General features: G+C 39.3%; 1 protein-coding gene across 1 annotated transcript; it reads left to right on the top strand.

Moving 5' to 3' along the window:
- The first annotated feature begins 11,106 nt into the window (after positions 1 to 11,106).
- Positions 11,107 to 25,267, top strand: LOC124142383 (probable G-protein coupled receptor 142). Its single transcript, XM_046510820.2, has 2 exons — positions 11,107 to 11,236; positions 23,498 to 25,267. Exons 1-2 carry the CDS (start codon positions 11,162 to 11,164, stop codon positions 24,638 to 24,640), a joined length of 1,218 nt encoding a protein of 405 aa, XP_046366776.1. The 5' UTR covers positions 11,107 to 11,161; the 3' UTR covers positions 24,641 to 25,267.
- The last annotated feature ends 46,822 nt before the right edge of the window (positions 25,268 to 72,089 follow it).

A 72,089-nucleotide genomic window follows, 5' to 3' on the forward strand; every position in this document is an offset into this window, starting at 1 on the left:
TAACCGGTCTAAGGAATTCAACATAAAATTAAAGGTTTATGGGTAACCTTGTTGGTGACTAATTTCATTATATTTTCAAATACGAAACTCTTCTAAAGAGACCTTTCTGTTCCTAAAAACTATTCGTACTTCCAAAAATTGAGAAAAGTAAGTAAAGTCTTATATCTTCAGGCTTCATTGGTGAGGTATTCCACTATTTCCAACAAGACCTGATGTGTTCATCATAATCTTTGTTTCAACGCCATCTTGTTGCATATTCATGACTTCAGTGACAAAAAACTATCCACAATAATGTATGTTAAGACGGATGACGTTTATGGTAAACATGACCATTGTGGAGGACAAATCCGAATTTGACGTATCAGTGACAAAAATGTCGTCCGATGCAATTTTCTATTTTGACTTCCACCATATGTTCCCGTGATTGTTTAGGTGAACAATTGACTTGCCTTTGCCTGTTTGTGTGATAGGTGCCACCGGCGGGGCAGGATGAGCTCACCTTTTCGCGGCCACCTGGTATCATTACTATTTGATAGCGATTCATAAACACATGCACATGATATAGTCGGAATCGTACAATGGACTCTCCTTTTTAAGACGAGATCTCTTATATAATGATGGACATGCCCCTGTGTTGCTTATATTTATGGATGATCGATGCTCTGTTTTACGAAATATAACTCATTCAAATTCGTAACATGTAATACTCTTCTTGTCTTCGCATATTAAAGCTGTAAAGAATACCGTCTTGTGTGTTTTTGAAATTTAATGTGCATTTGGTTTGATTTATTCAGGCAAGCGGCAAAAAGCGCATTGATATTCAATGTGATAACGAAATGATTATCGTTCACGCCAAGTTTATGATACGCTGGATAATATGTGTGCGTTCTGTCTGTATAAACAAAAGAAAGGACGGAATGTTTCAGATGAATATCGATCCTCACAGCTGGCTTCACATTGCCAGCTATGTGGCGTCACACATTAACTTCAAACACCTCAGCTACATATAGAAATATATATTAGTACATCACATGATATCGACGTGGTCACCGGGATATCCGCTTTCCTATTATCTCAGTATTCCGTTACAATAACACACTGTTAAAAGTTCAAAATAGTTAGTGATTCTGATATACCGTTTGTTTTAAACACGATAATAAAAGTGATATATGAATGTCACCAACTGCATTGTAGCAAAAATAGCGACAAAACCATTTCCATAATCGTTATAACTGAAAGCACCAAAAGTTTTTCCATAATCACAAGAAATATCTGCCTGGAGAGTCCATTGTACGAATCCGACTATTGCATAAGTATGAATCACGGAATAGTTATGATACCATATTTACGTTGGCGCCGGGAATACTTATACTCAGTACAGGGTTCGATTCTCTACGTTATGTGATCTCAGATCGGATCCCTACAATCCTTAGATTTTGATTCTGTATACTGAGAGGAATCGATGACTGCTAGACTAACATATATCATTACATTTGGGTTAGCATACTTTTATGTGGTGGTAGACTGTTTTAAATGCTAATTGCCAGTGGCAGCAAATGATTGAAGAGCTAGTACAATATCGAGTGTTGTCATGGTCAGATTTTACGGGCTGTCGGCGGCAGAGAGAGAGTAATTCATCAGGCTTGATCGTTCGAAAAGTTTCGGGATGGGGCAGTTTCTAGAAAGCTGGCTGTACCGACCTATGTTTATAAGGACGAGAAAGGGGCTATTCGAGTGTTTTATTCGACCTGACTTGCAACAATATCTACATATAATACCTGACGACAAACCGGAATCCTATTTCGAACCAACTGGGTGTAAACAGTTTCCTGGGGAATGAACTCTCCGACTTGCTGGTATTCGAAGCGCTCTTAACAGAAGTAGATGACCGTTCCGGTCCTGAACTACCAAACTGGCCTCTTCTGAAATTTCTCTGACCAATCCTGTCTGAGTACAAGAAACGTTACTGCCTAAAATTACGCTTATGAGTAACCGAGTAATCATCTGCCAAGGTTGCAGCCTGGTGTAACTGATCTACCGTCTGTTCATCCAAATACGTCCTCATATCGGTATGCACACACTGCTTGAAATCTTTCAATAAACTCAGGCAAAACAGCTTCCATAACTTCCGACCATCATCCTACGATAAACACCACCTGTCAAACAAAGTCTTCTTTTTTCCAAGCAAACTCCTTCTAAGTATCATCGACCCTTTCCCTCGGCTGGATAGATGGTTGTCTACAGGTACCAACTCATAAGCCTTCAAAATAACCTGTCTCAACTTTTTGTCGTGAAAAGGAGGTTCTAATTTGACATTTTTGTCACATCAAAGGGATGTTGATCATTTCGAGAGAAATTATTTCTGTTACGCAGTGACATTTCACGAAGCCTGAACCCTCTTCTTGGAATTCCAGTTCGTTCAATTTCAGCTTCATTTCCTATATTAGAACTATTACTCGTCCGTTTTTCATTTGATTTTTCACCCTTATCTGTTAGAAAGGAATAACAACTTTTCGAAATTAAGAATCACCTTGCAACCACAATAAACGATTTATCAACTTGCTGAGATACAAAATAATAATGATTTATTTTCATGATATCATTGCCTGTTTTGTTAATTAAATGGTAAGTTAAATGTCCCTTTAATAACGGTGCCCACTGATTATACTGCTCCTGGGAGAGTAACAGTACTGCCTAATTATCCTGATTATACTGTTAGGTTAACTTCATATGATGGTATCACGTAAACACGTGTCCTGGTAGCAGCTGCTTAAACTTTCAAACATAACATTTCTTTAGCGTGCTCTGAAATAGAAAAAAAAATATGATCGTGCCTCGCTTTCTTTATCTGGCATTTCTTCATCGTTAAAATACTTAAGAGAGAACTTTTTTTTATGGATTTAAACTCGTTTCACGAACATCTGGTGTAAGGTGTATTATTTGCCTGCATTTTGTTTGAGCTCCTGATACAGTGATATTCCTGCATAACTCTTGTTCCACTGGTGGTTGGTGAAGTAATCTTAGCAATTTTAGACGTTTATAGGAGCCCATTCAACGCATATGTCTTCCCCTTAGGGTTCAACGTTATAATTTCAGTTAGTTGATTTTTTCACTTCAGTGCAGACAGGAGAATCACCCCTGGCGTTAATTCATCATCCAGCGTTGTGAGTTCAATATGTCATGTTTCTTCTATTCGGACTACTATAGGAACAAGTGAGGGATATTCGTTTTACGTCGCTTGGGGGAGTGGGTTTCACACATTGTACTCAAGTAGGGATTCGAACCAGGGTCTTCTGTGTGACGAGCGAACTCTTTAACCACAAGGCTACTCACCGACCCTGACTCTTATTTAAATATTAGGACATATTGTGTGAGTGACTTTCTTACGGCGCTCCGATCATCACCATAACAGACGAAATGCCATGCTAGTTGTCGAAAACAAAATATCCGTGCACATGTATTTAAATATTTCCACAGCGTGCATTTATCACTTATTTTTAGTTGGTGAACTCTGACCTTTACGGGACAAAACACGTTTGCTACATTCCTTCGTTTATGTTTCGGTGACGGGAATCTATGTACACCATGCAATGTATGATATCCAAAACAATAAATAACATCAGAATGTCGCCGAAACCTGATCTTTTAAATGACATATTTATCGATTATATAACTGATACTCTTGAGGAAAGACAAGAATAAGGCCAATATTTGTTGTATAATAGTCTTCATCTTCATAAAGGTGGATCATGTGCATATGTTTTTTTGATAATTATACATTCTTTAGAAGAATAGAAATGACAGGACAGGTACAGTACACATTCTAAGGTCATTCGTATTTTTATGAACTTCTCATCTCCAAACTCAACCAGATAGAGACCGGGTGGGCCAAAGACATGTTTTTCACTAACTGTGTTATCTATTTTAAGAAATTTTACAGTTTAGAACACTTGATAACAGTCTTTAGTCCTAGTCGTTTTGCTTTGCAAACAAATAACTAGTCTAAGAGTTAAAAATGATAATAAAGCTGACCTGTTTTTAATGAGAGTGCAATGGTAGTAGTATTTGTTTTACCACATCAAGGCATGAGTTTCCAAAGCGGTGTGTAAACGCGAGATACGAAAGCTTTTTATTATTTCATGTCGGAATCAGGGCAGGCGGGGTAGTGGGAAAGACAGAATATAATACGGACAGAATAATATCAGAATACAAGATCGGATGAGTGAAGGACTGCGTTCATGTTGAATTAACCCGATAAAAAAACCAAAAAAACCCAACTACGTATATATGACGGGGCTTTTACTATAATCAAGTCAGAATCAGGCAAACCATTGATTGACAGAATGAGCGACAGAAGGGTATAGTTATCAAAGCATTATTATATATGATTCTTTTCGGGCGGAGTTTTACCATACATCTTATCTAGACCGTTTACTACGCCCCATAGACGTCTCATAAACCTACAGGATGGGAGGTCTTTTTTGTACATGTACACATGTTATGCGTGAAAACACTTTTCCACTCTCCTGTTTTGATAGGCAAGCTTAATCTGAGCAGATGCTATAGCCCTTACGTTTACGGCTGTCATCTCATATTAAAACTGTTCAATTTGTTGAAGGTTGCAATGGTTTAACGTTACCAAGAATCTTTCTGTTGCCATGAATCCGTTTACACATACCTTACACAACTGTTCGAATATGTGTCTAACAGCAACACCTGTTTGTCAGGTGTCATGGTAACAATGTACCACTTTCTGGTCCTAAAAACAAACGCAATTTTTCATGTGTAATGAGTGTTTTCAGAGGTAATTCTAGCTTTAAAATATTTCTTGTATACTGCGTATGTGGCCATGAATATCTACTTTTGAGTGTATATGATAAAGACCTAGTATTTACACACATGGGGAACATACAAACACTCAATTACCAAGCATCCGGGTTAGAACTGGTCTTCAACAACCCATGCTCATCTAAAGAAGCAACAAACGGGATCGGGTGGTCAGGCTGGCTGACTTTATTGATGCATGTCCTCGTATCTTAATTGCATAGATCGATGCTTATGGTTTTAATCACTGGATTCTCTGGTCTAGATTCGATTATTTACAGAACATCGTCATATAGCTGAAATATTGCTGTGTGCTCAACCAACCAACAGACGAACAAAACAACAAACTACCCAATTATTTATGAGATATATATACCACCCGTATTATTAATGACCAGCGTCAGATTACTATTGTGTATATTCACATCTAATGAGTCTTCCTTACTACACGACGAACACAAATGAACCTCACTGGTATATCCCTTCTTAATTGAAACGGAAAGGGCAAGGAAACAGGCATTATGTATTATATATATCCCCTATGTATCGTTCCTGATAATGTCGTAGCCATATCCGGTGCTTTGTTTCCACAATGATCGATGGGATTGCCTTAAAAGTCGGGCCGGGCAAAGACGGGCCAAAGTTTTATTGGCTAATTACTCAATTATCGGCGACCATACCTACATATCATTGATGCAACATACACACGTGACATTAATGAACAATCACCACCCAAACATTTGCACCATAAAGAAGTAATTCGGAGTAAATCGCTTGAAAACCATAAAGTGGAGCTGTGTGTAAGCGTCGATGTAAAAGAGCAATCGTTGAACGAAATAGGATTTGAACCGTATCAAATTCTTCTAGCTATCTTGATACAAATTTCCATCTGTCGGCATAGCGTTTACATTTATAGGATAGTACTATATCTAAGTAAGTACCACTTAATAATGTCACTGTTCATCGTATTTAAAGCAGACACGTTGGTTAAAGTCGACCTCTTCTCCCCATACTCCCAATATATAGTCTCACTGGCAAGTGTTCGGTCCGACTTGGCCCGGGCTGTCAAAATCAACTTTAAACACACAGGTGATACGTATTTGATTTGTATTTACATCTATAGACTGGTATTATATCTACCTATATACCACTTTATAGTGTCTCATATCGCGGTATTTAAAGAAAACAAGGTGTTCAAAGTGAAGCCCTTTTCCCTCTCCATTCTCAACATCAGTCTCCATCAAATGTGTTTGGTTTGTGTTGGGTCCGACTTGGCCCGGGCTGTCAAAATCAACATTAAACACACAGATGTATCATCAAATAGGTTTACATCTATAGATTAGTATTATATCCACCTATATACAACTTTCTAATGTCACAGGACAGCGCATTGAAAGAAACCTAGTCCGTTAAAGTCAAACACTTTTACTGTATTTTCTTAAGAAAATCTCTGTCAGAAGTGTTCGGTTCGATCATTCTACATCATGTATATAATATTATATATTACATATCAGGTTCAGAACAGATTCGTCGTTCTGAATGATGTGTACAACATGTCCATTACTTTACCGATTCCAAGAAATACAAATGGAATGTTGACACGACAGACATTCGGTTTCCTCTTTTCTCTTGGAATGGTGTACTATTTCTGATTTTTTTAATTATGATGCTTTTAAAAGAAACCTCCATATAAGATTTATCAAAATGATTCATAATGAAACAAACTCATGTATTGATGAATCACTATCATTGGTTTGTTGTTTAACGCCGCACTCAGCAATATTCCAGCTTTATGACGTCGGTCTGTAAATAATCGAGTCTGGACCAGACAATCCAGTGATTGATTTCATGAGCATCGATCCACGTAATTCGGCTTTCCTTACTTAATTACTTACCGTCCAACACCCCCCCCCCCCCCCCCCCCACCCCCTCCCTTCCACACCACCCCTGAACACACATGCACGCACGCACGCACGCACATCCACACCCACCCACACACATGCACGCACGCACACACACGCACGGTCTTTCACTCTCACAAAGGCCGAGGTCGAGGTCGTGAACCGACTTATATAAACTGACATCGTCTTAGATACACAGTAATAATACATGCTGTATATAATTGGTACCTACGAGCAAGGTGATACAAGGTAAAATCGTACTTGAAGAAGTGAAATCTCTTTGTAGGTCTTCCTGGGAGTAAGACCTCCCTCCGTATAGTCAAAGTCGCTCTCGGCTTTAAACTTGATTGAATCCAAGTACTTGCTCAAAGAAGAATGCCCGCATAGAATAATGAGAATAATTCCAGTTCAGTGGAAGGGAAGTGGCTACAGAAAATTCATACACCTGAATTTAAGTTGAACTTTTCGGCCAAGTTCACTTGTTTTGACGTTGCCAATCTGAGCAGAAATTCCGATTCATACACAGAGAGAAACCGATCCGAGAGATGGGCAGAACCATTAATCCCATGGGGATGGAACTTGACTCACTAATGGTCCTTTTAGATTTTTGAAGGTTGTGTCGCTTTTATTATTATTATTATTATTATTATTATTATTATTATTATTATTATTATTATTATTATTATTATCGATGATTGAGCCCATGGATTTAGTCAAAGTAGTAAACTTCAATAACCATTTGTATCTAATTTTTCTATATCAAGAGAGCTGGCGGGGATATATTAAAAATACGTCTACCGTTCATCTCGGCATGAAACCCAACTTACTCACACAGTGCATGCTCATATATGTGCTCACATGTACCTATATACAAACATCATTTTCGAATTATTGTACGTTATACAATCGAAATTGAATAATTATAACAAGGTGGCTATCGCTTATCAGTCCCACTTAAAAGCGTTTTTTGTAATCTTTAAGATCAGTCATATTTCGATTTATAGACAAACGCGGGTAGAAAGTAACTCCTCAATGTTAATATCAAATTCAAAGCTGAGAAATCGTCTTAAGTATCCACGGTGTACATATACATGTACGAAAACCTTTCTCGCTAAATACATTTGGCCTCATTCGCGAAGCACGCGGTATTTTGCGTGACGACACAATCTGATTTCAATATATTGAATTTGTTTAATAATTTGCGTGAAATGGTTGTGTTTGCCATCTAATTGCATTGCGCTAGCCTGGCGGTTCGGTTCCCATATGATAGGTTATGGCATCGGCACTGTGTCATACTGCAATTTTAAAGAACATGTGTGGAGAGAGAGAGAGAGAGTTCTGATTACATAGTATGTTCTGTTATTCTCGCTAAACTGTATATATTGATCGCTCTTCTCTGAAGGCTGAATGCATACATAGTTTTGCATGTGAGAAGTGATTTGCCGCTTTTATTGACAATAAATGTGTATTTGGCAGGAAATGTTAATGTCTGAAATTCCTACACATGTACTGTTATAATTGAATTTTTGTTGTATGCAACGCTGTTTCCTCAAGAAAATGGTCTTCTCTTCTTTGTGTTGTATCATTCTACTATACTCATCCTCGGTGGTTTTGTTGTACATGTGTCAGAGAAAATCGATCAACAAGAAACGTGCGTCAGTGCATAGGTTCAAAGAGAACTGAACGCAGCTAACAATTGCCAAGTTCGAACTTAATAGCATTAATACACAACATAATCTCACAATTACACTCTGTAAAGTCCATGGACAGTGAAACCGTGTTTACTTCCACATTAAAGAAACGATTTATCATCATGGTTTAAGATGATGAACATACATGTATTCAATGTCCTGATACATCCTCACCACTCTGGAATAATTGTGAGCTGGCCCAGTCGTCTTCTTCACGGCAATTCGGTGTGCAGGGTTGCGTCTCTTTAGCATGCCATAAACCTACATGTGTGGTCGTGAATTCAAATCCCTGTTCGCCCTGATTATGTTTCTAGGTTTGTCATCACATACCCGTGCTCCTCGGTTTCAACGGAGTGTTAAACGTCTGAGACCTGCATCACGTCGGGCTTTCCCCCTAGACACTACGGACACGCTGTGATATAAATGAAATACTGTTCAAAACGGCGTTAAACCCAATTCAGTATGATATAGTATCAGAAGCACGTTTGTCTCGAACAACGGATAATTGGAAAAATTGTCTTTGGTTCCCAAGATTTCAAGATTTCCCCCTGAATACATGCGATTCATACATGTGTACATAAGGGACCGTTTTCTCAAAATTACAAAATGATATTTCTCGCCTGATAAGTAGAATGAAAGACAAGATGAATGGCTTTATGGATGGTCTCTAACAACTGGAAGATGCAACCAGGTATCACGACATAAATGTTAATCACATATTGAAGATGTGAGTTTCTGCAATGTGTGAAGCAAATACTTGATATCCCCAGTCAGTTTCTCCATATTGTGCAATGCATGAAGCCGACCATTGATATCCCTTGTCAGTTTCTCCATATTGTGCAATGCATGAAGCCGATCATTGATATCCCTAGTCAGTTTCTCCATATTGTGCTATGCATGAAGCCGATCATTGATATCCCTAGTCAGTTTCTCCATGTTATATAGACCCGTGAAGATCCCGGGGTAGAAAAGATCTTCAGCAACCCATGCTTGCCGTAAAAGGTCACTCTGCTTGTCGTAAAAGGCGACTAACGGGATCGGGTGGTCAGGCTCACTGACTTGGTTGATGCATGTCATCGATCCCAATAGCGTGGATCGATGCTCATGATATTAATCACTGGATTGTCTGGTCCAGACTCGATTATTTACAGACCGCCGTCATATAGCTGGAATATTGCTGAGTGCGGCGTTAAACAACAAAACAACAACCATGTTATATAATGTGTGAAATCAATAATTTGTGATCCAAATTATGTTCCACTACACACAAATCTTTTAAGTCATGTCCAAAGTAAAGATTTTGAGTGGAGCGCATTCTATATGTAAATGGTTAGTTTCACCAAGTCGATTCGATTCGTTTATCCAATGTGGCGGATAATTGGTCTTGTCTTGACATGTTTGTGTTGTATAGCGTTAAGTGGCACTACTGACACGTGAAGATATGGGTTAAAACTGGTCTTCAGCAACCCACGCTTGTCCGAGCAGGCTTTTAACGGGATCAAACGGTCAGGCTCGTTGACTTGAATTGGCTGCATGTCATCGGATAAAAGTTGTATAGATCGATGTTCAAGATGTTCAGACTCAATTATTTAAAGACCACAGTTATATATTGCTTAGTGCAGCGTTAAAGAACAAACACACAGACATTTCATTTCTACCACCACCACCACCACCACCACCACCACTACTACTACAACAACTACTACTACTACTACTACTACTACTACTACTACTACTACTACTACTACTACTACTACTACTACTTTGTTGTTTAACGCCTTACTCAGCAATGTTCTAGCTATATGACGGCGGTCTGTAATAATCGAGTCTGTACCACACAATCCAGCGATTGACATCGTGAGCATCGATCCATACAATTGGGATTGCATCAACCAAGTCAGCGAGCCTGACCACCCAATCCCGTTAGTCGCCTCTTACGACCAGTGTAGTCGCCTTTTACGGAAAGCATGACCTATTCTACCCCGGATCTTCATCGGTCCAACTACTACTACTACTACTACTACTACTACTCCGGGTTAAAACAGGTAGCGACCTATCATTCTCCTGAGAGGGGATATAATAGATCGGGTGGTAAGCTATGTCACTTGGTTGATTGCATGTTATCTTGAGACCACGGCATGGATAGTTGCTCATAATGTCAGTCACTGGATTGACTGACCCAAATTCGAATATTATCGTCTTACAGCTGGACTATTGCTGACCGTGGCCCTAACAACTAACAAACAGCACTATATAAGTTCAATAATACAAAATAACTGTTTCCTTTTGCTGCCGATAATTCTGTTATCTCATAATTGTGTTTTGTTTCGAGAAGGTTGAAATTCTATTTGTGGATAACATGAAACACATTTACAGGAAAATACTGCGCGTTAAAATTAATGAACTTTACGTGGCTCATTGCCATCATTTTGATAATAAGTGTTTGTGCTAATTTATGTGGCTTTGGAGCCATATCTGGTTACTTGTCTACAACGTCAACTACAAGAACCGTGCGTCATACAAGCATCTTCAAACCAATGTGATCTATAGTCCATCAGGTTCGCAAACATTTTGGTTCACTTTCACCGTTCTGGGATGTTTACAGCATATCATAGTCAATAAGCTTCCTCCCGCTGAACAGCCACCAGAGCAGGCGCGCTTGATTGGTCGTCCTAGATCAATACAGAATGCCGAGCTAGAGGCTGGCGGCTAGGTGTTTCAAGATCAGGACAAGGGAGGAGAGCCATGTCTACGGAAGACTCGCTAACTTCTTCCTCTTCTCTGGAGTCTTACCCGCAACACGCTTTACCCATAAACACGGTGAGTTGTTTGTTTAAGACTTATTGACTATAGGTACATTGTTTACATGTGTTCAATTGAAGCAAACAACTAGTATTGAGATATATTTTGTTTCATAATCAAAATTATGTCTTATTATGTATTAACTGAAATTAAATTCAGGCTGTGGTGTGGACATAGAAGTTGTAATCTTGTTCAAATTTATGAAATGGTACAGAGATGAATAAAAATTGAAGGGTGCTGTTCTGTATCTGTCTCAAGTTAGGCTCTTCTTGTTTACAGTTTTTGTGAAATCTGTACTTTCTGTCCCCAAATCGTTCCACCGAAATGAATGCAACCAATTGTGTGTGCCCTCAGTTCATGCAATGTACAGCTCATACCTCGTTTCCCGAGAAAGATACTATTCGACATGGACACTAAAAACAGATACACCGTGTCATAACAAAAACAAGTGTCCTGAGTATGTTTATGTTCGCCACACTAAAGACTCTTATTAGATCCACCCAGTTGATCCACAGGGCGGTTTCGAAAGTAAAAACAATTTTATTCATCCACTAAAAAAAAGTTCCTCCGTGTTGATACAAGAGTGATGCCGGGCATCTGTAGTAAAGTGGAAATACGCAAAACTTAATTGTAATTTTTTTAAACATAATTCTCACAATATGATTAATGAACTGAGGGATTCAATTCACTGTGAATAGCATACATGAAGAAAATGTATTGGGTTGTATTAGTGTCTGGATAATAACAGAAACTGCATTTGAAAATGAAACTGTAATTTGTACGAATACATTTGCATGTGTATATTACCTCGTGCGGCTTCTGGAGTTGGTGACCAGTAGTCTACATCTGTGTTTGCTGTGAACGCCTTCAGTTTACTGCTTTGCTTGTCCAGATTCGGTTATTTGCCGACCGATGCGACACACCTATGATTGTCTTGATGTGGCATAAACTCTATTCACTCAATTCTACTTTGTCTTAACCACGCATTTCTTGTCAAACGACATCTTCAAGGCTCCCACATAATCTCGGGTGTCTCTAACCCGATTTAAACTACCGAAGCTAAGGATTCGTTATAAGACATCTTTAAATTCATCGCTACTTTCTTTGATGTCACCGTTCACAGTTGACTGGGCACACGCCACAAAATCTGCAGTCACTGTATACACATATGGCGACATCTTGCGTCAGTCGTCAACATCTTGCATGATCACAATAGCATTGTCCATAAAAAGGCGTCAGTTCCGACATCTCAACCATTAATTTTCAATCATTGATAATGTAGAATATTCAATATATGATATCATGGCGTGTATTTATTGATTTTTGTCTGCAGTATATTGACTGGGTAAACTTGCGAATCACTCAGGCGCGATATCTTTATACAATGTAGCTGATGTCCTCTTATTGATTCTATGTAGAATGTTACGTTGTATGATATTAACTTTTATTCGGAGTTAGTGCGTTGTTTTACGCCGCTTTCAGCAATATTCCAGCAATATCACGGCGGGGGACATAAAACAAAGGCTTCACACATTGTACCCATATGGGGAATCGAACACGGATCTTCGACCTGACGAGCGATCACTTTAACCACTAGGCTACCCCACCGCCCCTTTCTACTTTTGAATCTACATACAGCGTCGCATGTAGATCAATGCAAACACCGTTTGAAACGTCATCAACAGCGATATGTACTAAGGGTTGTTATTTAATACTTGACGTGGCATTACGAGGTCAGATATGTCACATATCAACCATAGTGAGTCTTTAAACAGTATGTCAGCTATATCAAGGCGCGTCAGCTTGACGTGAGAGGAAACCCCGATCTGATTCAGGCCTTACACGTTTATCGCTGTGTTGAAACCTACCGACATGGGTATGGTGCTGAGAAAACAAGATACATAACCAGGACGAATCTGTGATGTCCACCAGGCACTCTATTTGATCAAAGGCGAATACGATTATTCTTTGCAGTTTGACCGGGGCTGAACTGCGCGTACAATCTGTAAAAAAGTTACACTTTGACGTGAGATGGACATGTATGACATTGTACAAATAAAATAACGTCCACACCATTGTCAAATACTTGTCTCCGTAGCTGGAGTCTCATTATACTGTTGCAAATTAGGCCTCGGTTGTTTTGTGAAAAATTATGACTACTACATGCAATATTGTAACCATTGTGGCCTTGCTGTTCTTATAACATCTATCCTGCCACAGTATCTTTTTCAGATGAAATTCTACATTTAGAGTAAAATACAGAATATTTATTTTGAAAACAAGATAGTTCTTTTATTTATCAGCGTCATTGCAACGGATTAAATCCGAAGAACGTAAAGATGTTAAGATCGACAAAGCGTAGTCAACCAGTTCTAAGCAGCAATTTGCGTTGGGAAGTCGATAAGAGAAGCACGTGTAAGAAGGCAGGCATAAAACAGTATGCGTTGGGGTGAGTGAGTGAGTGAGTGAGAAAGTATGGTTTTACACCGCTTTCGGCAGCAATATTCCAGCAATATCACGGCGGATGACAACAGAATGGGCTTTGCACATTGTATCCATGTGGGTAATCGATCCCGGGCCTTCGCCGTATCGAGCGAATGCTTTAACCACTAGCCTATCCCATCGCCCCAGTATGCGTTGGGAAGTATATAAGAGAAGCATGTGTAAGAAGGCAGGACTAAAGCAGTTTGCGTTAAGAGGCAAGAATAAAGAAGTATGCGTTGGGGAGTAGATAACAGAAGCATGTGTAAGAAGGAAAGACTAGAGCAGTATGCGTTAACTTAGGAGGCAGCAATAAAACAGTATGCTTTGAGAAGTCGATGTGTTACAGAAGCAACTGTAAGGAGGCAGGAAGAAAGCAGCACGCCTAGGAAAGTAGCTAACAGAAGCACGTGTGAGAAGGAAGGAATAGAGCAGCATGCGTTGTGAAGTAGATGACAGAAGCACATGTGAGAAGGCAGGAATAGAGCAGTATACGTTGTGAAGTAGATGACAGAAGCACGTGTGAGAAGGCAGGAATAGGGCAGTATGCGTTGTGAAGTAGATAACAGAAGCATTTGTGAGAAGGCAGGATTAGAGCAGTATGCGTTGTGAAGTAGATGACAGAAGCACGTGTGAGAAGGAAGGAATAGAGCAGTATGCGTTGTGAAGTAGATGACAGAAGCACTTGTGAGAAGGCAGGAATAGAGCAGTATGCGTTGTGAAGTAGATGACAGAAGCACTTGTGAGAAGGCAGGAATAGGGCAGTATGCGTTGTGAAGTAGATGACAGAAGCACGTGTGAGAAGGCAGGAATAGAGCAGTATGCGTTGTGAAGTAGATGACAGAAGTACTTGTGAGAAGGCAGGAATAGAGCAACATGCGTTGTGAAGTAGATGACAGAAGCACTTGTGAGAAGGCAGGAATAGAGCAGTATGCGTTGTAAAGTAGATGACAGAAGCACGTGTGAGAAGGCAGGAATAGAGCAGTATGCGTTGTAAAGTAGATAACAGAAGCACGTGTGAGAAGGCAGGAATAGAGCAGTATGCGTTGTGAAGTAGATGACAGAAGCACTTGTGAGAAGGCAGGAATAGAGCAGTATGCGTTGTAAAGTAGATAACAGAAGCACTTGTGAGAAGGCAGGAATAGAGCAGTATGCGTTGTAAAGTAGATAACAGAAGCACGTGTGAGAAGGCAGGAATAACGAAACTTGCTTCAGGAGACAGGGATAAAGTAGCATCTGTTTGGATATAGATAACAGAAGCATGTGTTTGGAATCAGGAAAACAGTAGTGTGCCCTGGAAGCAGATAACAAATGTAAGAAGTCGGGAATAAAGAAGCCTGCGTTGGGAAGCAGGAGTAAAACATCCTGCCTTATGAAAAAGGAACAGTATGTGTTACGACACATAAATAGGACATAAGGTGTTAGGGCTATCCACATACGCAATATTACTCGAAATAAACTGGTCGCAAGAGACAAGGTGCCTGATATTTTCATAATATTATTATTTATTTGAATTCGATTAAGTGCCTTTCAAAACTGGATTACACTTTCACAATCTTGTACTCCATGACAGGGATGATATAGCAGGAGGAGGTAGGAAAAATGTCTTCTTCGGCTCACTGGAAATATACAATTTAAAGTTACGGAAAACTTTGAAATACTGGTTATCAATCATTTCAAAATATCCTTTTATTTTTTTTATAGTTTTGCTCCTCTGACATGATCAAACACATAAGTATGGCTAAATGGCTTTGTTATGGTTTTGAATGTGTGTCACCGGTGGGATAGGAAACGCTCACCTATTCGCGATCATTTGGCATCACAACTATTTGATAGTGATTCATCAACACACGCCTATGATATAGTCGGCATCGTACAAGGTACTGCCTGCAGTGGAAATTTCCTACGATGATGGAAAGGGTTTCCACATCAGCTTGGGCCAACAATTGCTCATACCTATGCGTTCAGTGTTGTTATACGGTCCATATATTCAAGCGTCTGATTCTCATTCATATTAACAAATGCGATAAATTTCATAATGATTTGTAAACTTTAAGGTGTTTTCCCATTTCATAAACAATGCATATGCCAAATATGGCCTTTATCATTTACAGTCACGAGCTCTCAATGTCAAATCATTTTAATAGCTTTTCAAAGGTTAAATGATATCAATAGAAAGTTACTGCCCACCAGGAAAGAATCGATTATGACCTTAATGAGCTGTATACAAATGACAATGTCGTTTTCGTATGATGTTTCCTTAGAATTGTTTGTCAACCATCTCTCTTCCTATTCGGATTTTTTATGAACAATTATCGTTCTATCGGCAATCAATCAACATACCATTGAACAAGCAGTGACATCGGGACCTTTGGTAACGTTTGATAAGGTAAAAAGATCGTATCTATGTGTTTTATTGACATAGTTTATTAGCAACCTGAAGCCATCGTAGAAAGAAACATGAACACCATCCATTCATCATTTAGAGTATCGTGGGGTGCAGCAACATAAACTGCTACTTTGTAGATAAAAACTGACTGATAAAGGGTTATCGGAAAAACATGCTGATTTTCATGAGTATGCTGCTTTACCTCTCGGCACTGGTGTACACACATTTCCCCACGCAATGAATGAAATTCAGGTCCATTTTCAAGAGACACGTGTACATTCCATACACTATCACACATGTTCTCTGTAAATGTCATATCTTGGCATTTTTAGTGGGGGGAAGTACGCCATCGATGATATATATTTCCTGCTCACAAGTAGTCGCGTACTCACACTTTAGCCTATGGCTATGCTTTTGGTATGAGTCGCATATACAACGCTGGGTGTCTGCTGGTTGTACGCTCGAATCCCAGATTCGTCTTGATTATGATCCTTGGTTTGTCAGAACCATACACATGCTCGTGGATTTCACCAAAGCAGCAAATAACTTTCCACAACATTTCAGACATTCAAAGCAAAATTAAAGACACATTTGTTCAAAAACGCTTTCCGGAGTGACATTTCATATGTAGCTCCACATGGACGCTAGCGCATTATTGTGCACATTATTATTATTATTATTATTATTATTATAGCACGCAGTCCTCTGACTTACCCAGAACCGCCTCTTATATAGAGAGAAAAAATACACCGTGCGAGAAAAAGGTGAGGTGAAATGGGGTTTGACGTCGCGTCCAAGATTAATTGCACTATTATACCGACATGCATGCACGTGTGTTTGGCTGCTTGTACTAGTCAGGACTAATGCCGATTTTATAGTATTAGCCCAGTGAGATACCATTCCGCAGTTTAACATGAATACCCCACTCAAGATACAATATACTGACTCCGAGCCGACCAGTCCTTATATTAGCCTCTTAATACTGAGCACCAGGCAGGGTAACGACAAGTTCCATCCCTTGACGCTTTTTGGTATGACGCGGCTGGGGATCGAACCCCGGACCTTCCGCTCTCCGGGCGAACCCTCTACCACTGGACAACTTGGGCGGTTCCGTGCGAGAAAACAAATCCCCGGCACATCTCATTAAACATTATTTTTTTTAATTATTACATTGGATGCACAATGACGACTTATTGTTATTTGTTCTTTAAAATAAGGAAGTTAACATTCATAGACATTCTTTTATCATTTCTAACTGCCATTCCAAGACTTGGCTTTTGTGGTGATTAAATATCATACGATGAAAGAGTTTTTCTTACAAGACATAAAGACAAGACATAGAAGCAGAACTACCTGTAGTCCAGTGACCGTGACCCTGACAGGCGATCTGGTACGGTGGAAGGTTAATAGGTGGACATTAATATGAATAATTGATGATAACTATTGAACACACGCTTGCTTGTCTCTGTTTATATCTGAGGAGCTATGTCATAATACTTTACTTTAATCATGCACAAAATCAAGTACTCTCCCAATGTCAGACAACAAAGTGATCAATTTAAACGGTCACCGTGGCCAGTTTTGGTAAAGCTTTTGTAGTAAAAAACATTGGATACCTGGGGAAATCTGAGACATTGTATCTACGTAAGTTTGCCAATCGTGAACATAAACACTAGTATTGATGTTTGATGGACTTGAATAAAAAATGGTGGGACTGTCAATTTGCCCAAGCCAAGTTACATGTAACTTGCAATAATATAGCTTTGACAATGCAACCAAAACCATCAGAAAAAAATGTCTGCCTATTTTGCAACAAATTCAAACAAATTAAATTATCTTTGCATTCCCCGAAGACATGTGTCGGTAAGTCGACAAGGAGTGAGGTTTCAGTACTACTTGCGGTGATACATACTGGAGAATGGGTCAAACTTATATTAAGGAAATTAAGTCAGAGAAGTATACAGGTGAACAGTGAGTGAGGTTTGTGTTACGCCGCTTTTAGCAACATTCCAGCAATATCACGGCGGGGGACACCAGAATAGGCTTCACACATTGTACCTATGTGGGTAATCAAACCAGGGTCTTCGGCGTGACGAGCGAACGCTTTAACCACCAGGCTACCCCATCGCCCCAACAGGTGAAGAGATGCCTCGGGACAACATAAAAAAGTCAATCACTAAATACTAAACAGTCTAGTTGGTTGTGTCATCTTACTGTCCTACCAAGTCCGTTAATCGAGTTTGTCTTCATTTGCAGAAAAGATGTCGATTTTCGATGTTTGTTCCGATACGGAACCCGTGAAGATTCCAGAATAGGTAGAATAGGTCCCCATCGACCTATGACTGTCGTACAAGGCGACTATATGGATCATGTTATCTGGATTGATTGGATGTCGTTGCATGTACCCCGACGGCGTGGGACGTTGCTCATTATATCGATCACTTGATTGTCTGGTCCATACTCGATTATTTACAGTCTGCGCCATATAGGTGGGAGATTGCAGAGTGCGTCTTTAAGCCCCAAACAGACAGACAAACAATACAGATTCTGCTGGGGCCGGAAAAGTTATAAAATGTGAAATAACGCATAAAATACAACTGAAGATATTTGTCAAAATCAAATACAAACTAAATCGATTCGCTGTGCAGACATATTTCACTGAGTTAAAGTGTACGATTACTGACACTTCTGGTGAAGGGAATGGTACCGTCTTAAACTGTATATCGAATTGAAGTAAAGAATGAACGGGATGTCTCTCTTTACTGACTCTAGGACAAGGGTTTAAATTAAATGTTGGACTTTAGAAGCGCTTTCACCTAGAAATGAAAGTGTTGTTTATCCTGAACATACTGATTCATCGGAATTGATGTCACCCTCTTATCAAACACGGACATTCTTTGTCTCCCGTTTCCTTATATCCCGGGAAGGAAATTGATGTAGCGTCTTTGTTAAAAGATTAATTCATCTCTTTAAGAGATTGTCCATGCGTAACGTCGACATTGGTATTTTATAAGAATGTTCTTTCAACCACACATTACAGATTTTTTAGATGTGTGAAATAAAACGCGGAGGCATTTTTATCTTCGATTATGGAACTATTTTTATCATATAAATCCTTCGTTTGATTCACCTGGTAATGTAAGTGCAATTAGTGATCCTTTTCCGTCTTAAAAAAGTCGATATTGTGAAAATGTTTGGCCTGAGGTAATTGATTATTTGCTTGTCGATATTGCTACCGCCCTCTTTCTATTTATTTCTTGGGAGGCTATGATTTATGTCAGTCCACAAGCCCCACGCTCTTAACCAATAATCTGCATACAAATACGAAAGTATTATATTTTGCAAGATCAACGTTGACACATTTAATGGCTATTCCCACATAATTATTATGCGACGTTCCGATGGTATCGTCCCAGGCTTCAGGCCAGGTGTAATGATTTCTTTCTAGTTATTTTCCTCATGACGTGATTGGGAAATTAACCGTGATAATACTGGACAATACCATTGGCTGATAACACAATCGCAGATGGGTTAACAGGTAACAATTAACACTAAATGAAATCATTTATTTTATCATTTCAACCAAACTGGACTATGAAAGGTAAGTAATACTTATCATGTGATCGTTTAAAGCAACATACAAGAATGAGAGAAAGCGGCATGAAGCTATATTGTGGTATCCTCTGCAAAAACAACAACACAAAAGCAGCAAAATCTTAAATATCTGACAGAGTGTTGCCGACATCAATACAAAATATTTACCAAAAATGAATTGGTCATTTCTGCATGGATTGGGATTGATTTGTGTGGAAAGAATGAGGTACTGCAGAAATGTGGTAACAAAATTGGAAAAATCGCAAAAACACAACCACTTGAGAGCCTTTCGCCGAAATTCACCAACATGACATGCACGTGAAACATCACTTGTTGGGCTATGAAAGCGTTGGGTTTTCATTTGCATGTCATCACAGTCTTACAGCATAATCAGCGAAAACATGCCACGACTGACGGAAGCCCAAAGCAACAACGCCATCGGCGGACTGCAAACATGACAATCATCTTTTCCACGTGGCACCATGCACCATAACAAGACTGTGGAGCCGTTATCAGACAGGCGGGACAACACGGGACCTTCCCAGTTCCGGTTGACCACTTATCGCTACGGGCAGATTCATACGGCAACGTCACTTACTTGAAAGAACCACCACGGCCACCTCTACAACTACGGCAATACAAGGATTGCGTAGGATAATCAGCCCAGACAGTGAAGAACTGTTCACGCGCTGAGGGTATTCTCAACTTACCACCAGTTCCAGGTGTCATTTAACGGACCTGCATCTTCAGCTGCGACGTCAATGGTGTCAAAGTCACAGGGTATGGTCACAACTGCGATGGAGACAAGTTTGGTTTAGTGACGAGTCACGTTTTAGGCTTCGTCGTGCGGATGGTAGTCGCCGTGTTTACAGGCGTCGCGGGGAACATTATGCACAAAACTGCATACAGGAAGTGGACAGAGTTGGTGGTGGTAGAGTGAGGATGTGGGCAGCCTTCCCTTACCCTGGGAGAACAGACGTGGTGCAAGATCTGGGGAATTTGACATCACAACCTTACACGGATTAGATTCTTCGGCCACCCATCCTTCCAATTATACAACAAGCGAACGTCATTGTCCCAACAAGACATCGCCCGCCCTCACACGGCAAGACTGACAACAACCTTTTGTCAGGTATCATAACATCTTGGTCCTGCAATTAGAATTCTCAAAATATGTATAATACTTTATGACAAATTAATGTTACTAACAGTATTTAAAATGGAGCTGTGTTGTCTTTCTTCCAATTCTGACCGCCTCCGTGGTCTAGTGGTAGAGCGTCCGCCCGTAGAGCGGAAGGTCCGGGGTTTGATCCCCGGCCGCGTCATACCAAAAGACGTTAAAAGATGGTACTTGTTGTTACCATGTCCGGCATTAAGCGGCTAAAACAAGGACTGGTCGGCTCGGGGTCAGTATACATCAGTCCGGACTAGTACAAGCAGACACACACACACAAAACACACACACACACACACACACACACACACACACACACACACACGTGCATGCACGTCGCCATATAAGTGCAATAATCTTGAATAATCCCATTTCACCTCACCTCACCTTCTTCCAAATCTGTACCAGGCACTCATGTTAACATGGCATGTGAAGATGTTTTTTGCACCTCATGTGACACGATGCATCATTTCCTCTCGAAGGACTTATTTTCACTCGAATTGTGTGACGTTAATTGACAACGCAGATACCATGTCTGAGCTGTCTATTGCTGCATGTATGTTTAGTGTAATGCGATAACGTAGCGTGTGTTTATCTATGAGCTGAATTTGTTGCAGACTAAAATCAATCAATCAACAACATTGATTTTTTTACTTTTCAAGAAAGACAATAATCGTTCGAATTTTACCGTTTTTCTCATATTCCAGTATTTCTGTATTTTCAAATAATAGACGGTTCATATATTCTTCTTGATTTTCTGTTTTGGAATTATTATCATTATAACTTTAGTTTTGTTATTTGTTTAACTACCCAGTCAACATTTCAGCTATATCATGGCGGTCTGTAAATAATCGAATTCGGGCCAGACGATCTAGGGATTGATGTTATGAGCAACGTCCCACGCCGTCGGGGTACATAACTACAATGTCAAGCTATCAACCAAGTCACCGAGCCTGAGCCCCAAAGTATTATGACACCAAGAGTTTAGTTTTATAACGGCTTCGATGCAGACACTGAATGTTCCAATGCGAATGTTTTTATTATAGTCTTATACTTTATTCAATATTACCGTTAATATTTGATCATTGTATTTTCTTTAGTAAATATATTGTGTAACAGCGTTTAAACAACATTAAGTGAAACACTGTTAGTCCGGAACTCCACCTTCCGGACCTTTACAGTTGCGAACGTCTACGCATTATTAATGAAACAGTACTACGGACTTTGATTCTTTTACCAGGAAATTCGTTAATCTGCACAATTGCACCGGATAGATTAGGTTCCACTGTGATTTCTATTTCGCTCAGAGGGTCTTTTTCATGTGACGCTGTTTTCGTTTCAATTGAAATGTTTAAAACCTACTTGTTAAATCTAAATTGTGTTTGTGGAGTTGATTAAAAACCAAAAAGATACGAAAGATAATGAACAGTTTACACTCCTTAGGAAGCTGGGAATACAACTGAAGTGTACACTGTCACGTTGGTAAGAATGATTATACATGTTTCTCATGCATACAAAGCATGCCCCACTATGATATGGAAGTATTAACATTAGACTGTAAGAGTATTGAAAGTGGAACATGATTTGAAGAATCGTTCACGAAGACATGGTTCAGTATTACCACACGTAAGATAAAATTCTCTTAACACTAATTATCTGCTGACCACATCCCAAAAGATATATCACCTAGCCAAGGAACATGCCTCCATTAAAAGTAATATGTCCGTTTATTAATTTACTGTTCATGAGCAACGTTAACGTGATGACCTTGACCACTGACCTCGTGACATGTTCAAGACTACCCTGACATATGCAGCATCCTCTAAAACTCTCAATAATCTCAGCATGCCTTTCAGGAAAGAAAGAATAACCACCAAGCCTTCGTTTTGAAAAAGAACCCCAAACCAGCTCTCCTAACATTGTCATGTAGCTTCTGGCGATGCAACTGTATTTCTGGATTTAATACCATTTATTCATCATCAATCGCGTGTGAAATTGAATAAAAGACATAACAAAAACGGGATGATTCGCTTTTGGAAAATACGTATTTTCTCAGGTTGAAGACTTTGAAGCTTAATTAGCTGACGTTTTCGGTGTCAAACTATTAAACTTTCTGTAACAAGTAATATAAGATGTATTTGTGACATGACTGCCGTGATTAACAGCCATTGAAGCTTACATGCTATTGCTGTTGCAGCCATTCCCCATATTAGTCGCTAATAAAGACAACTACCACTGACATGAAACACAGAGCGCTGCTTATCTCTTCTTATGGGATCGCCAAGAATAGTATCAAACAAAATTCAAAGTTATTTGAGTGTCAAAGATGTTAATTGTGAATGATAAATATTATATATTTTTTTCTTTATGTCGAACAATATTCTAGCAGCTCCAGCTTTGGTTTTCAACATTTCATAACTTTTGAAGTACAATCAAGCATGCTCTTTCTACCAAGATTTAAAGGCAATCAGACGACGCTTCATCAAATGATCTTTGATCAGGCTAACAATATTCAAGTCCGAATTAAGTTTTATGGTATGGTCGGACTCGCAAAATGGATTCTGCTTTTAGCAAATATTTCACTTTATTATGGAAAGATTTTTGTCGCTATTATTTACATATTTCCATTTCTACATTTCAGGCCATGAATGCAACATCGAGTGCCGATATCAACTCAACCACAAGTTCACCCCAAAAACTGATCGAAGTGCACACATTGGAGATCCTACTATGGGTATTAGAGAAACATGTGCCATTTGCAATTGCAGTCAACAAGTGTGTTACTCCTATCTGGTACGCTATTGGTACCATTGGCAACATCATGTCGGCTGCTCTTTGGCTGAGCCCTCGCCTACGGTCATTCAACAGTCCAGCCTACTATCTTGCATCCCTGGCAATCGCAGATGAAGTATTCCTCTTACTGCACGTCTTCTATGAATTGGAGAACCCGTGGCTGATTGGTGCGCTTAATCTCAGTGGATGGTGTGAGACGTGGAACCTTTTGTATATGGCAGCCCAATATACGTGTGTGTTACTGGTATTTGCTTTTACGGTTGAACGATTCCTGTCAATATGCCACCCTTTCAGGTCCGAAAGGTTTAGCCGTACATCTCGCTCACCTAAAGTTATTGTGGCAATTGTCATGATTTCGGTTATGTTTGCTTCTCCACAGGCATACTTCTGGCACGTCACAAGCTATTCAGAATGTCAGCTGCGACATAGTGAAACTGCTCAGGGGGAGAAATCATTCTATTATATCTGGTCCTGGGGCTCAGAGATGATTGTGTTTGGAATTGTTCCCATTCTGGTCTTGTTTGCAAATATTTGTGTTCTTAGGAAGATGCGCCATGTTGGCCAGTTAAAGATAAAGGACGCTACAACTATCTCTACCGCCAACATGAGATACTTATCAACCACCATCACGCTGCTTTGGGTATCTTTTTTTCTCATTATTACAACTCTCCCAGTAACGATAACATTTGCTATTCAAAACAGGATAACACTTGGTCCAAACCTCCCCCTTCAGGAAATGGCGGAGAACTCAACATGGCAATCCTACTTCTCCTATTACACTGCGAGGACCATAATCAAAGAAATAGGCATGTGTCATCATGTATGTAATATATTTATCTATTGCCTCACCAGCAAAAGGTTTCGCCGCAGAGTAATGCATATCCTGTGTGGGCCTCTGGTTTGTTCGAAACCCGCAGAACGGGAAGAGTCTTGGAGAAATCCAAGCCCTTTGTTAAAGGATACGACAAAGATCTGTCTTAATTCAAGATGAACAATTTCTTTAACTCCCAGCCTCTTGCCATTTGACTCAATTGCTCACTGCATACTTAAAGTTGCGCGGTTTAAAAGGTATCAATTTAAGACCGTCAGGATTTGTTACAAGGTCTTTGATGCCAGACATGTTAAACATATGCCTTTACTTATGAAACATTTTATTCACGAAGAAAACGCTTCCCTTCACCTGTTTACCTTTGTGGATGCTCACAGTTCTTCAGGTATCTGTCTACTTTTGACAAGTGCTCACAACTGACTGGATGCTCTGACGGCATGGACATATATAGAATCGGAAGATGGTATTCTACTGTATATAAATCTATGGACTGAAAAAATGCATTTTATGTAAATAACCGAAAACTTTACGCGGATTCGTAAAGTAATCGATACTATTTTATACTCTTTCCTTAACTGTTTTAAAGGATTGTATAATTAAGGAATAACTGTTGTACATTCCTTCTTGTTATGGTACATTCCATTCCCTTCTTACAGTTGATAAATTGTCTGTTACTTCAAATTCATATCTGTTTGATGTTCGATTTCGTTTTTGTATATGCTAGTGTCTTAGTGGCAGTACTACTTTGGTTATATTTTTTAAATATTTCCGTTTGAAATAAAAGTTACATTTGAGTAAAATGTTATTTTTGACACTCTGGATGTGTAAATGTAGTTCCAGTATTATTGCACTGGAACCGTTTGTATCAAACATTAAGGATACATTAAACCTCCATTGACTAATGTCCTTTAGATTCTACTGTTTCAAACTATATATGACAACACCCTTACATAACGGGCCATTATCTTTATAGGGGTTTGGGGATACCGTTTTAATCTGTCATTAAACCAACCATGCCTAATAATATGCGCTAATATGCAGGGTTCCTGTTGGCATTGATACCTCCAAACGATTTGTTTCATTGTTGTTTGACATTGCATTCAGCAATATTCCAGCTATATGACGGCGGTCTGTAAATAATCGAGTCTGGACAGTGATTGATATCAGGCGCATCTATAATTTCGCTGAGTGTGGCGTTAAATAACAAACAAACAACGATCCACGCAATTGAGATACAATGACATGCATCAACCACGTCACAATGCCTGATCACCTGATGCCGTTAGTCGCCTCTTACGACAAGCATGGGTTGCTGAAGACGTATTCTAACCTGGATCTTCACAGATCACCTCCAAAAGCGGTCAAGTACATCACAGATGAACGTCAAAAGCAATTTGGCAATTACTTAACAACTTTCGAGTAGAGAGAGCGGATACTACGAAGCCACTTGGCAGATGACAGAAAGGGGAATGTGCAAAAACGAAGTTTTCGAAATTGTGGGAATATTATAGAGGAATACCCTAATTTATTTAGATAATACTCTTAAATTGACATTTAACACTAAAAGTATCATTAATAAATGATAGTTAATGGTAGTTTAATGACGGTTTTCTACAATTCATTTCGATGCTGCCTTTAACACATAAAAAATTAGGAGTTTAATTTACTCTTAGGAATTATTGAATCCAGCGTTCAATGAAATCTTGATACAGCCGGTTCATGACTTTTACCTAAGTATTTATTATACCCATGACCTATAAGGGCGGGGTATATACGTGTAGCTATACCAAGGATTTCCGTTCGTCTGTCGTTCCGGCAGTCCTTCCTTCCTTCGTCCGCTTGTCTTCCGAGGACATTTGTTGTGTGTCATAAAACTTGAAAACTACTGCATGGATTCTTTTCAAACTTGGTGAAACACTTTATGCCTATGGGAGAGGAGCAGTGCGAAATGTGATTTCGATATTTGGATTTTCTGAAAAAAATACAGCTTTTTGCATGTTTTGAACTTAAAAATATGCTGGAGTCGAAATCAGGGGTATTAGTGAGCCCAGCTTACTTTTTGTCTTGTTTATATTTAAATTTACGGATCCATGAATTAAGTATAGATGAACCGAAGGACGATAAGTTATTCATAATGAAGAAGTAAAAAGAACAATAAAAGAAAATGATTTATAGAAAATAATGACAAATGATACGTCCACTATCTGGTCAGTAACACTTACCATGGCAAACTCCTACCCACATCAACCTTTATTTCACTCAAGGGAACCACCAGCGTTGGTACATGAGCAATACAATTCATTAAAATTATATATATAACATGATACGGCAAGATGAAAAGTCCATAGGCTCAATGATTGAGTTAATACTTTTCGAATGAACTGTAACATTGTGGAGAATATGTTTCGGATGAACATTGAACTACACAGATGATACAAATAGTGTTCTATTGTTTCAGAAGATTATTTTATGCAGTAACACCAAGTAACCTTGAAAGAAATATTTTCAAATTGTTAAAAAAATTAATTAAGACCAATGTATTTATTTACTTTTGTGGACAGGTATGTCCCAGCAATGGCCAAAGTACAATAAACACAATGGGTCTATCTTCAACTAAAATGAGTATTCAGGAATACGATGAACTTCGATACCTTTTTTTATAAAAGATAAGTGTTTCGTGTTCAATAGTTTGGCAAACTTAAAGATGTTTGGCCAATCGTAATAATATTTATCAATCAAAATGGCTCGTTTGTTGGATAGCGTTTTACATCGGGACAGGTAGTGGAACTCTTTATCAAGTGCATTTGTATCACACCGTTTGCATAAGCGGTCTTCTCGAGGTAAACCGGCCCATGTACCCGTCTCTGTTGTCAATTTGTGGATACATGTACGAAAAAGAAGTAAAAGTTGAGAAGTAGTAAGTAATTTTCAAATGTTGGGTAGTCTTAAAAATACTTGTAGTAATTCCCTTTTAAAGATGACAATTTCTCCATAACTTGCTAAACTGAAGGCGTAGGGTATTTCAAATTAGAATAAATAATTTATAAAATCAAAGATGTACGTAAGATCACAATTGTAAAAGATACATTTGATATGATTAAGCCATAGAAAGGGGGTATACTTTATTTTTGTGTGATTTACCATAAAGTTTAACATAAAAGGCGCGATGTTATTTGTGACTCAGCTCAAACCAACATGTTATCATTCATTTTGCAATTTTAATACTGAGCGGCTCTCGCCCGAGTTCGCCATATACCATGAAGTTTGGCGTGGACCCCCTTATACCAGCAGTTAGTTTTAAGAATTATAGATGCAATTTTTCGATTATTTCGGTGTTTCACCTGTCAGCTGGATCTGACCCAAAGATGACCATTTTCGTTTTTTTACTATATTGGGATCTATTTTTCAGTCATTACAGTACATGTACGTATGAGATGTATTGAGAGTATTCTGCAGCAGTTGTCTATTTTATCCAAATAGTACTGGATCATCAGCTTATAGAGGTAACAAGAGTTTCATATAAACTAACTATTCATTCGAGTTATGGTATTATAAATGAATTCTTTATTATAGATAACCTATTATTATTATTATTATGATGATGATGATGATGATGATGATGATGATGATGATGAGGTATACAGCAAATAAGATTGGTAACGCCAGTTAAGCAAGGCAAAAAATCGGACATATTAACAGTTATCATCACACATGGTATAATGTTACTATACATATTTGTGATAACATTACATATTTTGCCTTTAACGACGTGTCTAAGAATTTTGGTCAAAAGCCCTACTCTCCATATTTTGTAGAACGCCTTAGAAAAATCAATTATCACCCAATACTAGTTCTTTGATTTTAACTTTTGAGATTGGAATAATATGATCTAATGTAGAGAAACATTAATATGAGAAATAATATCATATCCTTCCAAAAAATCAGTAAGGCTATTGTCTGTATGTGGAAGGCTCGATGCAGTCGCCCTTTTTTTTATAAATAGGCCGTAATATTCCAGAAAGCCAAGTGGTAAACAAGTGAAAATATTTAGCATAGAATGGAAATACTTTTGAAGTTGAAGAAATTAAATATTCATTTCTAATCCAGAAGACTTACTCGCTTTTAATCCCTCAATGGCTGTCAGTATTTCTGTTTCTGAAATATCACTTTTCTAAACCTCATCATTAAAATACGAAACGTCTTTTTCATCCGTTTCCTCACCATGGATGTTAAACATCTTAAAGTATTCGTAGACGGTGCTTAAATGGACCTTGCTATTTTGTTCATAACATTATTTGTTATTAAGTTGCTCTTTGTGGGATCATTTCAAATTTTCACTGAGTTGATGTTTAAGTTTTGTCTAATTTTCAGTATTATTTTACCCATAGCAATCGGGTAAATATTTAGTTCTTTGTTCATGATTTAAAGGACACTATAAAACACATGTTATGATGTTCATTTTTTCTGCGCGTTAAAGCAATGAGGAAACATTGCTGTGTAAAGATGATTATCGTTTTATCTTCTGTAAAGTTGGATATTGAGATTGTTATTACCACATCTAAAATTCGTTAAGGATATCCGGGCCGTAATTGCAAAGACGGTACGCTTGAAAATAGAACTCGGGAACAATGTCAATTTTGAACGGAGGGTATGAGTGTATACACAGATTTATAGTTTAAAATATCAGACGGCCAATAATGAAAATAAGGTTCTTTACAACGTTGTTTAAACATAGTTCAAAACAGTTCCTTTTTTCCAAAATAGGCACAATCATAACTCAACAGTCCAATTAACGTGCCCATTATCATTAAATACGTAAGCATTTTGCAGCAGCGTTTTGACTGCTTGATCCAAAACTACATGTACAAACCTTTACCCGTTATGTTACAGTGTTGCTGTAAATGAAGCTAGATAATTTCATGTGTCATTGTGTCCGTCATCTGGTCAGGTTACAAACTTCTACCCAAAATGTTACAGTGTTACTGTACCTTCCACCGTCTAATAACATGCATCGGCGTGATACTCTTCTAGTCGGTTGACAACGTCTATCAATTGTGTGACAATGACACTGTACCTGCATCTAGTGGTGTTAAAAGTTAACATCGCCTCAGCATTATTTCAGCCACTTAACGATCCAGCTAATTAAAGGCGTACATTGCCCATGTCAGTGTGTCCACCATCTAGACAGCTCCAACGTCTACCCATAGTCCGATAATATTGCATATTTGCACATGTCAGTGTGTCCACAGTTACGACAATTACCGCCTTCTACTCCTTGTGTGACAATGTTGCTGACACCATGTACATGCAACCCAGTAAGTGCACATGTCATTATGTTCACTATATATATATGTATGTCAAACTACATCTCTTGACGGCTGCGTCGGTTCATTTAATTATACAACGATATGGTCAGGACACAACAGGTGAGCACATCCCAGCTCAAAACAGCATGTGTGTCATCGGTGAAACAACCGACGGGATTTTACCGAGAGACCTACTACGCTGGCAACTTAAGAGACTAACTTGCTATTTATACACTGATAGGCCATTTCAACGTTCAACAGTGAGTTGGTGTGTTTTCTTTAACGCCTCTTTTAACAACATTCCGGTTATATCAGAGTGTCAGCTTGATGTGGTAGGAAAGCCCGAAGTGTTGGAGGTCGCAGACATTTACCACTTTGGTGACAACCATGTGGACGGTTAATTGTCTTCCTGTTCGTCGTTCTGAGTGAGTGAGTGAGTGAGTGAGTGAGTGAATTGGGATTAACGCCGCCTTTAAAAGTATTCCAGTTATATAACGGCGTGTCAGTTTGATGTGGGAGAAATGCCCGAAGTGATGCAGGTCTCAGATGTTTACCGCTTCGGTGAAACACACGAGCACGGTTATGGTGCAGGCAAACCTAGAAACATAATCACGGCGAACTGGGATTTGAACCCACAATCATAGGTTGCAGGCGTGCCCAAAGGACGCAACTCTGCACAGGAAAGAAATTGTGACGCCTTAGACGATTGGGCCACCAGCCTCCACATTCAACAGACAGGATACTATGACATACACTGTAACATTACTTGAACCGACGAGATCAGCTGAATATGTTTAGGTATCCATAAGTCAGAAAGGAGACAATTGGTTGATTCCGCATTATCCATTTTATGTACAGGTATACATGTATACGATATATTCGATAAGGTCAAACATACAGTAATGTGAACAACTTTATATGTGATGACCAAGAGTGCTACACGTAACGTTTCCCTACTGCAATTCAAAGAAACATACAATGCTGGGTCCAGCAAATGTACAAACAACTCTCAGTCTTAAAGACGCCCCGTTTTCAAGGAAATGAAAGAATCAAAATTCTGTCCTTAAAGATAAGAAATCTGTTCCAAAATCAGAGTCCATGGTACGATTCTAACTGTAACATACGCATGTGGTTACGAATCACTATCAGATATTATTAATGCCAGGATTTCGCGAAAAGGTGAGCGCATCCTTCACAAGTACTTGTACACAGCAGACGTAACGTAACTTAACGTACCGTTTTCAGTAACACACAATGCACTATCGTGTCACTGTATTTTCTGGTCCAACACATGGCTGTCTGGTTCCTTCGAGGCAGCCGTCGTGTGCAGGAATACTGCTGTGCAGCGTCAGGCAAGAAACAATTACTTCGTAATGCAAATTGTGAGAGTGGCGTGAGCTACCGGCAGGGCAGGACAGGACCGGACATGCTATCCATTTTCGCAAATGCTTGATGTCATCATTTATGTTTATTGATCCAATTTGCCTTTTACGACCAATGGAATCTGTTTCGGCAGATCATCAAGGCATTGACGGACAATATACGATAAGGTAACCCTCCCCAATGACACGAAATTTCAGATTTGAAACATTGTTATGAAAATCTTTGGACATTTTCACAATACAGACAACTTGTTTTTTCTTTCATAAGTTTGCAAATATTGGACATTTTTCATGATGGTGTACCATAGTAAAAATGGGTAAACATGACATCTCTTTTAATTACAGCAGAACTTTTAGCTTACAGCAAGTCCGGGGACTGTGACATATGAACAAAACCACTTTATCAATATCAAAGGCAGGTTTTATGTGAATACAATCGACAAAAAAATATTCCATAATCATAAGACATTCACAAAAACATTACTGTCAAAAGCATAGTCGACTTACGATTCCGACTATATCATGAACATGTGTTTATGAATGACTATCAAATAGTGATAATACCAAGTTGCTGTGCAGAGGTACGCCCCTTGGATACACCAGAAACCTATGATCGTGGGTCGGATTCCTGGTTCGAACCAATTATAGTTCTAGATTTGTCAGCAGCATACTCATACTTTGTGACCATGATATAGTAAAATAGTACCATAGTACAAAATGTTTACTAAATGCAAGTTAACTGTTGACGCCAATACGTATAGGTTAGACCACTAGGTTCACCCGAGGTTAGACCCTGAGCCGAAGGGTTTAAGTGACCATATCAGCGATGATTAGTGGTCCAACCTATTCAAACCATGACCAACGTTCATAGCACCTTGGGATGCTTTAAAACATTGTTTTGTTAAATGTATTTTGAAGATATTCAGGAAGTCTATGCTTAACTGTAAGTTGCCCCTGAGTGATGATGCACGTGAAATTATGTTCCCGAGCTATTCGTTTGCTCCTCACACTTTGCCGACTCGGGTTATGAATTGCTAGTCCCTGGGCAAGTATGCCAAGACGTTTATTTTGGACCAACTCGAGTACATCTATTAATCATCTAAATATTACTTGCCCATGTTTATGGGCCTATTATTAGCAAACATGGCCCTGATCGAGATATTAGTCATTTCTTTTCTGTCTGTTCGTTTCGTTTATACGAAAAGCTCCCAAATCACATGTACTACAATGCATAGGGTAATATGAAACGTACTGCATAAAAACATCTTTCTCAGTTCTTAAACCGATAAACTATTAGTTCTGATCAAATTTAGTTTTTAATTACCCATAATTTCTTTCATGTTGCCGTGGCAGAAGACTACATTCGTTAGCTTTCGCTAGTTCGAATCCTGCTGACGACACACGTTTTTCATGGAGATGTTCTGTCATCAAGGTAAATGAAAGGTAACCAAAGTTTCGTCATTGCAAAGTGGTGTTTAACTAGTTCAGTTAGTTACTGCACGGTCGAAGAGAAAGGAGCCATGGTATAAATTCACTTATTCATAAATTCAACAGGGTGCGTCACATGACTTGGTTCACGCTTCAGAAAAGAGTGATAACCATTTACTGATCAGGATAAAATAAGTCGACGGCAATGTGATCCTGTGTTCAAATGAAAGCCAGTCAAGAACACAGTCGCGATATGAACAGACTTGCGAGTGACAGGTAATATACTAGCCGCAGTATTCTGGACACGTTGAGGCTGTTAAACTGGGATTGTGTTGCGCCAGTGAGTAGGCTATTACAATAACCAAGCCTAAGGATGATCAAGTATTTACAGATTTACGAGTTTCTGAGGCATCAGGTTGCGATGGTGGTCACGGGACATATCAGAATCAGTGGTGACAGAACGCCAGATTGTACTCTATTGTAATATTTGTGGTTACGAAACAATGACCTGGTGTGGAGCTGGCTTTTCGAACTCATTGTAAGTACAGGTCAGGCTCAAGTCAAGTGTCACATACTTGTCAAAATTCTGCTCTAGTTTCTGCGTGAGTGCATGCGTGGGTAGGTGTTTTGCTTGATGGGTGGATGGGTTGGATTTGTGTGTGTGGGTGTGTGGATGGATTGGTGAATGAGTGAGTGAAGTAGAAAAGTGGATTGACTCCGCAATCAACACTATTTCAGCTATATCACACCAGACTGTGAATAATCAAATCAAACCAGGCCAAAAAGTTGATTAAATAAAAGCGATAAAACCCTTTCCATAACCATATGAAACCCCAGCCAAAAGCAGCGTCTATAGTACAATTCCGACTATATAAAACGTGTAAACATATGCATACGTATGGGACAAGTGAAGATATCATCTGAAGAAGACACGGGATTAGATCGTACAACTCAAAAGCAAAGACAATGTTCAACGAGCATTACCACACGCTCCTGTTTGGTCCCTTACGACAGGTATTGGATACTGGGAACTATCGAATGAACCGCATAGGGCGACTGGGTTCTTAGTTTGATGACTCTAAACCAATTGGTTACCAACATAAAGTATCACAGACATCATTCATTAGTTTGTCAGTAATACGTTTATCAAATACGACACGTAAACCCTCAGTTGAGACTAAATCCCAAACGATTTATGGTACTGACTTCGAATGTCTTCATTGATGTGGCATGACCCGAAATGTATAAGTGGATACTTGACCTATAGATACCAATAACATTATCAAACGACTTGCTTCATAAAAATAACTACCATCATTGATCCTACAGTTTCTACAATTTCACTAAAAGATACCGAAATGTGTTCCATAATGCTATTAATAAATCACAGTTATTGTGGAAAGGAGTGTCAGCAAGGTATTTTTTGGCATGTTAGAGACGCCATCACTAACATCGTTACAGTACCACTGCACATCGATCTTAATATGTTGTCAGTGCGTAGTATCGGTGTATCAATTATACTGAAATAACACCAGAACAATAAAGTGATGATACTCGTTAAGACACTTGCAGCTCCCAGGAAGCCATGCCGTCACGTGACACTAATGGGTCGGAAATATCAACACTAAGTTCAGGTAATCATGTCCGACACGTCTCGCCCACGGTACTCTGTGGCCTTGCACCAAGAGGCTGCTTACATGTACGGTGATAAGGATCTCCTCACGTCGATGTATGTTCGGTGAGTGATACCTAAACCAATTAAGTATGGAATTAAGCAACATGATCTATGTAAACGTGAACAATTTGACAGAGGAAACATTAATACAGGACACTGTAACTCAATAAATGTGTTAGAGAAGTCAATTTTGATGCATGTTTAGATATATATTGAGGGGCAAAAGAAAGTATACCGAGTTAACTGTTGTTAAATTTAATTATGTTTATTTAACCATCACTCATTCTCGCAACAGTCTGTAGAAGGTAATCTGTGGCTGGGTAATTTTGAGTGAATAATACTATGACCCATACTATATTTGAAATGTTGTAAAATTGTCCCGAAAAGAAGAAGTAAATTTATTGATTTTGAAAGACATGAGGTCTGAAGTATCGAACAGCATTTGTGTATTATACGACTTTCTTTTAAAAGCAAATTATAATTTTAAAAATAGAACTATATAGAAATATTGTGCTGACTAGGCTGCAGTGGAATTTATCTTTTGCATATAATATCGCTAACTTAAGATATTTTTAATTAAAATTCAAACCGGTCAAGAAGACAGTCGTATTCGGTTGATATATCTACGGAATCGATATCAACCTTGGACATTAACAGCTCCTAGTGAGTGACCAATTAGTGACAGAAGCGTACACAACCAGTTGAGGGAGCACAACATCCAACCCCGACGTCCAACGATACGCCAAGTTTTGCTTATGTCTCCGTCAGGCACGGCAAACTCGCTAAATACAACTTTTATTACTAATACAAGATAGTTACTATCCCAAAACACAAGCGTAAAACATCCATGTATACTTTAACGACGAGCAACAACAATGTCAATTTGAATATTTTATAAAGATATACCGTTAGGATAAACAACAACTTTTGATTTATGCTTGGTATCATATACATAAATTTGTGTTGTGTTTGACATTCAAAATAATGCTTCATTAGATATATTTTCCTAAAACAAGTGTATATAGAGCCCATGAATAAGGTATTAAGTTACTCGTTTTTTAAGGCCCCCCTGCCAAAAAGGGCACATTGAATGAAAAGGGTTTTTGACACCAAAGCTCCGATATTTTTTACTTCTTAAACCATTTCATGTACAACGAAACAGTGTAATTTAACTGTGTGTTTTGACTTCAGTATGCCTCTGGATGGATGAAGGTTGCCATCATGTTATTCACTGTTTCGGTATTGTTATAAATCTATGCTCTTGTACCACCGTACATAGTGATTTGAATAAAGAATTGGACTGAGTTGAATTGAATTGAAGATATATCCCAAAGTCGCTATTCATCGGGCGTCAATTGCCAGACTTGGTGTTTAGTTCAGTGGCGCCTCTTTCCGGACGTGCGACAGCCATAAGAATCTCGTTATTTTTGTGCTTTATTGTCAATCAATTATGCCAGTGCGCATGCCATTCCATTCCATGTAAGAAACTTAGGAAAAATGGTTTGCATTAAAAATTAAGCGCACGTTACCGAAAACATGAAAAATCAACGCTGCTTTGGGCCATTTTCCAGGAAAGTAAAGGAAAATAATTTAGCGGAAAAACAAGTTGAAACACCCAAGGCCGTAGTTTGTTATATATCATAACATACAATATTTATTCTGCTCTTTATGTTTGTTAGAGGTCAATGTACAACATATAAGTAACAATACCGTGTTCACTGAAATGGAAGGTAGCATACATTAATTATTTGCAATAATCAGTGAAAATCTACACGGACTACATTCACACTCCAATGTCGTGGGGTGTATGTGTTTCAACTGAAACCACACTGTCATCTCCAGCAAGGCATGCTTAACACAAGATGGTAGTCCGTATGTGCCCCGGTGCAGGGATATCAAGTCAATCAGACTAGGAACGGAAATGCCGCAAGATACAATTCCTCAAATATCCAAATTAATTCATTTCCAACATGACATATCCTGAAGGTTTAAAGGTCAAAATGACAGGATACCACTATGCAAGTACTATATTTACCTCCACCTTCGGTATTATCTCATAAATCTTCTTCCATGCTGTGCTTTCAATAACATGATATTGGACCAGTGTTCCAAAACGACAGTTTATACAATATATATACAATGTTATTTAATAAGTTAGGGTGTCCTGTATTTAATGCAGTCTGGCCAGTGATTGATTTCCAAATGGACAAATAGAACGGTTCATCGTAATTTGGAAACAAGCGATGGAAAAGAAACCCTGTTGTGAAATCGGTATTAGATGATATGTTACTATAGCTAGATTTATCTGGATCCAGTTGCTGTATTTCATAGGTTGATATTTTAATCTATCTACCATGTAAATAGACATATGATATTACAATTAAACATGCAATATTTACATCACAACTAAGCTTCCCATTTGGCTTTTGTCTTGAAGGTGGTAATCATGCAATCCAGGATTGGGTTATGCATCCAGGTCTGATGTGGCGAATGTTTCACACTAATGAACACTTGGCAGTGCAGCTATAGAGTAATGGTCAGTTGAAATATCATAGGATTGAAATTGATAATATTCAGGGCACGCTGAACCATCCTAATTACACATTTCATAACTTTTGAGGTACAATCGAGCATGTTCTTTCCACGAAAATTTCAAAGAGCGTCAAAAGTTGTTGATTCAAGGCACCAGAAAAGCTTTAAAAAAGTCTCATGTAGATGTCATTTGTAAATGTGACGCATCAGTGACAAACAAAGGTGTCCGATGCAATTGCCTATTTTGACTTGTGAATTAAGTTCCCGTGTTTTTTAGGTGAACAGTTGCCTTTGCACGTGCTTGTGACTGGTGCCACCGCTGGGTCAGAATACGCTCACCTATTCGCGAACACCTGACATTATCACTGTTTGATAGTGATTCATAAACACATGCTCATGATATAGTCGGAATCGTAAGTCGACTATGCTTTTGACAGTAATGTTTTTGTGAATGTCAGAGACAGACATCACTACGTCACTGTTTTCATACGCCTTTTCGTATGTAGACGAGTATCATCAGAAATGCTAAAGTGAAAGCATTTGGTTGTGTTTCAAGTCAGAATAGTGAATCAAAAATGTCAGAATACCTAGTGAAATGCTTATCGATTATAGAGTATAATAGTTCTTGATATTGCTTTCAGACGTTTGGCAAAATCAGAAAGAGAATCCATTGTTACTCAATTTGAAAGTTGCAAAGAAGGGAATTGGTGCTTTAAAGGTAAATAACATTCTAAGACAGAAATCTTTTTGCATAAATGTCACACAGTCTTTTTAAATTCAAGGAACCACCAACAGTTTTTTCCTATACCAGAATGTTGACTTGAAAGTTGGGAGATCATGACGTAAACTCCACTAATTGTGACTGCAAAGACTCATCCTACAGCTACAGTGACAATAGCAACAATCATCAGTCAAATATGGCCTAAACTATCTTGGGATTGGGATCACATTTTTAAATCCTAATTGATGTTTTCGAAGCATAGGCAGTGCGTAAATTTGTCATTGGTAGAATGCACATATTGAAAAAGAATGGAAATAAAAACCATTTTGTCCAAACCAGTTGTCATTAAAAGTATTAGTGCCCTTCAGTAAGTTTGTAATTGCTCCCACTGACGAGGCCTCAAATAACATAACCGCTATATGTAAGCATCACTATATTAATTGTTGACCAAATAACTTGGTAAAAGTGGCATGTCAAAGAATGCTTTGTCAGGCCAGTGTGTTATCTGAGGATGAAATCTGCAATGCGTCTGTACCAGCAACGTTTGACTTGACTTACACCCGAAGGCATGTCGATTCATCTTGTGTACTAGATTACAAACCTCCATCAAAATCCACACACAGATACATTGCCGGATCCAGCAAATGTAGAACTAAATCTCTGTCTCGCAAGACAAACCATAATCCTTAATACAATAGGAAAGGAGTGTCGTTATTTTCACCGAATGTATATGCGACAAGTGGAAATTTACACCATGTTGATCAGGGGTAGAATAGGTCTTCAGCAACTCTTTCTTGCTGTAAAAGGCGACTATGCTTGTCGTAAGAGGCGACTAGCGGGATCGGGTGGTCAGGCTCGCTGACTTGGTTGATGCATGTAATCGTATCCCAATTGCGTGGTTCGATGCTCATGATGTCAATCACTGGATTGTCTGGTCCAGACTCGATAATTTATAGACGGCCGTCATATAGCTGAAATATTGCTGAGTGTGGCGTTAAACAACAAACAAATCAAAATCCATCCCTGCTGGTCCGTTTCCTAAAGCATATAAATAGGAATATCTGCTCGAATCGGTGACGTCAAAATAACGGGATTAGAATCAGAACTTCAGCATACGTTTCAGCCATATCGATGAAATTATATGGTTCTTAAAAAGTCAAATAGCCAAGTCTCTTCCTTGATTTAGCCACCTGAAAAAAATATAAAAGAGACCAGTGAAACCACCTCGCCTATTTTGAATCGACAAAACACTACACAAAACAGTATAACAAGAGGATGCCTCTAGCCTTCCAATGGTTAACTTTCCCTTCATGTCAAGCAAGTCTAGCAGCGCCAGCCATTGGTGTCTAGATTTTGAGGTACATGTGCAATCGGCATGCGCTTTGTATTTTAAAAAGCGTCAAAAGACTCTTAGTCAAAAGACTGTTTGATGAAGGTGACAGTATTTAAGGCCTAAGTAAAGTTTCCAAATTCTATATGGCAGACATTTGGAGGATATTTCCAAATTTGACGCATCATTGACCAAAATGATGTCCGGTGCAATTCCCATATGTTCTCTTATTTGTTGTCAGTTGAACAACTGACTTGGCCTTGAATATGTTCATGTTATTTTGGGGGTGGGGGTGGGTGGTGGTCTCAGAAACAACTGAAGTTAGCTTATCTAAGAGATACTTAAAAAGACTGGGTTATTGTTTCAAGAGAAAGTGCCTTTTGTGTGTATTAATTTCACATTTAATCATATTTTCCTGATGACAAAAAGCGGCCCAAGTACCCATCTCTTCTACGGGCTTTATTGGACTCTTTTTTATTGCTAATGTTCACTACTATATGAACAAACAAACTTCTAATGTTCCTCATGGCGGGGGATAGTGATAACGCTGTTTTCTTGTTGATAATGGATAGAAGCTTATGAAGTGTTAATAATGACTGATAAAATAATAATAACAATAAAGACAATGCTCATAGCGCTACATAAAATAGGGGAACCTCTGCTGATACAAGGCCATAGATACAAGACAAAAAGATGTGGCAGTTGGTGTTGTTTTATCTTAAGATTGGACTGGAAAATCGTTAGAGTTTCTGCTTCTTTCACATGTGATAGGAGCATTGTAGACAAATGACCTCTGCCCCGATCTTGTCAGTTTAGTCTAAGGTATTCACAGGAGATGTTTCGCAGCAGAACGGAGGGGCCTGGATGGTTGATACCAGGATAAAGTCAGATAAGTAGGAAGGTGCTGACTTGTTGTGGCAGTTGTACGTTAGGGTCAGGATCGTGTACTGATTTCGGGCATAGAACTAATGGGAGCCAGTGCAGATTGATATGATAAACACAGGTGTTATATGAACTGACTTTTTGGTTCCTGACACGATCCTTGATGCCATGCTTTGAACAAGTTGTAATATGGTTAACTGCTCCTCAGAGATGTAACAAAGTAGACTATTGCTATCATCGAGCCAAATGATCACAAGGTTTCTGACAAGCATATGCATAGCATCAATAGAAAGAAGGTGTCTGATTGCTGCGATACTTTTCTAAAGGATATGTACAGAAACCGCCTGTATTCCGTCTGTTTCGAATGTTATAAAACACATCAACTTCGGAAATATGTTTGTCCTGTTGGTTATTCTCTGGCGTTTTATATTTACAGCAGTCTCGATTATTCGCTGTATCAAATTCAGTTGGTCGTTAAAGGCAAAATAAAGTTTATGAATTGATCACTGAAAATCAGTAACGGCAACAGGTCGGGAAAAGGGTAAGCATGTCCTGCCCAACCGATAACAGTTGTCACTCATACAATTTGCATAAAACCGTAATGTTTGTTGCCTGAAAACACAGGTGCTTTTAATTGTCTTCCTGTTCGTCGTTCTGAGTGAGTGAGTGAGTGAGTGAGTGAATTGGGATTAACGCCGCCTTTAAAAGTATTCCAGTTATATAACGGCGTGTCAGTTTGATGTGGGAGAAATGCCCGAAGTGATGCAGGTCTCAGATGTTTACCGCTTCGGTGAAACACACGAGCACGGGTATGGTGCTGACAAACCTAGAAACCTAATCGGGGCGAACCGGGATTCGAACCCGCAATCATTGGTTTCTGGCGTGTCCAAGGGACGCATCTCTGCACAGCGAATCGCGGCACCTTAGACGAGTGGGCCACCCGTGCCGTACCCGTTCTGAAGATAAATTAATCTAATTCTGAACATATAACCAACCTTTTCTCAATCACGTTCTGCGTGAGTCTGCCATTCAAAGCACATGTGAATATTTTCTAAAGGATTTTATTTCTCACCTGTGGTATGAGCTAACAGGCAAACACATAATTTTACATTGGAATATTACGTGTCGTTCTCCCTTCAAATGAACGAAACGTCAAAAAACAACAATGTCTCCTGAGGTGTGGATTTTGAAATGAATATCTGGATTGACATGGAAATGAATTAACTTCCTTGGCTTGTATCCAAATGCCCTGCAGAGAAAAGGAATTGTGTATTCAAATTACAGTCCTCTGAGACTACTTTCGCGGCTTTTCGAGTTTCCACCCTGTCAGCCCTATTAGTTGACCGACACCACCTACACAGTTGCTGAGCTTTCACAATCCTAAATATATCTCAGCTACTCAATTCGTCTTTATGGATCATCTAGGAGGAAGAATAATTGTATCCATTTCGGTAATAACGAACGCTTTCTGTTACGTAATTCCTGACATCAAATTTCATGCATCACAAGCATATTAACGTATAGGATATAACTTGAGCTTCAATATCAAGTTTATGTCCCGAGTGAAATAATCTGCTGAAAATTATTTCACGAGGCATATAAACTTGATATTAAATTCTAGCGAGTGTAATATTTTATTTATTACCACAGATGTAATTTGACAAAACCAAACAGTGTCAGTACCATACAAACAATACTCGTTGACTCGTTGAAACAATATTCGTTGACCAAACTATAGCGGAAGTCAGAGATGTCATGGCGTTGTAAGTGTAGTTTCCCGTTATTTTTTTTCTCAACAACAGGTAAACGACAAAATCATATATCAGTGTTTTATCAATACTGTGACGTCACAAACGAAAGACAGTTTAACAAATTAAATTGACAATAGTCTCTAGTTAATTTTGCACTATAGCTACGAACTAGTACCCTGTCTAAGCAAAAGTGCGTAGTAGACTAAACATTCGTGTATACAGCAGACAGTCAGTTCCAGTATAGCCTCTTACATTCTATTTAGGACACCGAGTGCATCTGCTGGAAATGTCAGCACAGTCAAATCTGAGGAAAACAGTGTTTCATGCATGACACTTGCCAGCACACATATATGACGTTGGACATGTTTCACGGACAGTTTATCGGATGTTCCAGTGGATATCTTTTGCTCTTTTATTCGTCTTGAAATCACGCTCAAAATGTCTGATGCTGCTAACTTTGCTGTCTTTCTCGCTTTGTGGCCAACTATATTGCCAACTGTAAAAGACCATGTACAAAGGATTATGCGATAATATTTTCCCGCAAGGTACCGTGATACCTTACATGGTTTGTTTAATGTTCATTAAATATCACGCACATGAACGCGAAACGTTCAGTGAACTTGGAGCTCGGCGGGCATTAGTGGCGACCAAGAGTAGATCTATGATCGTGTCAACAACAAGAATGTCAAACAGCATATTGCTCGTCGGTGCTCCTCAGAACTGTTAAGGAAATAATTTGGTTTCTTGTAGTAACTTTGCAGTTGTGTGATTTGTAATTGTAATATGTCAATTCAGGGGAAATAGTCCTACTGTGAAGCCTCGTCCCACATTCTTCGGTTTTTCTGAACTATGTGAACTGGTACACGTTCATTCAGCGAAATCGACAAACAACATTAACATGTTTAACATAGGATATTGTTTTTTTTCTGCTAATGTGCAATAGCATTTTATAATAAAATTGCACTTCAGCTTGTTATCCTTTGTTTGATGACATTTCGTAGGTAAACAAAAACGGTGTTCTTGTGATCGAAATCAAATGTATAGAATAACTGAAAAGTGGATACGTGCAAATATCAGGAAAATGTGGACGATATATATTACCCATGGGGTAATATACTCTGTCATGCATCTGATGGGAGAATGCTGTATAACGTAGTGGTTAGTGTGTTTGTTACACCGACGGTCAGTGTTAGATTCCCAACAACATAAAGACGGCGATTGTCTCAACGTGACATTATAAAAACGCTGCTGAAAGCGTCGACTAACAATACTTGTCATTGAATATTTCGAGACAGTATTTACTAGAAGAAAAGCTGCATACAAGAAATTAATATAATTAATGGTTAATGCTAACGTTCAGCCTACGAGAAGGGATGAGATATTGCGTTTAGTTTGACATGATAGATATTTCCATATCTGACACTGCGGTAGAGTTCAATGCTCCTTTGACATGATGATGAATAGGATGCCTGTTTGCGTTCTCGTATGAAGCCAAGGTGACATTTACAATGTGATGATTCAATCAATGTTGATCACAAGAAAGATCGATTATGTCCCAGAATAGCAGTGGTGAGAAAGGTGACAGAAATGCATTGTATTATTGATTGAGCTTTATGCTGGAAAACATGGACAGCTTTCCAGCTGGTAAACAGCTCCATCATGTATATGGACATTCAGACGATCAGTTACATTGTCATGTGCTGTTGTATGTTTAGAAAGCTGAAGTAAGTCACTACTTGGTGAAAGTCTGGAAAACATTCATAAAACGCCTTCACACAGCCATAGAAAAGGATTCGAATTTTTACAATTGTCCTCAATGTCGCACGTTAAAGCGATTTGGGAAGCTAAACACTACTTGGCCCTAAAACTCCGTCCCCCCGAAGGTATGGCAAATTTTGGAATTCGAAGCGTATTCAATATAAGTTCACCCAATCAATGAAAGTATTAGGTATCATATAGTCAAGACGAAGGCAAGATAATACACATAGAACCAATTTACTCAGTGTCCTGAGGGTAGCTTAATGATACAATTATGATTAATTGACTCATGATATCAATAGCTTCTTACGTGATTAGATGACAAAGTGAATATATGCTGGACAAAAGAACCGACTTTAACCTTCAAAATGTAAGGAATAGATTTACTCAAATAATTCTTTCATAGGGGGTTGACTAAGAGAGCTAAAACTTTACGTAGCATTACAATATTGAAGCCATAAAGCGATGGGAACAAGGTAAGTAAAACAATAAGGTATATAACAGTTTAGAACAAACCAAACCAAACTTCATTTAAAACAATATAGAGCAGATTAAGTCTTATGAATTACAACTAGTCTATGTACCAGAAAAAAAAGCTAGGCCACCTTAATGAGGATCATGGGGACTTCCGGCACCTATGCTTCCTGCATGATTCCCTACGGGATTTATGCCATCACTTTGGTCACCAGTGGCTGTATGTTGTGCGGGCGAATATTACAAAAAATACACAAAACAATTACAGACCTATAACACTAGTATAAGGGTAACGCTATTTTTCAGGGCACTATCATTTGCAGAAGCCCAAGGTCTTCTATTAACTGCCCGACGAAGGAGGGCTTCTGCAAATGATAATACCCTGAAAAATAGCGTTACCGTTATTGTAGCTAAATGGGATGGAATTTGTTATCAAATCAAAAGAAACAACAATATCGTTTTGAAATATTTACTGCAATAAACACGAATGTCACTGACCCACCTTTACAAATACGGAAACGTCACAGAACAAACCAGATGACGTCACTGTTATACGTGACGTCACTATCCCTACCCTATGACGTCACCTAACAACGGGTTTGATAATGGCCCGTCGTCAAGCAATATGAGGGCATTATCAAGTTACAGTGGCCCGCCGATTTCTGATAACGTGCGGGTTGTTTAATGATAATTCTATCCATTTTAGTTATAATCAATATTATATACTTTGATTGAAAATGGATTTACCTGCCACTGGCAGGAGGACAAAACGTTCACACTACTTCAACGTTCCGTGTGGCCCCACCCTCAATAATCTCAGTTGATAATAATACCATATATGCATATGTAATACCTTCCTTCTACAAGCGGTTTATTGATGATGGATTTGGTATCATTGGACTATTCCATGCATATGCAAATTCCATAAATCGAAATATCGGAACAAAGATGGGATTACAAACATGTTGACTTCCAAAACGCTGTAGTGGACGTAAGATGGCTTCACCCAAACAGATATCTTTGTCAAACCAACAGATAAGCACATGTGCATGATGTAGCAAGCCAACCCACTAATGTGAAAGGCAATCCCTAATGGGTTGGCAATCCGTCTTATGCGCATATGAAGAAGGTTATCATAGACACAAAAACGAACTGAAGCAACAACTTAGAAGGAGAGGATATTGTGGAAAGTTTATTGAAAAGCAGCTACAGACAGCAGACAACAGATGATTGGCGCTGATAGATGATCATCTGTGCAAATCATATGTTGGCTTCCCTTGTTAGTTTTTACCTTTTGTTATTTTCCACCTTTTGTTGTCTTATTCTTTTGTTGTCCTTACCTGTACATATATATGCTCTCTGCCTCATGGCATTCATTCACCTGATGAAGGAGTAAACATATACTCCTAAACGTTGTGGTCCTCATAATAAAGAAGGTTACATCCATATATTCTCTTCCTTATGTCACGTCGCTATATAAGTGCAATAATCTTGGACGCGACGTTAAACCCCATTTCACCTCACCTCACCTCTTCCTTATGCGTATCACTTCTAAATGCCTTTCAAAGACAAGACACAAAAGGAAGACACATTTGGGGAGAAAATCCCTAACGAATGGACACTTATCTAAAACAACAAGTTTAGGGTGATTAATAAACAGTAACGAGTAAGTACCCTGACCATTTTGCAAAGAACGAAAGAGGGTTTTAGTGAGCCACCACTTCTATCATACAGGAGACACAGGCAGCCTGGAGACCTTCTAGTGCATGGGAGGCTCAATAAGATCATGGCGGCACGAGAGAATCGAAGAGGGACTCGTACATGTTCAAGGAAATGTTGTCAAATATGCCCTGTCCCCTGAAGTCCTAATTGAGAATTAACCTCTATTACAGACAACAAAGAGCACAGGGTTCAACTGTGGCAAGGATGTGAAACATGGAATGTGGTGTATGAGAGTATATGCAAAAATGTCAGGGTGTGGTAAATGTAGAAGAGACGGAAAGAACACTGGGGGAAAGGATTAAAGTGAACACGGCAGACGTGAGACACCGGAAGGACAAACCTTCAGGGAATCACTTCAACAGTGCAAGTCTTAACGTCGACGACCTCAGAACAGAGATAATTGAAAGGATCTGTGAGAAAGGAAGAACGTATCGACAAATAAGAACGCCACGGGACAGAACACCCAAAAGGTCTTAATAGAGAGGCATCTCTTCCCTCAGCATGTAAAGAACTGCAAGTACAGAGACGGGAGTTGCCATGACGTCAAAGTTGTCTTCACGTCAGAATGGACAATAGTTATGACGTCACAGTTAGTAGTGACGTCAAAGCTTACGTCAATTACATCAATGACAACAAGTACACGAATGGATCTCTTAAAACAGGAGACAATGCTACACAGTGTAAAATCTGAATTTTGCTCTGTTTACATTTAAAACAAGTACAGTTTTCCGAGCACAGCGTTCGTTTCCACATCTAACTTATTTCGCCTGATTGCATCTAGACATTTGTCATTTAATTCTAAAATGTATGATCAATTCAGGGATGTGTGTATCGCGGCTGGGTTTTGAAATATGCGTGATGTAATAGGCGTCTCATAACCGGCATACGTGAAACGTGATTTGGTAAACACTGTCATAGCGACTGATTTACGACTACCATTGTCTGAAGTACATTTGATTGCAAAGGCTAATTACCCTGTAGCCATGACATGTATATGTCTCCGTAACTTAATTGTCATTATTTATAAGACACTAATCCCCGTTGTTAATCCTCACCAACATTTCATTGCATTTTGACTGTCAGTCAGCCTGGACTACCATATCACTTCCCTTTAACTACTGCTTTTTATAATATGGCATTTATTGCCCTAATTGATCATCCCATGAATTGTGTTGGTTAATCACGCCCACATGTCCAATGTCCAAAGCAACGTCGTTGTCTCTTTGTCTGTCCATTGTTGTTCATTACTATATATGTGCTACCATTACACAGTTACTACGGTGTTAGTCAGGCTTGGTATTCCGAGTGCTGGCATAGGGACGACCTCGAGCTGGAAGGTCCGCTCATCGCTGTGTTTGTGTTGACAGAGCAGGTATTCCGCTCATTGTGCAATTGTTGTTTATTGTTTACATGTTGTGCATAAAGCGATCCGGGACAGTGATGTCAATTTTGTCCTTTATTCCCCCAAGAGCTAATTCCCCGTCAACATGCGCGTTAACAACACTATCCGATATGGCGGAAAGTACACTTCGCGTTCGTGTTTGCCTATTTTCCAAAACACTCTAAACGAATCTAGTCGTATCGGCGACGTTTAAGAATTATCATTGGTGACTTGATGAACAACAGGTACCCGTGATCGCTAATATGCTATTCTTGAAATTCAGTTCTTTGAGTGAATATCCTATATTTAGATTTCTAAACATATAGTGAATAACGCCATGAATGGTGATTCAATAATGCATAAAAATGGCGACATTTATGATATACCTAATTTTCAGAGGCAATTTTCAGTAATTATGCTTCGCCGAAAATGACGGCAGAGAATACCACAGAACAGGGAATTTCCCACAGAATTGACAACTGTGAAGTGTTTTAGTGTGATTTATTTTGAATTTTATTCGACTTCTAAGTGAGGGTTGACATATATGTCCCCGTGGCATCAATGGGGTAACACTCTAAAACCATAACGTTCAACACAAACGTAGGTGACTTTTACTGAAGTACGAGTAACTTATAAATTACTTACGAAGACTTAAAAAGATCTCGAACGATGCAGTGCGAAAACACCAGATTGTGCCTGATGAAGGCCGGAAGGTTGGTTGGTTGGTTTGTTGTTTAACGCCGCACTCAGCAATATTCCAGCTATATGACGGCGGTCTGTAAAATAATCGAGTCTGGACAAGACAAACCAGTGATTGATATCATGAGCATCGATCCACGCAATTATGATCGATGGCATGCATCAACCAAGTCAGCGAGCCTGACCACCCGATCCCGTTAGTCGCCTTTTACGACAAGCATAGTCACCTTTTTACGGCAAGCATGGGTTGCTGAAGACCTATTCTACCCCGGAATCTTCACAGGTCGAAGGCCGGAAGGCCAAAACCTTGACTATGTATATTTATTTGAATATCCCCATGAGAAAGAACACAAAAGAAAAATGATATCAATAGCAAATTTAAAACACATTTCAATTTTCAAAATGTATCCCCTAATTGTATTGATATTAAAAACATATTAATCAAATGAGCACTGACATTATTAATAAGTTCGTGTAAAGAAGTTGAATTATAATAAATGTCCCTTGTGAGAGAAATATCTACTCTCTCATCACAACGGAGAATCCTCAACCTTCAGTGAATATTCATTTGCAATGTTGTCAATGCGACATCGTCGCAAACCTTTTCAGTTTGTAGACAGTTATAGGAAGGGTCTTAAGTGTAAAAAGTACCTCTATCAGCTTCAGTAGCAGAGCCATTAGTGATGTCATTTGATTGTAACCAAGGACGTCACAATGGTCTGCAAAGCATTGTGATGCAATTTTATTGCAGCGGTATCTACAATGCAATATCGATTCGCTTGATCTCACCCAAGCGATATCACCTGTGGGAGCCAGTTTTGGATGGTAAATTAGTCTCTGGCAATAGTTGTATGATAATAATGAACCAATGGGAACACATTACAACCGGTAGTGAAGTTTGTTTTTTTTTCGTTAGTTTGCTGCTTTACGCCGCACTCAGCAATATCCCAGCTATATGACGGCGGTCTGTAAATAATCCGCATCTGGACCAGGCAATTCACTGAGTGACATCATGAGCATCGATCCACGTAATTGGGATACGATGAGATGCATCAACCATGTCAGCGAGCCCGACAATCCTGTTAGTCGCCTACGACAAGCATAGTCACCTTTTACGGCAAGCACAGGTTGCTGAAGACCTACCCCTGATCTTCACGGGTGTTATCGAAGTATGACAGTGGATTTATGACCGACAACGATCGTGAAGGAAGAAGGGAAAGTTCTAAATTGATCGCAACGATATGTCATACATCAACCCAATCGACAAGGCATACTGCGTATGAGTCTCCCAATGCCGATTGAGGGAATCCCACTCCTTTTGCAGCGCCAAAGCAAGTTCAGCAAACGTAGACAGCGGCCTATGACGTTGACGATCCCTGTCGTGTCGCAGACATGAAGATTGGCGGACAAGGTCTGGTCTCTTTGCTGGCCATGGCATTACATGGATGTTGTGCTGCTGGGGGAGCATTGACGATTCGTGCACGTTAGCACGGGCGTTGTCGACCAAACGGAACACCAGACTGTTTAGAATGTCAGTATGTTGTCTCGATAGTACTATCCAGTGACCCCTCCTTGCATAATATGGAGTAGGGTTCGATCAGTCATAGTGATGTCACCCCACAACATAATTTGTCCTGAGGTCTCATGTTTGCATTGGCCTTGCGTATATTTCAACGTCGCAAGACACAACCACGCCTATGAAGGAAGTGCAAAGTGAATCGGGACTTATAGGAAAACATGACACTTGGCCAGCGACGGTTTCCCCATTTTCGATGTTGTGTACACCATAGACGTCTGTCGGCAAACAAGGACTGTGAAACATTGAACGTACTTGCCAAAGCATGCTGACTTCTGACAGTTTCCAGCAAGGCAATAGCCCTTAGGCGTTCCGTGCCTTGCAGACGCCGCATCGCTAGTTCTTACACAAACAATGAATGAAATCAAGTAAATCACAACTGTAGGAAAAGCAGAATCAGTACAGTTGGCTGAAATAATGGTCCCCATAGATTAATCGACCTTCCTTGAAGGTGTCAAAATCAGGAATTACACCAGACGTACGTGTGAAGCGATACTGCGCGAGGCACGCCTAAACCATAGGATGTATTTGGGTGTTACCTTTTCCAGACATAAACGTTCTTGCGCAGGATGTCAACACTTGAATCTTTTCTGATACTTGGTATTAACATTTATTTTTCATGCTCACCTACTTTTCAAGGGAGTATAGTTTGGTGGAGGTGATGCAGACTGTTAGGGAGTGGACGTTATGGAAATTGCAGTGCAATGGCTGGAGGAAATTCGGAAGATTGTCCAATGGCGACACGAAATATTCCATGTTAAAGGTCAAAGTAAAATATAAGAGTACTGATATATTTCATGAGCCACTTAGAGAGGACCTATGTGTAGTTATCATAAAACATTATGAACAGTTCAAACAGCCCAGAATTACATGTATCAGCCTACGAACTCGACTTGAAATTTGACATCAGCGTAAAAATAATATTCTTCGGTTATTTTGGCAGCTATCCAAGCTTTTGACACTGCCTCCACTATGGTAAAGAGGTGATATTATTGGTCACATATCTGAATCCAAAATGTATACACATCTTAAGTATATGAATTTACAAGTATGATACTGTGTCAGTTCATGCTTATGAACAAAAGCGACAAAACCCTTTCCTTAATCATAAGAAGTCAGATCAAAGTCCGTTGTACGATTTCGACTATAACATTAGGAACTTTAGTAATGAGTGCACACAATTTGAACCATAACACGCCCAATATTATTTAACGACACATCATTTCCATGTATTTATTGGTGTCCATCAGTTAAAATCTACCAATAATATAACGATGTGCAGGATTGCGTCATCACGTACACGACTTTCGACTCCATTGGACTTAATGTTCATTGATCAATTTATCTCGAAGCTACTCAAATCATAGCGCCGACTACCCGGATATATATTTTCCCACTAGCTCTACCCAAGACACTTCCAGGGAACATTTCGAAATGAGCTCATGGAAGTGTGTTATCATTTGGGTCATACCAATTTTAACGCGCTCATCTTTAAGTAAATGGTACTCCCACTACACGTATATTAAGTTAATAGTGGTATGCACGTAACATTCAACTACAGGTTTATCATACAGAAAACCCGACATATATTGTTTCCATTGTCTCTGGTGTATTTCAAATGTATATTGACTAGGCTATCGTCATTAATGACATTTTTTCATTGCTGTCTTGGTATTGAACGCAGCTTTAACGTTGTTGAACCGACGCTCTTCAGATAACAATTAGTATTCAGTCCTAAGCAGTTTATTGCTAGTCGAAAGAAGGGACTAAATTGGATCGGTCGGTCAGGCTCGGTCAGTTTGGGTCAGATTTAGTCAGGCCCAGTTAGGCTCGTTGGTGATGGCGTTTCATCGTGAACCGACGGAGCATGATATCAACTGGTTTAGCTGACCATGACCCGCTTACTTACAGGCATCCGTAAAATGATGGCAATATTGCTGACTGTGGCGTACATTTACATGCAAACACACAAACTGCGACAGGCTTATGATAGTCCTAAGTGTACCTTTATTTATTTGGTTTAATCAACAAGGACAGCCTGACAAACAAAAGAAGAATCAGACTGAATCTGTAGAGGAACACAAAAAGTCAAAGTCTGAACAAACATGTTTATTTGTGGTATATGCTGAGTAATTTTCTGAGAGAATATCAACATGACATGATTTGATATATTTCAGATTTTGAGGGCAGTATAGCCTGCGCTATTGTGGAGTGATTTATACGAAGGGAAAGATATATATAACCTCATGTAATTCAGCTGTGTTATCTCAATAACAGTACAATGATCAATACACAGTAAACTGATGACAGGTCCCCAATTTCATCAAGGTTCAATCATAACTATCCCGTTACATGTGTTGTAAAACATTGCTTGAATACTTGACTCATTTCAATTCGTCTTTCTAAGTAATTGATGAATACATCAATAACTTAACCTCGAGTATCAATCACAATGGACTGTCACCTGTGTTTTTCAAGCTATTATTGATGAACATTGTGTCGCCTTTCGAGATTCCACTTCTATCATCATTGAAGCATCAACATATCCCGTGCCATGGGGAATACATCGACACTTGATACAAATGAATTCATTGTGAGAAATTGCATTATCTTCCACGTTGGCCTCAAACACCAACAACGATCCGAGTTCATGTGAAGTGTCAATGTAGAAGTGAACGGCTAATTAGGCTCTCCAGAATTAATATGTGCGATGATCCTAACAACATCTGTTTATATCTTAAATTCTGGCTAGATATGTCTGTCAATGGCAGCGTTTGTCCCTCTCGCCCTGATGATGACCCTTGGTATGTCTGCACCATACCCTTGCCTTTGTGATTAACCAAATGGTAAACGTCTACAACAGGGTTTCCTGAACCATTAAGCTGATATAACTGGACAACTGTACAAAGAGCTGTAAATCCAAACCCAATCACTTGCTGGTTGCCATTACTTACCTAACATGAGTGACATCAAAAGTAAACGTTCATCAACAATATCAGTGTTAAGGGGGTCGGTTCGGCAGAATATTAACCTGGCAACCAAGATCATTGTGACATTTTCTGATAGTTCTCGTTCGTTTGCTTCTCGACTTTTCCTGTATCACCGAGGATTATTGCACAAACGTGAACATTCTGCTTTCATTTGTAATGATATCAAAGTAATCTAGTTACGTCTTTGATAAGCGCGTTGACATTATTACTCCTGTTGAAGGTGCTATGTTTCACTTTGGTACTACTAACAGGTGATGCATTATCACAGAACCATGATTCTAGAGATGCAAATGAACACAACAATATACATTAATGTGCCTTGCCGTTTATAGCTGTCATTTACCCTCTTGCATCCGTGGCCTGGAGTCATATTGATGTTAAAAACAACACATCAGTGGTTTTCTTTCCAGGCGGTGTATATGCCTTCATTGTTTTATTAGGAATGAATGAAACAGAACCTTTAAACGTTCTAGACATTCTCAGTATTGACGCACGCAATAATTATTTATATAACCTTTATCAAATGTACAAAATGCATGGGTAATATTTATTTGACGGCAAAATTGCGCCAATCTTGTTTTACGGGGCTGAAATAAACGCTACAGAAAAAGTACATCCAGTCTTTCTTTAAACGCTTTTAAATGGTTGGAAAACATGCTTCCAATAAAGCTACTTTAGGTGAAACGGGACGCTATCCCATTCATGTATTAAGTGAACTTCGAATGACAAAATATTGGTGAAAATTACTGAGGATGGGATCACAAATGTATCCTTATCAATGTTATAAACTACTCAAAGCTCTTGATGACGATGGTACTACGAACTGAGCGTCCAATATCAGCTATTTATTTTTTTCATGTGGTTAGTTATTTGTGTGGATTTTCGATATGCAGAATACGGACACAGAATTATATTAATTGATAGTAAATTACACCATAAACGTCTTGAATTTTCTTTCTTGATTATCAATACACACCGGTCAAATATTGTTAGTTGCAATTCATATGGGATGGACATCCATCACTTTGACCACATGATGACAAGTATATCCAAACTGCACATTGTCTACAACCTAGGACATACCGATTCATGGACAGAAATACAACCAGTCAACAATGATCCTTAACAAAATCATTACCTATATAATCATATGGGGGCACGGGTGGCCCAGTCGTCTAAGGCGCCGCGATTCGCTGTGCAGAGTTGCGTCCCTTGAGCATACCAGAAACCTATGATTATTGGTTCGAATCCCAGTTCGCCCCGATTATGTTTCTAGGTTTGTCAGCACCATACCCTTGCTCGTGTGTTTCACCGAAGTGGTAACTTCTGAGTCCTGCATCACTTCGGACTTTCCTCCCACATTAGGCTGACACGCCGTGATATAACTGGAATACTGTTAAAAACGGCGTTAAACCCAACTCACTCACTCACTCACTATAATGATATCACATAGGAGCAACGTAGGTGTCCCTCTTTCCTGAGCTGCATGACAAAGCCACCTGGATATTGTCATGGTTAGACAAACAAGATCATAACTACAATAACACGGTTTCCGAATCTCGGACATTATCAGATTGCATTCCACATATCATTTAAGTATATCTTTCTATCAAATGCATAACAATGCTTAAATCTGTGTACTTCTATGAAAATGGTCTGCAAGTGGGTTTAGTTTTGACAATATTTTGAAACAGGGCGGTATATGCATCGCTTAAGACACTGAATGTGTGTATATGTTTTCAGATGTGTGTATATGTTTGTAGTAATCCTGCTTTATGCTTGACCTGATGTTATGGGTCGCATTTGTGTATACTATGTTCATTGATTATCTGATTCTAATCCGAATGCCGCATCTGTGGTCTCGTCTGCCAGGAGAGCGGAAGGTCGGGAGTCATATGGATTCTCGTGATACCAAAAAGACGTTAATAGATGGTACTTGTTGTTACCCTGCCTGGCGCTTGCCGTTCAGATGCTAAAACAAGGACTGGTCGGCTCGGAGGCAGTACACCGTGTATGAGTGTGCACGTCGCTATATAAGTGCAAACATCTTGAACGCGACGTTAAACCCAATATAGATCGCATTGATTTACTTCTATGACATTGTAATGACAACATGTAGAAATTGATTTTCGAGCTGCCATACATGTATGTATTATATACTCAATCAAAATATATATGTGACGTCACTCTATTGTTTAAACAATCGTTTACCTTTCACGAATGGACAGATGGTTGTCAATTATCCATGCCTACATTAAGTGTGATTTTTCTAATTTGTATGAAGTCAGTTGTTTTTTGCTGCTAAAGAGCATTAGCATTTAATGATAAAACTGCACTTCAGCATGTTGTCTTTTGTTTGATTGCATTTCCTAGGTAAACAAAAAGCGTGTTCTTGTGATTGAAATATGATATGTATGTATGTAGCGAATGTAATCCCGTAATGGTCAGTGCGTCTTTTACGATTATCGACCCAAATGCCTGGAAAAACTGAAAAGTGATATGTGCACACTGCAATATAATGGAATGAAGCTGTGACATATCAACATAACGTTCCATGTGTAGTCTGCTTTGACTGAACATATTATTGCTGGACATGCAATGAGTCCTTTTGAAGTCGAATGTAAATGAACCTAAATTCGTAATGTTCATCTACCAGAAAAACTAGAAACGACAAAATCAAGACCCTAAAGTATACTATTTAGTGTAACGATTGTGTGATGACACAAGGTGTTTATGAACAAGTGACCTGGCCTTGCCTTGCAAGAGAGCAACAATATCACATGCCAGCTCAATGTGGGTAAAAGCCGTAGACATGTAGTATTTTGGTGAAACCTACTGTCAAGGATCATAATCACAGCGATTCTGCCCAACTGTTAGTTGACCCTGACCTTGTACAGCAAATTGCGAAGCTATATACTACTGGGCCCTCAAAGCCAATTGCCCCCAAAGGTACGGCGAACATTGGAATCAGAAGCGTAAATATGGGTTTACTTTCCAATCAGGTTATCAATGAAAGTATGAGGTATAATACATTGAAGGCGAAGGCAAGATAATGCACATAGAACCAATTTTTCTAGTATCCCGAGGGTAGCTTAATGATACAATTATAGTTACTTGCCTCATCCTATAATTATCTCTTTGCGTGTGGGGAGGCCACAGTGAATATAGGCTAGACAACAGAATCGACTGTAGCCTTCAAATTCTAAAAAATAGATTTACCTAAGAATTTCTTAATGTATAAAATAGTTCAACCTGTTGACATCATGCCTGCAATTTAATATTATAATGTATAGGACCTACAAGTAGGCTAGTGGAAACTTTATTAACATATACATGTTAGGTAAAGGGTTAACAGAGTCACACATCTAGAGTCATATATTTTGATGAAGATATCCGCTGATTCATCTCAAAGCCAAAAAAGTAGTAGTGTATTTTTTAAACAATATTTCACATACATGCATTTATAATCTAATTTTTACTTTGTAACATAAATCATGTCAACAATAATACATGATGAAATAGAATATATTAAACAAATTTAAATCCGCAAGTAATGCTCAATAAAAAGGTTAACATTTAAGAACAATTTACAACGCTATACTTTCATCGTCATGAATTAAGAAAAGCATGTCGATAAATATTTATCCCAGATTCGTGGCGTGTATCGTTGTTCATGCAATCAACCACTGGTTTGTTTGCCCGAGACGCCACGCCACCTTTATCAAGGTTGTGACGCCAGATTATCATGCCTAAATATATTCAGGTGTAACCCTCACAAACGTGCACATAAAATGTGAATGGGTTATTTAGATTCTCGATTGTGATATTCCTTATGTGTTTCGGGTATAGATTACTTATCCGTATTTTCTGCCGAATTAACTCCGATGCTCGAAGGCATAAAATATAACCCAGTTGCAATATTCGTCGGGTATTTCGGCAGCAGTCCAGCTTTTGATACTGCTTATAGTGTGTTGAAGAGGTGATATTGATCACATTTCTAAATCCAAAATGTATCCCAATCTAAAGCATATGATTTAATAGTTGAGAGTAAAAGCGATAAACCCTTTCCATAATCATAAGAAATCAGAACGGAGACTTTTTCACGCTTCCGACGGCATCATGAGGAAAGGTTGATGATGAATGCACACAAGTTTAAACATGATGCGCCCAATATTATTTAACGACACGTGTTTCCCATGTATGTTTTGGTGTCCATCAGTTAGAATCTACCAATAATATAACGATGTACAGGCTTGCGTCATCACGTGCACCGCCATAGGACGTAATGTTCATTGATCCATTTATCTCGAAACTACTCAAATCATAGCACCGACACTCAGGATATATTTTCCCACAAGCACTGCCCAAGACACTTCCAGGGATAATTTTTGAAAAATGCTCATGGAAAAGTGTCACAATGTTAGGTCATACCAATTTGAACGCGTTCATCTTAAGAGAAATGGTACTCCCACAACATGTATATCAAATTAATAGTGTATCGCACGTGACATTCATATAGCATTCATATAGCTTTATGATATACATGCAGAAAATCTCATATATAATTTTTTCTATTGTCTCTGGTGTATTTCGAAAGCATATAGACGAGGCTATTGTCATTGTTGTCATGGTAGCTTTAACGTTGTTGAACAAAGTCTCTTCAGAAAACAATTGGTATTTTAGTTATATTTCCTCTTAGGTCCCAAACACTTTATTGCTTGTCGTAAGAAGGGACTAAATTGGATCAGGAGGTCAGGCTAGGTCAGGTGCGGTCAGGTGCGGTCAGGCTCGGTCAGGCTTGTTGGTGATGACGTGCCATCGTGCCCCGACGGAGGATAATATCAACTGGTTTGTCTGACCATGACTCTTACATGACTACTTCCAGGAATCCGTGGAATGAGTGTTCAAGAGAGTTGGAGCTGCTACATCGAAAGCTCTCAGTCCCATATTGGACTGACAAAATCTCTGCGGTATTGGGTTGTTGGTTCTGTTTCAAAGATGATGTTATGTATAAGAAAGGAGTACCTACAAGTTGATCCTGTACTTGACCGGCAGCCAATGAAGGGATTGTAGAACAGGTGTGAAGTGTTGAGTTTAGGAGAGCTGGGCATACTATTATTCTCCTTGTATAAGATATTGGAGTAGATTAGCTAGGTTCACGGAAAATTGACATCCTATATTTGGTACTATAGGGTGAAGACTTTTGACGATTATTACTATTATCTAAAACTGAAATATTTGTCTGTTTCAGCATGTGAAATACATCTTATCTGAGGTAGTGAAAATTGTCAAGGTGTCTAAAGTTAAATCGTGCTCCCTGAATTTCCAGCACCGTCATTGTTGATACGTGGAGCTCTTGGCCAGCTCTACCCAACAATCACATATGGCTTGGTGACGTCCCGGAGAGTTTTAAGAAAGTTATGATTACGTCACTCCCAAAAAACACCATAGGACCCATCGGTACCAAGGAACAATCGACCGCTGTCAAACCTCTTGTTCTTGTCTATAATCCTGGAAAAGATTGATCCGGTCAGATTGAATCATCATCCGAAATCTTACAATTTATATGTAGTGTTTTATTCGTTTTACAATATCAAGCACGGTACGGTTAAATCAACATGGAGGCTCTTCGTGAAAGAATTGTATTGTGCACTTTGTGCACACACTTATCTATTTGTCTGATAATCCTCTTGTGAAGCATATCAATACTCATGATGAATACAAGGCATTCCACAGTTTCCTTAAACGAGACAAGGATCTGGGGCATAATCACAATGTCAATGTTGATTTTGTTGGTGGTTCTGCACTGTTGAGCGGTAAAGAAAAGAATGTCAATCAGGCGAAGTGACGCATCAAATCGGCTCAGACCACTGCATTAAGTTTGTCGGCAATGTTTTGAGAAGAAAAGCAACCCTGAAGAGTCCTTCGCTTGGATGAATTCGGCTGGCCTGAAAAGGTTAAACAGAAGGCTTTCTGTTTACTGCTCAGGACGAGTCACTTCCCACTCGAAACCGTCAATGTGTGATTTTGCATATGGCAATATGAAATGTAGATTATGCAATGACTTTAATGAGACTGTCCAACACATTGTCAGTGGATGCCATACTTCGCCACAAATACAGTATATTAAGCGATCCATTTATTACAGTCTTCGCCACGCTTGTGGGTTTCAACACAGAGGTCCATCCATGGTACGACCCGAAAATGATAAATACAAAAGTCTTTGAAATATATATATACAGCCCGTATACAGCCTCAGACCTATCCATGCCAACAAACCCGATCTTGTCCTTTTTGATAAATCGAAAGAAATCATTTATATCATTGAATATACTGTCCCTTTTGACACACATGTGATTGACAAGAATCAGGAAAAAAATGACAAATATGCCGAAATGTCACTTATGTCTCCCAAGTACCAAGTCCGACTCCCCATGGTTTTTAGGTTTGGTACCTCCAAATATGTTGACTGACATTGGGAGAGTACCAGGGTTTGCTGAGTACAGCCCTTCTGATAATCTGTGTAATGCAGAGGGTTGCAGTGTTGGGGAGTCTTCACATTTTCCGAAAAGTTCTGGGTTGCATCGACGAGGCAGCGCTTCCTGGGAGAAGTCGTAGAGAGGGCAAGGGCCCAGAAGTGATGATGATCCTAACGAGCCTGACTGTACCAGTATCACCCAAACATCTTTTTGATGCATTTGTTTATTTTAATCTGTAAAAAATATATATTTATTTTTTTAATTTGAACTTTACACGATATACGGCTTTTCCATTGGACGACAGATCGGCCACATGAGTAAGTGTATGAACGACATTAGTGTATGAATGACACAATTTGATGTTCATACGTTTTTCACGAGACCGTGTTCTTTTAATGAAGTAAACACTGACGGGCTACTTCTACATTCCTTTGGGAAACCCATGGGAATTCCCTAGCATGAATACATACAGAAGCGTTCTTTCTGATCATTTAGACCCTTTAATCTTAAGCTCAGCGTTTCAGAATACATTGAGCAACGTTTATCGTGTCGGCCATTTTGACGTCTTGTGGTAGTACTTGATGTAAATGTATTACGACGCGCTGTCATTTTGACTGACTTAACGAGGTAGTTCTTATCAGACATTTCTCATCTTATGAGGATATATTTTGAATACATTTGTTGTAAGGAAACTACAAAAGATGTTTCTGTAGAGCATGTTGAGCATACATACGTTCATGTCACCTCTCATTTGGAGAAACTATTTTATTCCGCGATACAGCTGGTTGTTGTATGGCTGTCAGTGTAAACATGAAGTCATACGTTCTAAATCATGCGTATAGATCTAGATCCTTTGAGGTACAAAATAGTGATACAAACAAATTATAAGAATTGCAAGCTCTGACGTTCATACAGTTTGGCTTTCACTCTATGAAGGTTCATACTTAAATGAACTCAAACTCACACAAGTGAAGGTCAATTCTTATATATATGTATATATTACAATGGCAGATTAAAACATTTCGGGAAGATAAATTCGTTGTAGCAGTATCACTCGGGGTAAATGTGGTTTTATGCGTCGCTCGTTAGGTTTTATACTCCTCGCCTCCGGCTCGTGGTATAAAACCTAAAGCGGGACGCATAAAACCACATGTACCCATCGTGACATCGCTATGGCTATACACTGTTATATTGCTGCATTCACCAACATATTTGGTTAGAGATGAGACTAAATTTGTAGTATTCAAAAATAAAATCAGTCTAGTTTCTAATGATTATTTTTAGTGCGTATATCTCATGTTCACCATAAACTTTACTGTATATGCTTGTAAAATTGAAAACGAATTCTTTCAATAATATCTGACTTTTCTTCCTTCAGAGGCATATAATGCTAATGGTTGAATGATGTGGTCAAAGAAATGTAATTGAAACTCAACGGGCATTTTCAAATGTCATATCCTTGCAAAACAACAAACATCGCTCCAGAGGCTTGCTCGCATAGACGGTTTTGTGCCTTATAAAATAGACGATGACATAAATTATATACCCAAACATGTAGAGCTTTTGACAATATCTAGTGCTGAATCCTGTATAATAAATCTATTTTGTCAAAGATACTGCTCAAAATCATAAAAATACGACGCATATAAGAAAAGTGGCCATTTTCACCCAAACACCGATTTTGGAGTCAAAGAATGACGATACGTTTCCAATACTAGACACATAAGATTTAATACTTTGAAACAAATTAAATATCATTCTAAAACATTTTCTTTTGATATTACTATCTTATTATAATATCCTTAACCACAGTCTACATCTTCATACAGTGTCAAAAGCCTTTTCTAAATCAACAAAACCTCAAAACATGTTTTTCTTTTGGCAAGAACAAATATCAAATACGACCTCGACGATGAACATGATCAAAATACGATTGGAAGCGTTTACTGATTATAGAAGTGAAGAGTTTGACAACTTACAATGGTTATGCCGATTGCCTTTGTTTTTGTAAATAGGTATTATGTTACCAGTAAGCCACGATTCGGGTGAGACGCCATTATCTATTACATGGTTGAATAGTTCCAGATAATATGGCAACAATTAACCAGCTGAGATACTAATTACAGATACCATCAAGCCACAGGCTTTGATACGTTTGCGATCACTGATTTCTGCTAACACATTCTGTATCCACGCTATCTGATAGGTCATGATAAAATGATTCACAGTCGGCAGTAGAAAGAACATGCTATTTTCATCATTTCCGTCATTCAAACATAGAACCTTCCTAAATATGTGTTATTTTCAGCTTTTCTTACATCGAATGATGTTAATAGCTTACAAAATGTTTTCGAGTCAGTTGACCTCATGGATAGTAATTTATCGACACATTCGTGTTGTTGTTGTTGTTGCATTAAGTGTTTCAGAGGTCGCCTTCTGCCAAGGCAATTTCGGCTGACCTGTCCCCCTTTAGGACTCCTGTGTGTGAGTAGGATACACATCTCTATTGTTAGTTTGGTATTCAAATAATTTCTGTTTTTGTATTGATATGATTTCTATCGTGTATATTAATGAAATTTCATTTTTAACTTTGGCTGCTCTGTTTATATATGTCCGAGCAGCTGTCCATATCTCAGAAACAGGGTTAGTTTGGCCTAGTTGGTTTGCATCTCTTGGCCTTAGGAGATCTATGACAGACAGCGGATCTAACTGCAATTCTTGTTTTAACCGAGCCCGGGCTGGGGCGTGGTCTTGACATTCCAGTAACACGTGAGCAATGGTTTCAGCCTGATTGCAAGATGAACAAATCTTGTCATAGTGCCTTTTGTGACCGAGTCTGAGGCGTGAGATGGCAAATGTCCTTTCGTTGAGTATGAGTTTGGCTTTTGTTGGATCTTGGGTTGAATTTTGTACAGCCATCTGGCGATCTTACTGGCGTCCCACTGGGCTTGCCATCTTTAGGCTATATAGGCTATATAGGCTGTATCTCCGCTTTGTCTAAGGCAAGCTTCGCCAGTGTGTCTGCTTTTTCTTTTCCATGAATATCTATGTGAGAGGGAATCCAACACAGCTCCACTTGTTGCCCTTGGTCCGATAGCTTTGTATATCCGTATATAATAGTATAGAATATTATTAATATTGAATAATATTAAGAAGACAGTATTGTTTTAGCCAACTCATTGCTGAGGATTCCTTTAATATTAGCTAGTATTATGCACAAGCAACAGTAGCTAAAGTGATGACGTAAATCCTGCTGGGGCATTGTGCAGGAAGCTGAGGTACCTTAAGTCCCCATGATCCCCAGCGTGGTGGCCAAGCTTTGGTTATTGGTGGCCTTCACTGTATAAACAACATTGTTGTTCCCAAGTATGTTTGAAAAAATGCTTTTAAGTATAACTTTGTATCCATGTATATATCAACTGGTTCACGTCGCTAAATGAAAGAAAATACCGATGCGACGTGAAACTTTAACTCACTTACTCACTGTATATGTGTAGGGCCGGCACGGGTGTACTCCAGACAGAGAGTGCAGGATGTTGTTTTAGCACTTGAAAATACAATAGACACCAGTTAGATGACACGCTTGGGGGTCCTTTCACAACGGCGTCGGCATGTCAATGCCCCACTAATAATGTCAAAGACAGGTCAGTTGCATGTTGCTTTTTAAACTGAAAACGTAAGTCCAGCTTCTGGCTGACAAGTGTGAGAAGCCATCAAAGACATATAGTTGTGTTGTTGAGAGCTGATGAAAGAGAGGTGGCATCGTGTTTAAATATCATTGACTTCAAACGGATTACATTGATCAGTCATTTAATCTTCTTGTAAACATTCCCTTTGTGGAAATGAACATTTACTGGCGTTGAGATTAGCTTAGTAAATGGTAACTGTGAGTACGATCTTCACTGCAATAGAATTGATACGCAGTATATTGATTTGGAATCGAGATCAGAAGGTAATGTCAGCTGTTAAAAGTATTCACTAAAAGAGAGCTAAAACTTAACATTCTGAGGTCGTTGTAGTTATTTAGGCATGTGAAAAAATGTAATAGATAATGTTCAGACGAGATTACCTGCATCATGCACCGAAGAAACTATTAAGGGCACCCTCAAGTTATGGTTTGAAACCATTTTACAACTTATGTTAAAGACGGATCGGATGAACAAGCTTCTGTTAGCGCCTCTCCGACGATCAGAATATGAAAGTTATCATACAAGAGAGAATGGACTAAAACCTTCAAATACTGAGAGGGGCGAATAGGTAATATCAGAGTTATTCCTAATATATACTATTATATACTGGATGAATAGTGGTTTCTTGAATACGCCAAAGTGAGTTCTATTTGACCATATACACTGATCATTGTTCTGATGGTATTATCAAACTAAATATCATATCTACGTCACTACGTTACTGCGAAAACGTGTAATAATAACTCTGACGTCAGACTCCCCATACCCAGCCAAAAGTCAAGGTAGTTCACCTGACTCGCCCCACATTGAAGTGACGGAATCATTCTGTATACGTCCCAGATTACTGTCTGTTTTTCCTTCAAAACGTTTGTGACAGTTCTGTTTTCCACCATAACGTTACCGAATTGGACACTTTAGTGATGTCAGATGACCTCAAGCCTCGAATTAATAAAGCTTTCAGCTCATCTGAACTGTTATCAAAGGTAGGTGAAGCTTCAGTCACCATACTGTTAAAGGAGTTCAACGCAAGTCTTGATGACAAATTTCAATCAGTGTGTGAGAAATGCGTTCAGGGTGAAAGCATAGTTACAGATCTGACCCAAAGGATGGCGTCGAAAGACACCCAAATTGATGAGCTGTTCCAATATGGTTGGCGTAACAACAGTGTCTGGCACACCACAGGAGAATGGTGAAAATACAGACACTATAGTGCAAAGCGTATCTAGAGATCTCGGTGCTAGAGTTGAACTTCGATATATCGACCGTTTTCATAGAACTGGTGACCCTGTCAAATTCCCCGAAAAGCCCCGAAAACCTTGGTCAAGTTTGTCTCTTATCGGACAAAACGCGAGGTGATGCAAAACCGATTTAAACCGAAGGGTCAATCTCTACTGCTGAGGCCAAGGCTACCCTAACAGCTTTGACCTATACTCAACAACAAAAGTTCCTGTGACACCATATTTAAATATTTAAGTGTATTTTTCAAACAAGTAAAGTTTGGTTTTCAATATTGTAGTACATGTATTGAATCAAGTCACAAAAACGCAACTGCTACAGAAAAGCATGCATTCCATGCAAAAATGGACTTTTGCGTTAACGGGATTCCATATGCATTGTTCAGCATCGTGCTGACAACAACCACTCAGAAAAACAACGAAATTACGCAATTATTCAACATTACGAAATGCCACGCCTGTCCGAAAATGAGCGTCTGCGAGCCATTGATATGCTTGACGCAGGATCGAGTCAACGTGATGTTGCAAGACAATTTAACGTCCACAGAAACACCATTTGGTGTTTATGGCATCGTTGGCAACAGACGAATGCACTCAGAGACCACCCTCGGCATTGCAGGCCACGCGTAACCAATAATCGACAAGACAACTAGATTCGAACAACACATCTACGAAATCGATTCCAGCCAGCAACAGTGACTGCAAGAAGCATCCCTGGCCTGCGACGTATATCTTCACAAACCGTACGTCGTCTCCCATTTTGACAGGGAACCGCCGTCAAGCACGTCTATAGTGGTGCAGACAGCTTCCACGCTGGACGGCCATGCAGTGGGGACAAGTTCTATTCACTGACGAGTCTCGTTTTCACCTCAGCCACAGCGATGGACGGATTCGGATGTACCGACGTCGAGGTGAAGGTTACGTCAATCATTGTGTCATGGAAGAAGATCGGTTGGGGTCGGCAGCGTTATGGTATGGGGTGGAATTACAGCAAGACAGAGGACCCGTTTGATAGTGGTAGAGGGAAATCTCAATGGACAGGGCTACCGCGACGAGATCATCGGCCCTGTTGTTCTACCGTTTTTGCGTCGCCATGGCCCAGGCATTACCTTTCAACATGACAACGCCCGGCCTCATATTGCTCGACTTGGTCAAGATTCTTTTCAACAAAACAACGTGAATGTCATCCCCTGGCCGGCTCGCTCCCCTGATCTCTCACCAATCGAGCACATGTGGGATGAGATGGATCGGCGCCTTCAACGTCAACCACGTGTTCCACAGACACTCCAGGAACTTCGGAACTTGCCCCAGCAGATATGGACAGATATCCCACAGGACTTTGTGTGACGCCTGGTCCATTCCATGAGACGAAGATGTGTTGTTTGCATCGCAACCAGAGGTGGACACACACGCTATTGATTTGTAAATTGACAGTTTGGCATGTTCATGTTTTTTTATGAAATCACACATTTTCTGAAGTCAGTATGGCAAATTAGACCATTTGAACACTTAGAGGAGTCTTTTATCTGTTGCAAACCGAAATTGTTTCAGATTTGATAAAAAACATAACTTTGCATTCAATCTGATTCAATGTCACAGGAACTTTTGTCGTTCAGTATATATTAAACATCAAATCATCCGATTCGTTATCTTGCCTTCAGACACGTAAAATGGTCTCATCATATCACCCTATTATTCTAGACATTTAGAGCTATATAATGATCTTTCTTATGGCCAATGTGACATCGTTTTTTGCTGGTTACCAAGTCATGTGGGCATAACTGGTAACTCAAAAGACGATGCTGCAGCTAAAGCAGTTCTTGACAAACCATTTTTTCCACCACTTATCCCGTACAGTGATTTCAAACCAACCATCAAGAGTCATACTCGGGATCTCATGCAAAAGAGGTGGGACACCCAGGTAGGAAGAAAAAGACTTCACGAATTTAAACCAACAATCGGTCAAACCTACATGGGTTGTCAGTCAAGACATGATGAGGTCGCTTTACGACGATGTCGTATTTTCCACAGTCGGTTTACCCACGAATATCTGCTTAAGACAGATGGGGACGAACCTCCTAAGTGTGTCCCTTGTGATGAAAGGTTCACCATCAAGCATATATTTCTTGACTGTGTGGACTTTGCAATCGCAAGGGATTCACATTATCAAAGCTCTGTGTCTTGGGGGTTGAAGTTCAGTCAGTTTATTGTCCCCCTGTGTGACACGTAATCCTTTCATAATCGATGTAACTATCATTGACCAGTGTTCTAAGCCAATTGTTTTTAAATATAATCTTACATCTATGACTCACTTTTGAATATACATGTATCAACTTGGTCTCGTCGCTATATGATGCCGATTCTCGACGTTAAATTTTAACTCACTCACCTAAACTGAAGGGTCGCCAACCAAAGGTTTTCATTAATGATGATCTAACCCATGAGCGAGCGAGACAAGCTGCAGAAAGTCGTAAGCTTGTAGCTGACAAACGCGTATCGGGAACATTGGAGCTGTATTTGTGAAGAAACTGAACGATAAAGTAATCCTCATCATCAGGAGATCCCAGCTCACAAAGCTAACCCAATCATTCAAACTTAAAATGCGGTTCAAACTCACACAGGGAAACACAGGACCACTGGAATACTACACCGATGCCGATGCCGCCGCCGCCGACAACGACGATGATGTTGATGATATGACGTGAGTGCAAGTTGTGAAGTTAAATTTTCAAGTATGAATACCGGTTATCATAATCACCGATAATGGCTAAAGTACATACTAGTATCTTCGTAAGCAATGATTATTTTAGTCATTGGAAGTAAATGTTTGAACTCATGATACATAGATTCTAGAATTTATCCTTTGTTTTTGTTGTTGGTTGTTTAACGCCGCACTCAGCAATATTCCAGCAATATGACGGCGGTCTGTTGTAAATAATCATCTGGACAAGGCAAGCAAGTGAAGGACATGAGCATCGATCAACGCAAGAGAAACGATGACATGCATCAACAAAGTCAGCGGGCCTGACCACCCGTTAGTCGCCTCTTACGACAAGTGTAGTCACCTTTAACGGCAAGCATTGGTTGCTGAAGACCTATTCTACCCCGGATCTTCACGGGTATCATTCATGTGCATGGTGTATAAAATACTCATCGGAACTGCCTTAGTTGAATGCCTTTGTACAGCATGCAGTGAAGTTCTCACGAAATCTATGTATTGTTCACACATACTCATTCGGATAATATTGTGTGACAATGCGTGACATTGAGTGATATTTAGCATATCACGGGATGACCTCATACAAGAAATTAAGAGCTTACAATTGGTTAAATAGAGGCATTATTGTGTGACATGGTGACCTATATTATAAACGTTTTACTATTACAATCTATAATGAGTTTACGGTCAAAAATGTGTCAAAGGGGACCCACCATTATGAGAACCCGTGGCTTACTCGTTATGGTAGTTGGTACCTTTCGGTATGTGACCTTATTGCCGTCTATTGGCCTTTCTTACTCTGTATAGCTGTGCATGATTAACTATGTGTGCAGTGTGCGCCATCAACCCATATAATTACTACAACGGCCATGTGTATCTTCAAACGTAGCCCACAGCAAAGTTCCTAGTATTTTGTTCTTATGAACAGATTAACTTTCTTAACTACCTGGAAATGGCTTGCATGGACATTTACTCCATCGTATTCTTAATCCCAAGGATATCCCAACCTGTTGGAAAGTTAATTTTTTATTACGCCAGGTGTGGCTTGTTTATTTCAAGCGCACGTGCTGAGTCCGTGCAAATTAGCCGTTTGTGCTAGGTACTGTAGATTTATACACAAATATACACATGCACAAAAAATAAGCGCCACCATATTCATAGTCTCTTGATTTCACGTGTGGGAATCAGAAATACGAAATATGATGATGTATGACTGAACTAGGCTTCCATAGTTTCATGAACCCAAATTTGTCCAGATACCACAAGGAAAGCCTGCTTTACGTGTTGCTGCAGTTCCCCTACCCTATAAAAAGTAAAATTCAAGTTTCAGACACGTGGTTGCATTTTGTTCCTGTGTGAGATTCCCCTTCCAACAGAGGTTGAAAATCAGCCACGGTGAGGAGAAAGTTAACAAACGCTGAAAGATGGCAAGTGATAGGCATGAAAAATGCTGGCATGTCATGCAGGGTTATCACTCACATCAAACCAATGATGTCAATGACAGGCATAGGTCTGGTAGGCCAAGAAAGACCTCTAACAGAGAGGATAGACGTTTTTTTCAGGATAGTCAGACGAAATCCATTTGCCACTTCAACAGATTTAAGACTGCAGTGGATTACCAGAGACTCTCGACGATGACCGTAAGGCGTCGCCTCAGAGCGGCTGGTTATAACGCCAGAAGACCAGTAAAACGTCCTCAACTGACTGAGAGGCACATGAGGAATCGTCTGATATGGTGTCGAGCCCGTAGTCGATGGAACCTGGCCAACTGGAGAAGGATCCATTGGTCTGACGAGTGTCGAGTGCTGCTACGAACTGTTGATGGTCGAATACGTGTTTGGAGGCAACGTAACACTCGTTTTGCACCAAGGAACATCCAGAAGACCTTAGCATGTGGCGGGGGGTCTGTCATGATATGGGGTTGTGTTTCCTTCGGCTGCAAACTTCCGCTGGTGACAATTCGTGGAAACCTGAATGGCCAACAATACCAAGATGCCGTTCTTCGTCCAGTGGTAGTCCCTCATTTTGACAACCATCCTCTTCAGACAAGACCTGTTTACATGGACGACAATGCTAGACCACACAGATCTCGGGCAGTTTTGGCTTATTTGCGTCAAGAAGCTATTGCCACTCTTCCTTGGCCGGCTTGTAGTCCGGATCTTAATCCGATTGAGCATCCATGGGACATTCTTGGCCGGAAAATCAGACATCGTGATACCCCAGTTCAAAATCTCGCTGGACTTTAGCCGCACTTCATGAAGAATGGATCCGTTTGCCTCAGAGAAGCGTTCAACGACTTGTAATGAGTATGAGGCGTAGGGTTGAATGTCCGTGGTCAATGTCCGTGGATCATACACACGTTACTAACGTTTCTGTCTTGCAATAGACTCTGCACTCCCTGGGGTGTCTATGTGACACCTGATATGGTCTGCTGATATCATGACAAAAAAAGTTTTTCAATGTTTTCTAATCCTTCAATTTCTGGTCTTCGGTAAAATTCCTTTCTGCTCATATTCTTTTGAAACACAAGATAAACTTGCTTTGGGACAACTTTTGCATCACATGAGGTTTACATATACGGCTTATAACAATCGTACATCTCGTTTTAATAGTCATCATTAAGTGCCAAAAGTAACAGCTCCCAAATATGGTGGGTGGCGCTTAACTTTTGTGCATGTGTATATACAAGACTATCGGACCAAGGGAAACAGGAGGAGCTGTGTTAACGTTGGATCTTGTCTCACATAGATAGATTTTCATGGAGCTCTAGACAAAGCGGAGATACAGCCTATTCCCGTCAGTAAACTAGACATAAAAAGCAAAATCAAAGCCTCCATAGCCCAACGATGGCAGGCCCAGTGGGACGCAAGTAAGATCGGCAAATGGCTGTACACAATTCAGTACACGATCCACCAAAAGCCATACTCATACTCAAATGAAAGAAAAGTTGAAGTAGCCATTTCACGCCTCAGACTCGGTCACGTATGCCCATCTTCTAATCAACTTGAATCCAGTGCTCATTTGTTACTTGAATATCAAGACTAAGCCACATCACGGGAACAAGCATTGCGGTTAGATCCGCTATCTGTTTTAGATCTCCTTAAGCCAAGAGAAGCAATAGCGAAGGCCAAACTAACTCTATTTCTGAGAGATGGACAGCTACTCGAACGTATTTAAACAGAACAGCCAAAGAAAAAAAATGACATCATTTCATTAGACAAAAAAACCAGAGATCTTATCAATGCAAAAGCAGAATTTTAATGAATACTAAAACTCACAATAGATTTGTGTACCCTACTTACACACGAGTCCCAAAGAGGGACATGTCAGCTGAAAATCGCAAAGGTAGAAGGCGACCTCTTAAACATCTAAGCCCACCACAACTTGAATGTCAAGAGTATGGCTATTTAGGGCATGTCAAGTAACCTTGATGTAACGTGATTTATATAAGTTTAACATTGTAAAATATTTTCCTTTTCAATTTTTAGGGGCGCGGGATCAACCCAACCCAATCCGCGCCGTTATAGACATAGATTAATCTTTGTAGCCAATTAGTGCTAATTTGCCAGAACAGTATTTGTCTTGTCTACAGTCACTGATCTCACCAGAACATGCAACTGCAGTCGATCATTGCATAAATGTATGCCAGCAGTAAGTCGAGTTATATATCAAAACACTTCGCCATGTGCATAGTCTCATGTGACACCTTAGCAAGTGACACGGATTCACAAAGTCTATGACATGTCGCTTCATCTTTATAGTGCTATTTCAAGACTGCAACAGAATATTGTGATTTGGCGTTTGTAATCCATGCATCCAAGTTGGTGATCATCCTGATTATTTTTGTCACCATTGTCGGTTACAGGTAGGGGTTCATTTGTACTTCTGAAAACACAAATTCACCTTCCGAGAAACATTCCCATTCCATGACAATTCGAATACTACTGTCACAGTAAACGTAAGAGTCGACATATCGGCAAGTTGTGATCAGGACATCGTAAAAAGGAAAGTAAGATCAATGCTTCAAAATTTTATCCACGTATGCGCGAATATTTTAAACACAGAAATGTCTCATAACAAAATTTATCCAAGTACCCAAACGATACAAGAAATGCTATGTTTCGCACATTGTTTAGTGAACAGTGAACTCAATTTGTGATGAAAATGGTCTTTGTTACCTATCCGTTGTTGACAGAAAGAGGCTTACATTTCAAACCTTTAATCCCACTCATATGAAAGAAAGGGACAGTGCACAAATGCGCATTGCTTAATTGTGGACAGAAGAAAGGTTTGCCTTGCAGGGAACTTGTGCAGTCGGCAATGGCCGCGAAGGGAGGCTTGCTTGCTTGTTAGGGTTCCAGGTTAGGCTATCTTACATGGATTTTTAACACTTCCAAGTCTCTATTAGGTTCCAGGTGTGATGAGGCGTTTACTTTCTGTGTCTACAGCGTTAAAGGTCGTGTTCTTGAAGCTCTCCCCCGTGTCCAGTTGTATGTAATCTTCAGACCAAAGAATAAGAATAGGTTTATTCCTTTCTCGAACGCAGAGGTACACTGAATACAAGAAGCTGAAACAAAACATCACGGGAAGGTAGAAGTACAATTGACCTAAGTTGAACAAAACTTACTCTAAGCGAGGCGAGTCATGTGACAAGACGGTGCTACGGTGGACAAACAAGCAACAAGCAATGTGTGTGTGTGTGTGTGTGTGTGTGTGTGTGTATACTACAAACTATCTGATGTATTTGCACTCTTTTCACTGTATATGTCACCCGTGAAGATCCGGGTCAGGGTAGGACTTCAGCAACCCATGTTTGCCGTAAAAGGCGACTATGCTTGTCGTAAGAGGCGACTGACGGGATCGGGATCGGGTGGTTTGGCTCGCTGACTTGGTTGATGCATGTCATCGTATCCCAATCGCTTGGATCTTTGCTCATGATGGCCATCACTGGATTTTCTGGTCCAGACTCGATTATTTACAGACCGCCGTCATATGGCTGGAATATTGCTGAGAGCGGGATTAAGCAACTAAAAAACAAACACTACATGTATTATCAAAAGCGGAATAAAAAAAACCCTCCATGTATGTTATCAAACTCTCAATGTAACTGAGCTGAATCCAGGAGTTGAGAATAAGCAAACACACTTTGGGGTATATCTGTAATACTCTTACTTATCTAACACGTGAAAGACATAGTTAAATTTGAAGTAAATTCATTGTAAAATAGTCAAATGAGGAAACTATTCTGCTATTTCTTGTTGGAATTGAACATTTTTATCTGGATAAAGACACTTTCAAGTTCGTTTTGAAGATAGAATAGTATGGTTGTGAAACGTCACTGTCATTTTTTTTAGGAATGGGGTTTCAAGCAGAAACTAAAACATATACATAAGTATTTTGTCAGTCCTACAGAATTAATTGTCCATATTCTGTCCTTTCGTATCAGACGTGATTTTCTTCAAAATGTGACCGAAATGTGACCAAAACGTGCAGGTATTTTTATAATACCATTCAATCTGTTCCTAATTCGTAAAAAGTCCTTGCTGTCTGAAGAACACTTTTCAGCGGTTGAATTCGATCACATACCCAAATTTGAATCTTTGAAACTGTGTCGTATGTGTAACATTTGAAGACAGTGTATCTGTAGCTGTCCCAAGATCCTTCCAGGCTGAACAACTACAAACATGATACCTCGTCCATGTTCCAATTTCAAAACTTTCCTTTCTTGTCAGTCTTACATATATCGAGTTTGGAATACTGTCTCTCGTTAATTAGTTAATATTTTGAAATCATCATGTTTTGTCGGAAGCTTCTCCATTTAAATGTGACTTTCACCTGTATTTCTCCAGATCCACTCAAAAACATATGTGAATTCACAAATG

Source organism: Haliotis rufescens, unplaced genomic scaffold (assembly GCF_023055435.1).
Source record: "Haliotis rufescens isolate VD_foot unplaced genomic scaffold, xgHalRufe1.0.p SCAF_1, whole genome shotgun sequence".
NCBI lineage: Eukaryota > Metazoa > Mollusca > Gastropoda > Lepetellida > Haliotidae > Haliotis > Haliotis rufescens.

What these genes read in the sequence shown, in the direction of transcription:
- LOC124142383 (XM_046510820.2), top strand. Translation starts at nt 11,162, where the DNA reads ATGTCTACGGAAGACTCGCTAACTTCTTCCTCTTCTCTGGAGTCTTAC. An exon ending in ACGCTTTACCCATAAACACG is followed by an intron (nt 11,237 to 23,497) that starts GTGAGTTGTTTG and finishes TCTACATTTCAG; the next exon opens with GCCATGAATGCAACATCGAG.